The sequence below is a fragment of the Lithobates pipiens genome, unplaced genomic scaffold (genome assembly GCF_037356315.1).
Source record: "Lithobates pipiens isolate NorthernLeopardFrog02 unplaced genomic scaffold, aLitPip1_a1.2 Scaffold_28, whole genome shotgun sequence".
Taxonomy (NCBI): domain Eukaryota; kingdom Metazoa; phylum Chordata; class Amphibia; order Anura; family Ranidae; genus Lithobates; species Lithobates pipiens.
Window position 1 is genome coordinate 205,888,313 of NW_027507789.1, and position 70,955 is coordinate 205,959,267.

The 70,955-nt window shown below is 45.9% G+C and overlaps 1 protein-coding gene across 1 annotated transcript; it reads right to left on the bottom strand.

Moving 5' to 3' along the window:
• Positions 1 to 27,950: 27,950 nt before the first annotated feature.
• On the bottom strand, positions 27,951 to 58,013 carry EEF1A2 (eukaryotic translation elongation factor 1 alpha 2). Its single transcript, XM_077460360.1, has 8 exons — positions 57,847 to 58,013; positions 49,299 to 49,479; positions 42,244 to 42,423; positions 39,437 to 39,733; positions 33,657 to 33,807; positions 31,494 to 31,750; positions 30,232 to 30,466; positions 27,951 to 28,303 (listed from the first exon to the last, which is right to left on the bottom strand). The coding sequence occupies exons 2-8, from the start codon at positions 49,440 to 49,442 to the stop codon at positions 28,176 to 28,178; spliced, it is 1,392 nt and encodes a 463-aa protein (XP_077316486.1). The 5' UTR covers positions 49,443 to 49,479; positions 57,847 to 58,013; the 3' UTR covers positions 27,951 to 28,175.
• Positions 58,014 to 70,955: the final 12,942 nt, after the last annotated feature.

Below are 70,955 nucleotides of genomic sequence, written 5' to 3' on the forward strand. Positions count from 1 at the left end.
ATACATACACTATTGTGCCAAAAATATTGGGACGCCTGCCTTTACACGCACATGAACTTTAATGGCATCCCGGTCTTAGTCCGTAGGGTTCATATAATGTTTAGGAGTGTGTCTATTGGAATGTTTGACCATTCTTCCAGAAGCGACTTTGTGAGGTCAGGCACTGATGTTGGACGAGAAGGCCTGGCTCGCAGTATCATCCCAAAGGTGATCCATCGGGTTGAGGTCAGGACTCTCTGCAGGCCAGTCAAATTCCTTCACCCCAAACTCGCTCATCCATGTCTTTATGAGCCTTTCTTTGTGCACTGGTGCGCAGTCATGTTGGAACAGGAAGGGGACATCCCCAATATGTTCCCACAAAGTTGGGAGCATGAAATCGTCCAAAATGTCTTGGCATGTCGACGCCTCAAGGGTTCCCTTCACTGGAACTAGGGGGCCAAGCCCAACCCCTAAAAAACAACCCAACGCCATAACCCCCCCCCCCCCCTCCCACCAAATGATTTGGACCAGTGCACAAAGCAAGGTCCATAAAGATGTGGATGAGTGAGTTTGGGGTGGAGGAACTTGACTGGCCTGCACAGAGTCCTGATCTCAACCCGATAGAACACCTTTGGGGTTAATTAGAGTGGAAACTGTTGTATATTTTTATATATGGGTATATTTTTAATGTGCACACTGATGGACATATTTTCTTAAGGGGCACACTGATGGACACATTTTGATGTGCCCATCGGAGTGCCCCTTAACATAAAATGTGCCCATCAGCGTGCACAGTAAAAATATACCCATCAGCGTGCAACTTAAAATAAAATGTGCCCATCAGAGTGCCCCTTAACATAAAAGGTGCCCATCAGCGTGACACTTATTTTATGTTAAGGGCATGCTGATGGGCACATTTTATGTTAAGGGGCACTTTGATGGGCACATTTTATTTTAAGGTGCACGCTGATGGGTATATTTTTAATGTGCACGCTGATGGGCACATTTTATGTTAAGGGGCACTCTGATGGGCATATTTTATTTTAAGAGCAACAACGATGGGCACATTTTGTATTAAGGGGCACTCCGATGGGCAGATTTTACGTTAAGGGGCATGTTTTGTTGTGCCCATCAGAGTGCCCCTTAATATAAAATGTGCCCACCAGGGTGCCCCTTAACATACAATTTGCCCATCAGTGTGTCCCTTAATATAATAATAAGTACATTCTTGTTTTGAAACAACATTGATTCTTTTTAAAAAAGGGAGGGGGGGGGGGCGCAGTTTGCCATCTTCGCCCTGGGCACCAAATGGCCTTGTCCCAGCACTGCACATTGCCATTTATCAGCTGCACACATCTGGGGTTTTCTATATATGTCTATGAATGATTTATTAAAGTCATACGTAAACGGAGGCAATTCATGAACTACAAGTCCCAAAATGGGGCTGATTTACTAAAATTAGCAGTCACAGACACAGTGCCCCCCAGTGGTCAGTCTCTGAAATAGCAATGTAGAGTAGTTGCCACCCAGAAGTATTGGGGTTGATTTACTAAAACTGGAGAGTGAATCATCTGGTGCAACTCTACATAAAAACCAATCAGCTTCCAGGTTTTTTGGTCAAAGCCAAATTGAACAAACTGAAGTTAGAAGCTGATTGGTTTCTCTGTACAGCTGCACCAGATATTACGCTCTCCAGTTTTAGTAAATCAATCCCATAGTTGCACTACATTATTTGTTACAGAATGTTTGCCTGTTACAGAGAATTCATTTCGAACTACCTAAATTTGTCTTCATATTAGCCCCCCCCCCCCCCCCCCCAATCCTCCTTGAAGCAGCACTCAGCTTGGAATAGGGAGAGGCAGCACTCTAAGCCAATCAGAGCTGCTGTGCTTTAAGTCAATAGTGTTAGTGTGCTTACAGGAGGAAAGTGGCAACCTTATCAGTTATCTGCTATTTCATCCTTGTCCAGTAAGTGATGAGGGGTAGGTTGGTGCCCAAGCTATTTTGTCTAATTGCAATGGAGAAAGGTGATGTCACCAGCTTGGCTGTACTGCCTGGCAGGGGTGGCTGGATCACAGGCTAAAGACAATTACAAATCCTTAAGTTTAGGTTTATTTATTTCAAGGGTGTATTTAGCTGGTAGTCTGTAGTTCAGCTATAGCGGTTTGATTTTTATCTAAGTTGTTTTTGTTTTTTAAATTGTTGTTTTATAGGTAGTTAAAATATATGTTAAAAGAATCCCAAGCACCATGGGTTAGCTAAAAGGACAGCACAGCAGACAATGCTTGCTTTGTACTTTCCCCTGTCTGATTGAAACCTCCTACCTCCTAGGAGGTCCTCCATTATCAGGCAGCACAGTAGGAGGTTACAATCAGACAAATGGAGCTGCAAAGCAAGCCGTGTTGTCCCCTTAGCTAACCCATGGTGCTTGGAAATCTTTTAAGGTATATTAAAAACTTTGCTATAGATTACCAAATTACTTTGTCACTGTTGTGACAGCTCCTATCCCTCATCTCAGTAGGAGGTCCATCTCAGTAGTGACTTCTCCTTTCTCAGAAGACTCAGTAAGAAGTCCATCACTGCAGTGACACCTCCTTTATCAGAAGGTTCAGTAGGAAGTCCATTACAATAGTGACTCCTCCTTTATCGGAAGTTTCAGTAGGACTTCAATCACAGCAGTGACTCCTCCTTTATCGGAAGTTTCAGTAGGACTTCAATCACAGCAGTGACTCCTCCTTTATCGGAAGTTTCAGTAGGACTTCAATCACAGCAGTGACTCCTCCTTTACCAACAGGCTCAGTAAGAGGTCCATCACCGTAGTGACTCCTCCTTTATCAGAAGGTTCAGTAGGAGGTCCATCTCAGTTGTGACTTCTCCTTTCTCAGAAGACTCAATAGGAGGTCCATCACAGCAGTGACTTCTGCTTTCTCAGAAGGTTCAGTAGGAGGTCCATCTCAGTTGTGACTTCTCCTTTATCATAATATTCAGTAGGAGGTCCATCTCAGTTGTGACTTCTCCTTTATCAGAAGATTCAATAGGAGGTCCATCTCAGTAGTGACTTTTCCTATATCAGAAGATTCAGTAGGAGGTCCATCTCAGTAGTGACTTCTCCTTTCTCAGAAGACTCAATAGGAGGTCCATCACAGCAGTGACTTCTGCTTCCTCAGAAGGCTCAGTAGGAGGTCCATCACAGCCGTGACACCTCCTTTATCAGAACTTAGGTTCAGTAAGAAATCCTTCATAGCAGTGACTCCTTCTTTATCAGAAGATTCAGTAGGAGGTCCATCTCAGTAGTGACTTCTCCTTTCTCAGAAGACTCAGTAGGAGGTCCATCACAGCAGTGACTCCTCCTTCATCAGAAGACTGAGTAGGAGGTCCATCATAGCAGTGACTCCTCCTTTATCAGAAGACTCAGTAGGAGGTCCATCTCAGTAGTGACTTCTCCTTTCTCAAAACACTCAGTAGGAGGTCCATCACAGCAGTGACTCCTCCTTTATCAGAAGGCTCAGTAGGAGGTCCATCACAGTTGTGACACCTTCTGTATCAGAAGGTTCAGTAGGAATTCGATCACAGCAGTGACTCCTCCTTCATCAGAAAACTCAGTAGGAGGTTCATCTCAGTAGTAACTTCTCCTTTCTCAGAAGACTCAGTAGGAGGTCCATCACAGCAGTGACTCCTCTTTTATCAGAAAGCTCAGTAGGAGGTCCATCACAGTAGTGACTTCTCCTTTATCAGATGACTCAGTAGGAGGTCCATCACAACAGTGACTCCTCCTTTATCAGATGACTCAGTAGGAGGTCCATCACAGCAGTGACTCCTCCTTTATCAGATGACTCAGTAGGAGGTCCATCACAGCAGTGACTCCTCCTTTATCAGAAGGCTCAGTAGGAGGTCCATCACAGCAGTGACTCCTCCTTTATCAGAAGGCTCAGTAGGAGGTCCATCACAGCAGTGACTCCTCCTTTATCAGAAGGCTCAGTAGGAGGTCCATCACAGCAGTGACTCCTCCTTTATCAGAAGGCTCAGTAGGAGGTCCATCACAGCAGTGACTCCTCCTTTATCGGAAGTTTCAGTAGGACTTCAATCACAGCAGTGACTCCTCCTTTACCAACAGGCTCAGTAAGAGGTCCATCACCGTAGTGACTCCTCCTTTATCAGAAGGTTCAGTAGGAGGTCCATCTCAGTTGTGACTTCTCCTTTCTCAGAAGACTCAATAGGAGGTCCATCACAGCAGTGACTTCTGCTTTCTCAGAAGGTTCAGTAGGAGGTCCATCTCAGTTGTGACTTCTCCTTTATCATAATATTCAGTAGGAGGTCCATCTCAGTTGTGACTTCTCCTTTATCAGAAGATTCAATAGGAGGTCCATCTCAGTAGTGACTTTTCCTATATCAGAAGATTCAGTAGGAGGTCCATCTCAGTAGTGACTTCTCCTTTCTCAGAAGACTCAATAGGAGGTCCATCACAGCAGTGACTTCTGCTTCCTCAGAAGGCTCAGTAGGAGGTCCATCACAGCCGTGACACCTCCTTTATCAGAACTTAGGTTCAGTAAGAAATCCTTCATAGCAGTGACTCCTTCTTTATCAGAAGATTCAGTAGGAGGTCCATCTCAGTAGTGACTTCTCCTTTCTCAGAAGACTCAGTAGGAGGTCCATCACAGCAGTGACTCCTCCTTCATCAGAAGACTGAGTAGGAGGTCCATCATAGCAGTGACTCCTCCTTTATCAGAAGACTCAGTAGGAGGTCCATCTCAGTAGTGACTTCTCCTTTCTCAAAACACTCAGTAGGAGGTCCATCACAGCAGTGACTCCTCCTTTATCAGAAGGCTCAGTAGGAGGTCCATCACAGTTGTGACACCTTCTGTATCAGAAGGTTCAGTAGGAATTCGATCACAGCAGTGACTCCTCCTTCATCAGAAAACTCAGTAGGAGGTTCATCTCAGTAGTAACTTCTCCTTTCTCAGAAGACTCAGTAGGAGGTCCATCACAGCAGTGACTCCTCTTTTATCAGAAAGCTCAGTAGGAGGTCCATCACAGTAGTGACTTCTCCTTTATCAGATGACTCAGTAGGAGGTCCATCACAACAGTGACTCCTCCTTTATCAGATGACTCAGTAGGAGGTCCATCACAGCAGTGACTCCTCCTTTATCAGATGACTCAGTAGGAGGTCCATCACAGCAGTGACTCCTCCTTTATCAGAAGGCTCAGTAGGAGGTCCATCACAGCAGTGACTCCTCCTTTATCAGAAGGCTCAGTAGGAGGTCCATCACAGCAGTGACTCCTCCTTTATCAGAAGGCTCAGTAGGAGGTCCATCACAGCAGTGACTCCTCCTTTATCAGAAGGCTCAGTAGGAGGTCCATCACAGCTGTGACACCTCCTTTATCAGAAGGCTCAGTAGGAGGTCCATCACAACAGTGACTCCTCCTTTATCAGAAGGCTCAGTAGGAGGTCCATCACAGCAGTGACTCCTCCTTTATCAGAAGGCTCAGTAGGAGGTCCATCACAGCTGTGACACCTCCTGTATCAGAAGGTAGGAAGTCCATCACAGCAGTGACTACTTCTTTATCTGAACGTTCAGTAGGCGGTCCGTCACAGCAGTGACTCCTCCTTTACCAGCAGGCTCAGTAGGAGGGCCATCTCAGTAGTGCCTCCTCCTTTATCAGAAGGTTCAGTAAGAAGTCCATCTCAGTAGTTACTCCTTTATAGGAAGACTCAGTAGGAAGTCTATCACAGCAGTGACTCCTCCTTTATAGGAAGGTTCAGTAGGAGGTCCATCACAGCCCTGACACCTCCTGTATCAGAAGGTTCAGTAGGAAGTCCATCTCAGCAGTGAAGAGGGAGCTGCAAAGCAAGCATTGTCTGCTGTGTTGTGCTTTTACCTAACCCATAGTGCTCAGAAATATTTTAACATGTGAAAAGATTCCTGAGTCAAGTAAACACCCAGATTCTCTCAGCACAACTGAAATAGCTGAAAATGTAAAAAGAACACTCCACCTCCATCTATTTCTTCAAAAGAAGAACGTAGATTTGTATTCATTTGTTAAAAAAGGATAAACTATTTTGATTTTTTATAGTCCTGATCATAATAATAATAAAAAAATAAATGATTTATAAATATAATATTGATTTCCTTTCATTTTAATGGCCGTGTAACACTGCCCCTAGTGTCCATTCAAACAAAATAGCAGCCCCCCCACGCCCTTCCATTGACAATATTGTGCGATTATCCTCCTGTAGTGGGTTTTAGTGAGAACATCAATGGAATGAAGTCGAACAATTTGTTTTATGTTAATAAGCAGCCAGTGAGATGTGTCTGCTGTTTCTTTCCATGCTCAGCCGCAGCCTTGCTCCCTCCCCACCTTGCAGGAATGGCATATATTAGTTGGCGGCTCCCCAGAGATGTCCTTTAACAAGCTGAAACCAAAAAAAAACTGTTTTACAACAGACACTTAACGCATTCATCACGGGAGGCGAGAGGCATTGGGCGCAGTTCATGCGTCAGTCGCCTGAACCCTTCCTGCCGTATGGAGATTCTGACCCTGATGGCCCTGATGCTGTCTATCTTCTACACGCTAATTATAGGCACTGTACTAACCCCCTATGTCTTATTATTCGGTCTTAGATATAGAACGCGTTACGTCCAAGTGCCTGCGTATTATCACTGGCCCCTATGAGTCATGGCGGATCAGTTGGATACGGGCGAGGTACTGATGGATTGGCATTGTCTACGTCGCTCCCAAAATTTTTGTCATTGATGTATTATGGAAGAAACCTGTTTTGGCACCTGAAATTCCCAGCTCAGTTTTGGCCCCGATAACGGCGGCGATGGCGTACTTTTATTTTAATTTGTGGCGTGATTGGCTCAGAAATGAGAGCTGATGCTGCAATTTAGGGCTAAGATTGGCAGTTATGTTTCGATTTAAAGAGAACTGGTCATGGCCATGGCCAAACCCCTTGTATCCCTCAGATGCCCCAAAGATGTGATTATATATATATATATATATATATATATATATATATATATATATATATATATATATATATATATAGACCTACCTTTTCTCTTTAGGGTGGTCACATGATTTTTTTTTCTCTTTTCTCTGGTGCCAGACAGTCCTCAACAATGGCGAAAGCATTCCTGATCTGATGACATCACCGTCGTTCTCTATGTCATTGTGCGGGGTGCGGTGGCGACGCCCCCCATGACGCTCTGGGCACACAAAAAGTGGGTGGAATGGTCAGGGGTGTCAACCAGTTAGGAGTGAAGCTGGGCCCCGGAGCAGTGAGTCTGCTTGTGGGGGGGGGGAGGGGTCAGCACCAGGGCAAGGGTTATTGTTATTCATTGTTTTTAATATTACAAAGACAGCCTTTTATTGGTATACTTGGCTGTTATGTGTTTACTATATACACTCACCTGCCACTTTATTAGGTATACCTGTTCAATTGCTTGGTAACACAAATTGCTAATCAGCCAATCGCATGGCAGCAGCTCAATGCATTTAGGCATCTAGACGTGGTGAAGATGACTGAAGTTCAAACTGAGCATCAGAATGGGGAAGAAAGGGGATTTAAGTGACTTTGAAGGTGGCATGGTTGTTGGTGCCAGACGGGCTGGTCTGAGAATTTAAAAAGCAGCTGATCTACTGGGATCTTCACACACAACCATCTTTTAGGTTTACAGAGAATGGTCCGAAAAAAATAAAAAATATCCAGTGAGCGGCAGTTGTGTGGACAAAATTGCCTTGTTGATGTCAGAGGTCAGAGGAGAATGGGCAGACTGGTTCCAGATGATAGAAAGGTAACAGTAACTAAAATAAGCACTCGTTACATCCAAGGTATGCAGAATACCATCTCTGAACGCACAACACATCGAACCTTGAAGCAGATGGGCTACAGCAGTAGAAAATCACACCGGGTGCCACTCCTGTCAGCTAAGAACAGGAAACTGAGGCTACAATTCACACAGGCTCGCCAAAATTGGACTGATGAGTCTGGATTTTAGCTGCGACATTCAGATGGTGGGGTCAGAATATGGTGTAAACAAGAAAGCATGGATATAACCAACCTTGTATCAACAGATCAGGCTGGTGGTGGTGTAATGGTGTGGGGGGGATATTTTCTTGGCACATTTTGGACCCCTTAGTACCAATTGAGCATTGTTTTTCACCTCACGGCCTACCTGAGTATTGTTGCTGACCATGTCCATCCCTTTATGACTACAGTGTCCCCATCTTCTGATGGCTCCTTCCAGCAGGATAATGCACCATGTCACAAAGATCAAATCATCTCATCACTGGACAATGAGGTCCCTGTCCTCCAATGGTCTCCACACTCACCACATCTCATCCAATAGAGAACCTTTGGGATGTGGTGGAACGGAAGATTCATATCATGGATGTGCAGCCGACAAATCTGCAGCAACTGTGTGATGTCATCATGTAAATATGGACTTAAATCTCTGAGGAATGTTTCCAACTCCTTGTTGAATCTATGCCAGGAAGAATGAAGGCAAAAGGGGGTCCAACCCGGTACTAGCAAGGGGGACCTAATAAAGTGGCCGGTGAGTGTAATTTTTATATTAACTGCTTAAGGACCGCCTCACGCTGATAAACGTCGTCAGAATGGCATGGCTAGGCACAATCACGTACCTGTACGTGATTCTTTAAGTGCCCAGTCGTGGGTCAGGAGCGCGCCACCGCCGGCACACTCCCGACCCGGTCCTGAGCTCCATGACCGTGGCCACGGGACCAGCGGACCTGATCATCGCTGGTGCCCCGCGATCTGTTCACAGAGCTGAAGAACGAGGAGAGGTCTGTGCAGGGCTGGACTGGGACAGGAGTTTGGCCCTGGACTTCATCCAGACCGGCCCACTTACATTTTGAGTGTCCCATCAGCACTCCCTTACATCAGAGTGTCCCATCACCAGCCCCCTTACAACAGAGTGTCCCATCACCAGCCCCCTTACATCAGAGTGTCCCATCACCAGCCCCCTTACAACAGAGTGTCCCATCACCAGCCCCCTTACATCAGAATGTCCCATCACCAGCCCCCTTACAACAGAGTGTCCCATCACCAGCCCCCTTACATCAGAGTGTCCCATCACCAGCCCCCTTACATCAGAGTGTCCCATCACCAGCCCCCTTACATCAGAGTGTCCCATCACCAGCCCCCTTACATCAGAGTGTCCCATCACCAGCCCCCTTACAACAGATTGTCCCATCACCAGCCCCCTTACAACAGAGTGTCCCATCACCAGCCCCCTTACAACAGAGTGTCCCATCACCAGCCCCCTTACATCAGAGTGTCCCATCACCAGTCCCCTTACATCAGAGTGTCCCATCACCAGCCCCCTTACATCAGAGTGTCCCATCACCAGTCCCCTTACATCAGAGTGTCCCATCACCAGCCCCCTTACATCAGAGTGTCCCATCACCAGCCCCCTTACACCAGAGTGTCCCATCACCAGCCCCCTTACATCAGAGTGTCCCATCACCAGCCCCCTTACACCAGAGTGTCCCATCACCAGCCCCCTTACATCAGAGTGTCCCATCAGCAGCCCCCTTACATCAGAGTGGCCCACTGAGCCATCGGCCCACCGGGAAACTCCCTGTAGTCCCAATGGCCAGTACATGCCTGGGTCTGTGTAAACAAGCCTCTCCCCGTGCTTCCTAGTGTGGCTGTCACCGATCGTCTGTTCCCTTTTATAGGGAAGGACGATCAGTGACGTCACATGCCAGGCCACGCCCCCTACAATTAAAAAACACATAACGTCATACATAACCCCTCCTCGCCCCCTAGTGGTTAACCCCTTCACTGCCAGTGTCATTTACACAGGAATCACTGCATTTAAATAGCACTGATTGCTGTATAAATGACAACGGTCCCAAAAATGTGTCAAAAATGTCCGATGTGTCCGCCATAATGTCGCAGTCACAATAAAAATCGCTGATCGCCGCCATTACTAGTAAAAAAAAAAAAAATATTAATATAAATGCTATAAAACTATCTCCTATTTTGTAAACGCTATAACTTTTGCGCAAACCAATCAATAATCGCTAATTGTGATTTTTTTTTACCAAAAATATGCAGAAGAATACGTATCGGCCTAAACTGAGGAAAAAATATTTTTTTTATATATTTTTTGGGGATATTTATTATAGTAAAAAGTAAAAAATATAGCATTTTTTTCAAAATTGTTGCTATATTTTTGTTTATAGCGCAAAAAATAAAAACCGCAGGGGTGATCAAATACCACCAAAAGAAAGCTCTATTTGTGGGAAAAGAAGGACGCCAATTTTGTTTGGGAGCCACGTCACACGACCGCGCAATTGTCAGTTAAAGCGTCGCAGTGCCGAATCGCAAAAAGGGGCCTGGTCCTTTGGCTGCAAATTGGTCTGGAGCTTAAGTGGTTAATCGCTGCCTGGCGTCCATTTAAAATCCCACTTTTGAGGAACCTTTCTTGAACATTTGTATTCAGGATGGGGCGTTTAGTCTTGTAGATGAGGCAAATCCCCTTTCATATAATGCATGGAAACATGCAAAAAACAGCACAGGCATGATTTTTTAAAAATTTCTCAGCACCAAACTGCACGTGTTTCGGTGGCTGCAAAGGCACCTGCGTTTGCTAGATGTGTGGGGGGGGGGGGGTACCATTAGGAATTAGTCTTGGTCCACATTTGTGCGTGCGCATTTTGTGCATGCGCATTTTGCGCATGCAAGTTGCAGGTTGGGCAGCACATTAATTTCAATGTGCTGCGAGAAACGCTGGGAGAGAAGTCCCTGACCCTTAGGCCCCTTTCCCACTGAGTCGGTTTTCAGGCGCTACATCGCTAAACATAGCGCCTGTGTAGCGCCTGAAAAAAACCCGCCCCTTTCACTCCAGTGTGAAAGCCGGAGGTCTTTCACACTGGAGCGGTGCGCTAGCAGGACGGTGAAAAAAGTCCTGCTAGCAGTATCTTCGGAGCGGTGAAGGAGCGGTGTATACACCGCTACTAAACCGCTCCTACCCATTGAAATCAATGGGGCAACGCGGCTATACCGCCGGCAAAGTGCCGCTGCAGCGGTTTTAACCCTTTTTTCAGCCGCTAGCGGGGGTTAAAACCGCCCTGCTAGCGGCCGAATACAGCCACTAAAACGACGGTAAAGCGGTGCTAAAAATAGCGCCGCTTTACTGCCGACGCCACTCCCGCCCCAATGTGAAAGGGGCCTTAACCACTTAAGGACTGAGCCTCTTTTTCAGATTCGGTGTTTACATGTTTAAAACAGTTTTTTTTGCTAGAAAATTACTTAGAACCCCCAAACATTATATATTGTTTTTTTTCTAACCCCCTAGAGAATAAAATGGCGGTCATTGCAATACTTTTTTTCACACCGTATTTGCGCAGCGGTCTTACAAGCGCACTTTTTTTTGGAAACAATTCACTTTTTTAAATAAAAAAATAAGATAACAGTAAAATTTGCCCAATTTTTTTTTATATTGTGAAAGATAATGTTACGCCGAGTAAAATGGTACCCAACATGTCACGCTTCAAAATTGCACCCGCTCGTGGAATGGCGTCAAACTTTTACCCTCAAAAATCTCCATAAGCGACATTTAAAAAATTCTACAGGTTTCTTTCCCAACAAAAAATCGCAGATCGCCGCCATTACTAATAAAAAATAATAATAATAAAAATGCTATAAATCTATCCTCTGTTTTGTAAACGTTATAACTTTTGTGCAAACCAATCAATATACGCTTATTGTGTTTTTTTTTGTTACCAAAAATATGTAGAAGAATGCGTATCGGCCTAAACTGAGAAAGAATTTGTTTTTTTTATATATTTTCGGAGGATATTTATTATAGCAAAAAGTAAAAAATATTGCATTTTTTTCAAAATGTTTGCTCTTTTTTTTGTTTATAGCGCAAAAAATAAAAACCGCAGAGGTGATAAAATACCACCAAAAGAAATCTCTATTTGTGGGGAAAAAAGGACGTCAATTGTGTCTGGGTGCAACATCACATGACCGCGCAATTGTCAATTAAAGTGACGCAGTGCCCGAATTGCAAAAATTGCTCTGGTCTTTGGCCAGCCAAATGGTCCGGGGCTGAAGTGGTTAAAATTGTACTGAAGTAGCGCGATTTCAAAGCTGCACCGGGGCCGAATCATCCAGGCACCCCCGACGCATCACTTTGGTGCAGTGTGATTTTGAAGAAAAGGGTCGTGGACTTCTTGGCGTGCAAAGACCCAAGCCTTGGTGTGAACCTAGGCTAAAGTAAACCTGTTCCTTGTACATGTCGGCTTTCCCTTTAGGCTGGGTTCACACTATTGGGTTTCTCCGCATCCAATTCGCAATAGCAGGAGATTTTCACTGGCCGGTTCACACATCTCCGCAGCGGCTCCGATGCGATTTTGCACGGGGGTCCTGTGCGTCTTTTGGTCCATTTCAGCTCCAGATTCAGCCGAAAAATTTGGTCTGAAATCGGTCCTGAAACGGTGAACGGGTGACGCACCGGACCCCTGCTGTGAGCCGCATGCAAAGGTAGTGTGAACCCGGCCTTAAACAGCTGATGTTGCTTGCTACTTTCACCTTGGACAGCGCAATCATCCAATCCCATGTTTATCTGCTGTCTGTGGCCTCTGCAGTACATGTGAGCCTGCAGCCCCGCCGCTGGGCCCCCTGACTTCATCCGTGTCCTAAAGTGCATTATTAATGAATTTCCTTTACTTAGGTTACCTGTGAGACAGCAGACAATGAATGCAGCTGCCAACTCCACAGCACTTAACGTGTCCTACTTTCCCCGGGCAGGCGATCGTATTCCCCCCCCCACCCCCCGGCCGCTGCAGTAAGCGATCGCCCGCCTGCCACTCCCACCGCCAGGAGAAAGCCTCCTTCTCCCCCTTCACCCTCCTTCCAGCATCGGATTGCCATGTCCCTAAGGCAGCCATCGACTTTTCTTAATGAAATAAGCCATTGTAACCATCATACCGGCCTTCTAGGCCAAGTGCCTTTAATGCAGAATACATTAAATACGCTGACGTCGTATTTCTGGGCCGTTCGGCTGCAGGGCAGATAATATTTCCGAAGGTGATCTTATGGTCTTTGCATGTCAAGATAACTGTCTGTCACAAACCTGGCAAATTCTGAAAAACATCCTGGAAAACTGAACATACACTATGTTGCCAAAGGTATTCGGACACCTGCCTTTACACGCACATGAACTTTAATGGCACCCCAGTCTTGGTCTGTAGGGTTCAATATTGGGTTGGCCCACCCTTTGCAGATATAACAGCTTCAACTCTTCTGGGAAGGCCGTCCACAAGGTTTAGGAGTGTGTCTATGGGGATGTCTGACCATTCTTCCAGAAGCACATTTGTGAGGTCAGGCACTGATGTTGAATGAGAAGGCCTGGCTCGCAATCTCTGCTCTAATTCATCAAAAAGGTGTTCTATCAGTTAAGATCAGGACTTTGTGCAGGCTAGTTCCTCCACCCCAAACTCGCTCATCCATGTCTTTATGGACCTTGCTTTGTGCACTAGTGTGCAGTCATGTTGGAACAGGAAGGGGCCGTCCCCAAACTGCTCCCACAAAGTTGGGAGCATGAAATTGTCCAAAATGTCTTGGTGTGCTGACGCCTTAAGAGTTCCCTTCACTGGGACTAAGGGGCCAAACTCTAACCCCTGAAAAACAACCCCACACCAAGCAGGCCAATCAAGTTCCTCCACCCCAAACTCGCTCATCCATGGCTTTATGAACCTTGCTTTGTATGTTGGGACAGTAAGGGACCATCTCCAAATTGTTCCCACAAAGTTGGGTGCATGAAATTGCCCAAAATGTCTTGATATTCTGATGCCTTAAGAGTTTCCTTCTCTGGAACTAAGGGGCCAAACCCAACCCCTGAAAAACAACCCCACACCAGGCAGGCCAGTCAAGTTCCTTCACCCTAAACTCGATCATCCATGGCTTTATGGACCTTGCTTTGTGCACTGGTCCAAACCATTTGGTGGAGGGGGGATTATGGTGTGGGGTTGTTTTTCAGGGGTTGGGCTTGGTCCCTTAGTTCCAGCTAAGGGAACTCTTAACGCGTCAACATACTAAGACATTTTGGACCATTTCATGCTCCCAACTTTGTGGGAACAGTTTGGGGATGGTCCCTTCCTGTTCCAACATGAGTGAGCACCAGTGCACAAAGCAAGGTCCATAAAGACATGGGTGAGCGAGTTTGGGGTGGAGGAACTTGACTGGCCTATACAAAGTCCTGACCTCAACCCGATAGAACATCAGTCAGTGCCTGGCCTTAGAAATGCGCTTAGACTTAGGGTTTATTGTGAGACGAAATGTTACGCTGACAAGAAATTAAATTCTTGTTGGTATTTGAGGCTTTAGGTACGAGCCCATGAGCAACTTATGGTAAATGTGGACAGGGGGACTAGTACCTCTAACAAAAAATAAAGGGGCTTAGTACGTTCACCATCTATTTTAATGAACTTTAATAAACAATTGAAGGGAAACAATACATTGTGTTCAGTGAATGCCTATTCTGAGTTATTTTTGCTGGGTTTATTTTTTTATGCAACGTTCACATTTTTACTTGCATGTTATTCTCTTGTTTTAAATAAAATTGCAAATTGTAGATTAACCACTAGAAGGAGCACACACTCAGTTCTACTTTAAGTACCAATAAAGTAGAACTACAAATTATACAAAGAAACATTTTTGACATACTAAAGCTGAATTCCAGGCAGATATTAAAAAAAAGTACCATTATAAATATATATACATTTATTTTTATATATATATATATATATATATATATATATATATATATCCTTTTGCAGGTTAAACATCTCCCGTTTGTGCATTGTAACGTATGCCTGGAGTTCAGCTTTAATGATATTGATGATATTATTTCTGGTCTCTCTTATACATATACTCTAACAAGCAGGGTCCTCTGATTCCTCCTGTATTGAATTGTATTGTAACTGTACTGTCTGCATATTGTTAGGTGCTGCGCATGACAAGTCATGCCCCATGATTTCCAATGAGTACCATTCATATCTGTGCAACTTCAAGTCGCATCGACTTCAAAGTAATCCCTGTACTACTTTGGTCTGACTTTGATGTGAGTTGAGGTCCATGGAAGTTTACACAGGCATTCCATGAAATCACAGTAAAATTGCGGCAAAATCACCCGACTTTCACACCGCAGCAGTGTGAAAGGGGCCTTCATGTGACAACACTGAAGAAATGACACTTTGTAGTGAGTAGTGAGTGTACAGCACAAGTAGTGAGTGTACAGCTTGTATAACAGTGTAAATTTGCTGTCCCCTCAAAATAACTCAACACACAGCCATTAATGTCTAAACTGCTGGCAACAAAAGTGAGTACACCTCTAAGTGAAAATGTCCAAATTGGGCCCAAAGTGTCAATATTTTGTGTGGCCACCATTATTTTCCAGCACTGCCTTAACCCTCTTGGGCATGGAGTTCACCAGAGCTTCACAGGTTGCCACTGGAGTCCTCTTCCACTCCTCCATGATGACATCACAGAGCTGGTGGATGTTAGAGACCTTGCGCTCCTCCACCTTACATTGGAGGATGCCCCACAGATGCCCAATAGGGTTTAGGTCTGGAGACATGCTTGGCCAGTCCATCACCTTTACCCTCAGCTTCTTTAGCAAGGCAGTGGTTGTCTTGGAGGTGTGTTTGGGGTCGTTATCATGTTGGAATACTGCCCTGCGGCCCAGTCTCCAAAGGGAAATGATCATGTTCTGCCTCAGTATGTCACAGTACATGTTGGCATTCATGGTTCCCTCAATGATCTGTAGCTCCCCAGTGCCGGCAGCACTCATGCAGCCCCAGACCATGACACTCCCACCACCATGCTTGACTGTAGGCAAGACACATTTGTCTTTGTACTCTTCACCTGGTTGCCCCCACACACGCCTGACACCATCTGAACCAAATAAGTTTATCTTGGCCTCATCAGACCACAGGACATGGTTCCAGTAATCCATGTCCTTAGTCTGCTTGTCTTCAGCAAACTGTTTGTGGGCTTTCTTGTGCATCATCTTTAGAAGAGGCTTCCTTCTGGGACAACAGCCATGCAAATCAATTTGATGCAGGTTGCGGTGTATGGTCTGAGCACTGACAGGCTGACCCCCCATACCTTTAACCTCTGCAGCAATGCTGGCAGCACTCATACGTCTATTTCCCAAAGACAACCTCTGGATATGACGCTGAGCACGCGCCATCAACTTCTTTGGTCAACCATGGCGAGGCCTGTTCTGAGCGGAACCTGTCCTGTTAAACTGCTGTATGGTCTTGGCTACCGTGCTGCAGCACAGTTTCAGGGTCTTGGCAATCTTCTTATAGCCTGGACCATCTTAATGTAGAGCAACAATTCTTTTTTTAAGATCCTCAGAGAGTTCTTTGCCATGAGGAGCCATGTTGAACTTCCAGTGACCAATATGAGAGAGTGAAATTTAACACACCTGCTCCCCATTCAGACCTGAGACCTTGTAACACTAACGAGTCACATGACACCAGGGAGGGAAAATGGCTAATTGGGCCCAATTTGGACATTTTCACTTAGGGGTGTACTCACTTTTGTTGTCAGTGGTTTAGACATTAATGGCTGTGTGTTGAGTTATTTTGAAGGGACAGGAAATTTACACTGTTATACAAGCTGTACACTCACTACTTTACATTGTAGACAAGTGTCATTTCTTCAGTGTTGTCACATGAAAAGATAGAAGAAAATATTTACAAAAATGTGAGGGGTGTACTCACTTTTGTCAGATACTGTACTATTAAAAAACAAACAGCAAAAAATGAGCCCTGGGCTCTGCTCGTCACATAGTGGTCACACAGAATGACCTGCGCTCACCCGTACGATGGCTGCAGACATGAAGGGTGGTCATCTCACCAATGTGTGCCCCCCTAGGCTTATGACCCAGGAGAGCGTGAACATCATCCCCTCCAGAAATAATACGGAGAAAACCTCAAGTGACACTCCGCCTGTCGCCTGTGAATCCCAGCAAGCTGGCTGACAACCAGAAGGCACTTGTTAGATGTTGTCAGCCTATCCTGCTTGGTAAGAGACCCCCCGGCAGGACCCAGGAAAGAATCTCCTATGCAGGGACAGGGCATGTCAGCCGCCTTGTATATTATTAGATCTGTTCCTCCCCATCCCTGATATTCTCCAACGATCATTCCTGGATGTAACAAGAGTTCCAGACTACAACAGTGAGATCTCCCGGCCATCGTTCCTTGCTCTGCTCCTGCACAGGCTTGGGGTCTTCACCTCCCTTTGTGTGTCCCACATCCTCTTATTGCATAAAATATGTAGCACCCCGGAGTTTAGGCAGGGTCACGCCTCACAAATGTACTTCTCATGAGTAGTTATCCTGGTTGATTGTTAGAGATCCATTGATTTCTCCCTAAGTTTGGCCTTGTTGCACTTTTCTCTTCTACCACTAGGTGGCCGGGTACTTGGTGGTACTAGATTTGAGAAGGGCAATGCAAGGTCATGTTATGAGTATATGGGGTAACTCAGCCAATGGGCAGGGGTTTTCTTGGATCCCTTGGCCTGCTGGGAGAGCCTATATATTTGGGTGATGGGGTGATTGGTGTTCTATGCCACCTAGATGGCTATCTGGGTGGACGTGTTGTATTGCCCAGGCTGCTATGCCGGAGATGGGGCCTATCCCGGGCACATCTGGCTGCTGGGCTGTCTGAGGGCCTATCCAGAAGCAAGAGAGCAGTGCAGGGTTGGGACAGGTTTACAGACACAGAAATGGTATTAACCCCTCATAATGGGCACAGCAGGCGTACAGACCCAGGAACTCGGCACAGGGATGGTGGGAACCCCTCATAATGGGCAAAGCAGGTATACAGACCCGGGAACTCAGCACAGGGATGGTGGGAACCCCTCATAATGGGCACAGCAGGTGTACAGACCCGGGAACTCAGCACAAGGATGGTGGGAACCCCTCATAATGGGCACAGCAGGTGTACAGACCCAAGAACTCAGCACAAGGATGGTGGGAACCCTTCATAATGGGTACAGCAGGTGTACAGACCAGGGAACTCAGCACAGGGATGGCTGGAACCCCTCATAATGGGCACAGTAGGTGTATAGACGCGGGAACTCAGCACAGGGATGGCAGGAACCCCTCATAATGGGCACAGCAGGTGTACAGACCCAAGAACTCAGCACAAGGATGGTGCGAACCCCTCATAATGGGCACAGCAGGTGTACAGACCTGGGAACTCAGCACAAGGATGGTGGGAACCCCTCATAATGGGCACAGCAGGTGTATAGACCCGGGAACTCAGCACAGGGATGGCAGGAACCCCTCATAATGGGCACAGCAGCTGTACAGACCCAGGAACTCAGCACAAGCATGGCGGGAACCCCTCATAATGGGCACAGTAGGTGTACAGACCTGGGAACTCAGCACAGGGATGGTGGGAAACTGCCATTCCTCTCCTTGACAGCGAGGTGAGAGGTTGCTAGTCCCTTTGCTCCTGTGCTTCCAGAGACCAGGGGCTAGAGTTACTCCTCTGCCCCAGGAAGGATGCTGGATCCTGGGGAGGACCCTGGCGGGGGCCCCTTGGATAGGCCTCAACCTGTGGAAGATGAATCTCTGTCTGCCTTTAGACGGAGGATTGTGGAAACGCTGAAGTGGATTGAGAAGGAAGAGGAGAAGTTGGGAGCTTTGAAAGCTGAATTTAAAAAGAAAAAGCAGATTTGTGCCAAAGTCTTCAGTAAGAAGAGACCGGCTCTGAGGCCTGAATTGAAGGACCTGGAACAAGCTCTGCGGAAGCAGAAGGATTTGGTGAGTTCTCTGAAGGAGAATAGTGGAGCTTTTAAAGAAAAATATAAAAATGAGGAGCGATTTAATCAAATGAGGAAAGGAGCCTCTTCCTGCATGGAGAGCGAGGAGATGCAAGCAGAGAGTGAGAAAGTGGGCCCGGAGGATGAGCCCAGCTGTTCAACATCTCGGACACCTGCTGAGCCCTCAATGGCGGAGGCCTCTGTCCCCTTCCCTCCCCAGCAATGTGGAACATCTGAGCGGGAGGATGAAGGTTCTGACATGCTGGATCTGATCAATAAACTAGAGGCCAGTCCAGATTCAGCTCCCCAGGATGGTGAGGAGAAGATGGACACCGTTCCCAGCCCTGTGGAAGAAAGACCTGTGGAGAGAGCAGGTGCAGGTACTGTGTGTGTGCAGGATGGTGGGAACTTTAATAACAATGGGCTTGCTGAGGGTTGTAGTACTGCAGACAGTCAGCCCAGACCCATAGACAATGTACATCAAGCAATAACATCTGCTAATAACTGTCAGCTTCAGTCTGCAGAGAGGTCCATGGACAATACAGTGACTTTGCCTGGACCAGGCACAGCGGCTGTTCCTGTGAATGGTGGAGGAGATGCTGGGAGTAGTAGTACTACAGCTCTCCAGGAGTCTGCAGCAGCCAAGACTGTGATGGCTCCCAGGATTGAAGCAGAGTGTTCGGGGGAGGGGGTGGGTCCTGCTAATCAGAAGACTGCTATCCCAGCTGATTCAGACTCTCTGCCAGCAGGTTTGAATGTGTCTGAGGACAAGACTGCAAAAGCTGGTGGTGGAAGAAAAACTTATGCTGGTGTTGCTGCCACAGGATCTGGGAAGGGGGAGCAAGCAGGGAAGGAGCATGGGGATGTTCTATCTTCCTCCCTGTTTAAAAGGAGGAATGTTGTACAATTGAAATGGGAAGGTGATGGAAACCCCCCACATAGGAGGGTGGTGGTGGATAAAATCCTGCAGATGGGGTTTAGGCCTGCAGATATCTTCGCCCTGATCAGTCCGGCAGGTTCCTATGAATATGATTTGTTCTTTATCCGTCCCGAGTCTCTGGACATATTTTGGGAGAAGTTTGAACATGTGTGTAGGGGCCTGTCGGACTGGAAAGGGCTCATCCCCAAGCTTATTTCGCGCCAGCCCCTCATTAAAATGGTGACAATACTTGTGCGCAATGAATCTATACCACAAGGGGATCTGACTGTATGGTTGAAGAGGTATGGGGACGTCCTGAGCCCCCTAAGAAAGATTTTGGACGATCGGGGAATATGGACAGGGGGATGGTCTGTGCAGCTGAAACTAAAGGTTATTGACAATGTTGTCCAACATCTGCCATCCTCAGCTTTCCTGGGGAGGGACAGGCTGACCATCTTCTACCCGGGCCAGCCAAAGCTCTGCAATAAATGTGGAGATAAAGGGCATCTTGCATCCTCCTGTCCAGTGATGAAGTGCTCCCTGTGTCAGGGTATAGGGCATTTGGCAAAAGACTGTAATATTATAAGGTGTAATCTGTGCAATGCAGTGGGACATCCTTATAGTCAGTGTCCTGAGGCAATGCACAACAAGCCGGAGCTCATGAGGGAGTTTTTCCGTCTGGACATGGAGGATGCACAGAGCTCAGCAGCTGGAGGGCCTGTGATCCCATCTGAGTCTGTGCCAATGCCCAATGTGTCTCCCCAGTCTGTGCCCATACCCAATGTGTCTGTGTCTCCCCAGTCTGTGCCCATACCCAATGGGTCTGTGTCTCCCCAGTCTGTGGTTCCCCAGTCTGTGCCAGTACCCAATGTGTCTGTGTCCTCCCAGTCTGTGCCAATACCCAATGTGTCTGCATCTCCCCAGTCTGTGCCAGTACCCAATGTGTCTGTGTCCTCCCAGTCTGTGCGTGTACCTAGTGTGCCTGTGTCCTCCCAGCCTGTATGTAAAGTTTCAGTTGCCAAGGATGTGTCCAATCCTTCTGTGTCTTATCCTTCTGTGTCTTCTAAAATTGCAGAGGCAGCAAGTGGTGCTGAGGCTGGTGCATCAGGTGTGGTGCCAGTCCCCCTCCCCCGATGCTGCAGGGTTTCTATTGCAGATCGTGGGGGGCAGAGGAGTGGGGAAAATAGTGGGGAGGCTGGCCTGGTGGTAGATAAGGGAAGGGAGAGTGGGGGGGAGGGGGTTGAAGGGGAGGATAGGTGTGGGGAGGCTGGTTGTGGTTTATCCAAAGATGATATGGAGTGGTTGGAGGATAGGAGGAGGAGGGGCAAAAGAAGGAAAAAAAGGGGTTCAGTTCCCTTCAATCCTGTAGTTTTGCCTTTGGAAAATAAGTTTAAGGTCCTGTCGGACGATGATGATGATGATGATTGGGACTCGTTCAGTTCAGCGTCCTCCATGGATGATGAGTGCCAGGGCGCAACAAAGCGTGCTGGTTCTCCAGGGAGAGGGAGTAGTCAGGCTAAGAAACGTCTGCCTCAATTACCCTAATGGCAGTTCCCACTCCGATAAAAGTGGCAACCATTAATGTTGCCAGCTTGAGATCAGTAAGTGCTCGTCATATGGCCTTATTTTTGCTCAGCGAGTTTGATGCTGACATTTTGTTTGTTTTTACAAGAGACCCATCTGAGTAGTCTGGCTGATATACATCTGGCAAAGAAGGAGTGGAGACGTGGTCCCTCATTTTGGTCTCTTGCGGCCGAGCCTTACAGCGGGGTTGCAGTCCTTTTTTCTGGTATGGTAACATGCCGGCGGGTAATTGAGGTAGAGATTGGGAGATGCATGGTCTTGGATGTCTCTGTAAGGGGGCAGGACTTGCGCCTGATTAACATCTATGGTCCCCAGACGAAGTGGGACAGGAAATGCCTCTTTACAAAGATTAAGCCTTTTCTTTTTACTGCCCAGCAGGTTATCTTTGGAGGTGATTTCAACACCATTACTAGGTCTAAAGACAGGAGAGGTTTCAGAGATAAGCTGGGCTATGACACCCTTTTTCTCAATGCGATAGTTAGGGAAGCAGGTCTGGTAGATGCGCACATTAAGCGTTGCCCAGACAGCACGGGGTTCACTTTTCAGAGAGGTAGTAGTCAGAGTAGGATAGATAGGTTTTTTTTAAAGGGAGACTCTGCTTTTTCGGCACCTGTGTGTCGGGCAGTGGAGTTTTCTGATCACTGTATTTTATCTGTGACTCTGAATGCCTCAGACATGCCACCTAGGGGGAGGGGTATCTGGAGATTGAATTCGACCCTCCTGAAAGACGAGAGAGTAAGACAATCCTTTGAGGACTTTTTTCAAGCACAGGTAACAATCCTAGACTTTTGCAACAGCAAGTCAGAATGGTGGGAGCTTGTAAAACAGCGGACTGTTAGGCTTTTCAAGGCCATAGGAAGAAAGAAGCAGCAAGATAAGTATATCACCTACCAGCGTTTGCGGAGGAAACTTGACCGCCTTGTTTAGAATGGAGGAGATTCTGGGGCGATCTCTGAGGTGAAGCTCCTCCTTAGGAGACATGAATATGACCGGCACGCCTCTTTGGTTCAGGAGAGGGATTACGGGAAATACCATTCGCCTGACCCTTACCAGAACTGTAAACAGGGCGTAGCAGTTAAGACGGTCCATGGCCTGAAGGACAGTACGGGCTCTCTGACGAAGTCTAGGTCAGGGATCCTGGAGGTGGTCAGGTCATACTATGCCGATCTCCTGGGAGGAAGGAACCTTGATCGGACAAGGATGTTGGGTTTTTTGGACTCTACACCACGACTGGAAAGTAATGTTCCTTTGATGAATTTGACAGATGAAATCACTGCAGATGAGGTAGTCCAGGCTATTGATAAACTGGCCATCAAGAAAACACCAGGGCCAGATGGGTTGACAGCTGAGTTTTATAAATGTTTTAAGACGATCCTGGCTCCCTACCTTGCAGAGGTTTTTAATAGCTGTTTGTATGAGGGTTCTCTCCCTCCCTCCATGAGGCAATCTGCAGTGATCTTTCTGTCAAAGGGTAAAGATCCTTCGATTATTGAGAATTGGCGCCCCATTAGCCTTCTTAATGTCCATAGAAAGATACTGGCAAAGATTTTTTTCTGCCGATTATCGCCAGTGGCAGGCAGTTTGTTATCCCACCACCAGCACTGTTCGGTCCAGGGTAGAAGCACTTTCTCAGCAGTGTTAGCCGTCCGGGAGGCCTTGGAGCGTTGTAGGGCTGCTGGTTGGGGTAAATTTTTGCTGACATTGGATCAGGCTAAGGCCTTTGATAGGGTTAATCATGAGTACTTATGGCTCCTTCTTGGCAGATATGGCCTGGGGGGGGGGGGGGGTTTCATTGATTGGCTCAAGATTTTGTACAAAGGGGCTGAAAGCTTTCCTCTGGTTAATGGTTGGGTCGGGCAACCCTTTGTGGTTGGCTCGGGTGTGCGTCAGGGGTGCCCATTGAGTCCTCTGTTATATGCATTTGCAATCGACCCCTTCATCAGAAGGCTGGAGAATGGGCCATTGTGTGGGGTACCTTTGGGCATCGCTGGTGAGCCTCCTTTGAAAGTTGTGGCCTATGCTGATGACGTTTCTGGATGGGCGTGGAAGGTGAGAGCTTTGTTCTCCCGGATGACTTCCCGGAGCCCCAGCAAAAAATTTGAGTTCTAGGCATTGAATTTGGCCCAGGTGACTATGGTCATGCAAATTGGGTGAACAGGCTGAAGAATGCCGATGCCAAGGTGGCGAGCTGGAAAGGTTGGCAGCTTTCCTTGAGGGAAAAGGTTGATCTGATCAAGACTTACCTGATTCCGATTTTTCTATATGTCAGTTTTGTTTGCGTTTTGCCAGCTTCTCTCTATACCAGGGTCTATACTTGTTTCTTCCAGCTGTTATGGGGGAACAGAATAAACCTTGTCAAAAGGAATGTGACTTACCTTTCTAGGCGGGAGGGTGGTCTAGGGATGATCAACCCTGTAGTCTTTTTCTCTCTGATGTTTGTGAAGTACAATCTTGGTAACATGTTGGCAGAGAGACCGCCTGGGTGGGTTGGTATTTTCCAGTCCTGGTTTAGGCCCTTTCTGCGAGACTGGGAAAATGGTGGGCCAGTGAAAAGCCTGAGGGTCAAGCATGATAAGCTCCCGGCTTATGTTGCCCCGTGTTTGAAAATGCTTCGGCAGTGGCAAGTAACGGCAGGAGAAGTCAGATCTCTTCCAAGGAAACTTCTTGAGAAGCGGATCATGAGCTCTGTTTTTTGCGAGCCACTGGCCTTAAGGGATTGCCCAAGCCTGGTTTTGGGGGTGGGTTTGCGGTTGATTAATTTGGAGAGAATCCCAATGAAGTTTAGGGATCAGGCTTGGCTTGCCTTTCATGGAAAACTATATGTGAAGGGCAACTTGAAGTTTCTTTCCATGAGTGATCGGGGCTGCCCGAGAGTGGAGTGTGGAGGAGTGGTGGAGTCCATGGATCACTTTCTACTTCAGTGCCCTTTTAATATAGATGTGTACAAGAGGGTGGGGAGGGCTCTGAGTATACCCTTCCTCCCCCATATGAGTTATGCAGAGTGGGTGTATGGGGCTTTCCAGACTCGTCGGGATTATGATTTGGAAACACTTTTTTTAGTTAGTTTAGTAGTCCGTTATTTCACGTGGAGTGCACGGTGTCAGGTATCCTTACGCGGTAAAATCCTCCCTGTGGAAGTGGTGATGCAGAACATTCTGGGTGAGGTTGGGAAGATTCGGGGTCTTGAGAAAGACAGGTGGCAGCAGGAGGCCTGGATAAAGGCGTGGAGGAATATCAGGGCTCTGTAGCTGCTGCCTGTTGATCTCGGGGTGTGCGGCTTTCTTTGTATTCTTGTTTCACTCCCCTAGATTTTCAGATCAAATATGATTTTGATAAAAGGCTACATGCATGGTGACGGTGATGTTCCTTAGTCTGGCTCTCCCATAGGGATTATGTAATGTGCAATTTGTTTTGCACCGTTTATTTTGTTCTTGTTCTTTCTGGTTTGTATAATTATATTCAATTATTTTGTAAATATGTTTTATTTATTTATTATGTTTTTATTGTATATAAGTTGTTGTTTGTAAGATTTTCAATAAACAAAATTAACCCCTCATAATGGGTACAACAGGTGTACAGACCCAGGAACTCAGCACAAGCATGGCGGGAACCCCTCATAATGGGCACAGTAGGTGTACAGACCTGGGAACTCAGCACAGGGATGGTGGGAACCCCTCATAATGGGCACAGTAGGTGTACAGACCCGGGAACTCAGCACAAGGATGGTGGGAACTCCTCATAATGGGCACAGCAGGTGTACAGACCTGGGAGCTCAGCACAAGCATGGTGGGAACTCCTCATAATGGGCACAACATGTGTACAGACCTGGGAACTCAGTGCAGAGATCTCACAAATAAAGTCCCCAAGACATTAAAGAGATGGTCCAGTGTCCACCAAATACTGAAATATCATTTATGGGTGGACTATCCATTAATTCATTGTCTCACCTATAAAGAGGGATGTGTAGATGCCTGTTGGATCCTGAAGAGAACACTCTGGAGTTCCATGTTTCACCTGCACTCAGGAGCTCCACCATGGACGGTTTGCACAAGGGCATTGGAGGAGTAGTGTAGGTTGTACATGGTATTTAGAATGGCAGGTTCTACTTTTAATTTACACATATACCCCACCATGTACTGCATCATCACCCTGCTTTCTACTAATCCTGAAGGCGTCATATTTTGGCTGCTGCAGAAAAGCAGTGGTCCTATCTGCTGGAGACACGGTCTGTTCTGCGCCTTGACAGTGACTTCTCCTACCAGTAGAGAGTAAAGACCTGCTAGCGCTCAGGGCACATTTACATATGTGCAATGTATTAATGAGTCCCATGTTAACTTGTGTTACATTATTATAGCTGTTTGAAAATAATGGGTACAATATTTTTCTGTGTTCATAAATGTCTGACACAGATCAGCCCCCCTGCTGCAACCTCTCACCTTCTGACAGTCTGATCCCTGGGGGAGAAGAGACTGAGGAAATGCTGAATGCAGCAGACTGATGACATCAACTTCAGGGGCCCCTGAAGATGCAATATGGCGTGAAATGCTTCAGATGGAGCTTGTGTAGTGACGTCACACCGCCACATCGATGTTACGAGTGGCAGCAATCGATGTAAGTTGCAACGGCTCCGTTTTTTCATGCTTTTAATGGATGGTTCTGGATTTTATGTTTGCTCTTATTGCTGTTCCATATTACAGTACCGTAATTACTACACTATATATGAAGTATGTTTCATTTAATGCCTATGGTGTATACTGAGCAACCAACAGAGCACTGCCCCCTGGAGGATGTAAGTAAAGCCGCGTACACACGGGCGGACTGTCTGTCCAACTTAGTCCGCCGAAACACATTTCAGCGGACAGTCCGCTCGTGTGTGGGCTTCAGCGGACTTTTTCAGCGTGCAGTCTGGCGGACTAAGTATTTCGGAATTTCCGTAATATTGTCCGTCCAACTTTGGTTTCAGCGGACAGTCCGCTTGTGAGTAGGCTAGTTGGACGGACTAAGTATGGCGCATGCTCAGAAAGGATTTACACGGCGAAAGGTTGCATTGCTGTGTATTGGACGTCCTATTTCTAGTCCCGTCGTACGTGCTGTACACGTCATCGCGCAAGCTTTCAACGGACTGTCTGTTCATCGTGTGTGGTCAAGTCCGTTCATTCAAAAGTAGGACGGACTGTCCGTCGGATTGTCTGACGGACTTAGTTGGCCAGACAGTCCGCCCGTGTGTACGCGGCTTTAGATGTTCCAGTTTTCCTCAGATTAATGTCTGCAGTCACCACCATCATATTATTTTTTTTTTACTTTATTTTATTTTTATTCACATGTTTCACTATGGTAATTTTTGACATTTAATGCGCTGCAATTTATATATTTATATTCTGGATTGAAGGATATTGCCCTTCAATTGCTAGCAGCCTTTTAGATGAATAGAGCCGATTTCTTCTTTTTTCTAATAATACAAATAAAATGGTAATTATAATAGTATTTATTATCATCATTAACATCATCATCATAATAAAATCATTGTTTGATATTATTACTACTAATAATAATAATATTATCAAAAAATAGATTTTATGATGATGATGACTTATTATTACCATTTTATTTGTATTATTGTTGTTATTAGTATTACCACCATTTATTGTTATTATTATTATTATTATGTTTTTATCATTTTTGGATTTTTTCCCTATTTATAAACCACACAAAGCAACTTGTCACTTGTCATTGTTGGTCACCTCACATATTTCACCATTTTTATTATTATTATTGTCAATAATAATAATACCAATACATTAGGATAATATTATTATTATTACCATTATTGGTAATATCAATAATAATCTCAATAATAATTTTAAGGGTAATAAAAACACTTTCAGCAGCAGCATTTTCCTCTCCTCGCCCCAGTGCAGTATGGGAGAATCTAGCTGCTTGCCATTGGCAACAGAATTCATTTTTCCCCCCAGGCACACATTCCTTATGGTTGAGCTCTGGCTGGTATTTTAGCTACCTTGATGGTAGGAAAAATGAATTGTTGTCAAATTGTTGCCTAGAAATACATATAATATGTTAATGTTAATATTTTTTTAGTTTTGAACAAAGTGGGGAAGGGTTAGACCCTCTGTAAGGTTTTTATCATGGTCTTAGACCCCATTGGGGAGATTCACTGGGGATCTATAGTAGTGACTAGTGCAACCAAGAATTAAACCAAGAACGCAACATTTCAGAGTTGTCCCAGAACCAGAGGTGAGGGGAAATTTTTCCAAAGGCCTTTCTAAGTGAGGCATTCCCCAGCTTTGGGGATATTTCCTTTAACTTCCTGTTGCATTTCTGGGACAGGAAATGAAGGGAAAGTTTTCAAATGGTACACTGCAATAGATATGAACCAGCCCTAAGTAGAAAGAGACCATAAGGATGGTATTTCTGCCAAAAAAAAGTTGGCAGCCATTTTGTACTCTAAACCGATACAGACTGTAATACAATCTCATACCTCAGTAGAAACTCTAACGTGTAAAAAAAAAAAGCAAGAGGAGGCCATTTTATAAGGTCAACCATATATTTGGGTGGTCTGTGTCCCAGTCTCCCATCTCTTCTTGTTTCACTGGACACTGTCACTAGTCACAAAGAAAATCAGGAGCCGTATTTAATGATGTTGAACCGGTTTTATTGGTAAAATGGACACTAGGGGGTCACACGGTGGGGCATGCTTTTCCTCTTGAAGAACTTCCATTGGACTTTAATCGTAAGCATCCAGTCGTTGACATATAGGCTTTTACAAGCACATGGGCTGGCGTGCGCCTCAAAGGTAAGGGGGCGGACCCTCTCGGAGGGGCAGGGCTTGTGAGCCAGGCGCAAGGGGCCTGCAGTTCATTTGCCAGCCTTCTGGGCCTTCTGGGCGGACTTGGTGACCTTTCCGGCGCCTCCGCTTTTCTTCTCCACGTTCTTGATGACCCCAACAGCCACAGTCTGCCTCATGTCCCGTACGGCAAAACGCCCTGAAGGAGAGATGGTGGGAAGGAGCACTCAGGTAAAGTTAGAGATATTCACGCAAGAGAAAAATTATTTGTGCCCCTAATTTTGTAATCCAGACTTTTTATCCTTATAGTTCACATAATTGTTTTCATAGGTGGTGCCTAGGTTAGCAACGACATATAATGGCCCACATGGGTAATGAATAGGTCAGTAAGGTCACATAATGACCCTCGATGGTGGTGCTTAATCAATAATGTGACATAATGGCTCTTGCAGGTGGTGGCTGGTTTAGCAAGGTTACATAATGGATCTCACAGGTGGAGCATAGGTCAGCAAGGACATATAATGGTTATTGTGGGTAGTGGCTAGGTCAGCAAGGTCACATAATGGCTCTTGTGAGTGATGCCTAGGTCAGAAAGGTCACATAAAACCCTTGTGGTTGGTGCCTATGTCAGTAAGGTCACATAATGACCCTCATGGGTAGGGCTCAAGTCAGCAAAGTCACATAATGGCTCTTATGGGCGGTAGGTTAACAAGGTCACATAATAATCTTTAGGGGTCATGGGTGTTGTCTAGGTCAGCAAGGTCACATTATGGCTCTTAAGGGTGGTCCTTAGGTCAGCACCTCAGGTTTAGCACACCTAAAAACCTTATGGGTGGTGCCTAGGTCAGTGAGGTCACATAAAACTCTTGTGGATGGTGCCTAGGTCAGCAACATCACATAATGGTCCTCGTGGCTGGGGCCTAGATTAGCAAAATCACATAATGGCTCCTGTGGGTGATGGCAAGGTCACATAACAAAATCACATAATGGCTCTTGTAGGTGATGGCAAGGTCACATAACAAAATCACATAATGGCTCTTGTGGGTGATGGCAAGGTCACATAACAAGGACATAACATTTACATAATAGCCCTTATGGGCTGTGTCTAGGTCAACAGGGTCACATTATGGGCCCCATGAGTGTTGCCTAGGTCAGTAAGGTCATATAATGGCCGTTAAGTGTTGTCCTTAGGTCAGTGAGGTCACATAAAAACCTTGTGGGCAGTGCCTAGGTCAGCAAGGTCACATAAAACCCTTGTGGATGGTGCCTAGGTGAGCAAGGTCAAATAATGGTTCTCATGGCTGGGGTGTAGGTCAGCAAAGCCACATAATGGCTCTTGTGGGTGGTGACAAGGTCACATAATAACAAGATCACATAATAGCCCTCATGAGTCATGTCTAGGTCAACAGGGTCACATTGTGGGCCTTGTGGGTGTTGCCTAGGTCAGTAATGTCACATTATGTCCTTTAGGGGTGGTCCCTAGGTTTCAAGGTCATATAAAAACGTTGTGGATGGTGCCTAGGTGACAAAGGTCACATAATGGCCCTCGCAGGCAGTGCCTAGGTTGGCCATGTCACATAATGGCCCACATAGGTGGTGACTAGGTCGGCATGGCAGGACCATGCTCCAAAATATACAAAGCTGGACTGGGAAAGTCTGTTCCCTGAGGCCCATATCACTTCCTTAAGGTAAGTATTAGCAAACACTTGCTACTTGGCCACTTGGTCATACTAGCACTTGCACTTATTACATTGGTGTGAAGTGCGACTCACCTTTGAGGGTCCGCTTTTCAGCTTATGGGCAGTGCCATTTACCTCTTTCTATATATTTATTTTTATCAGATGATGTCATATGATGATGCCTTCTTAATATCCAGGCAAGAGCATAGAACTTTGGCTAAGAAATAGCACCTGACACTGCAAGGGAGCAGAGACCCTTAAAGCCGGGGTATAACTCTTGGCCCAGATGTGGGAAGGTAACATTGCATAGACTAGGGTGCTTGGCTTTATGGTAAAAATCTCTTGGTACCTTTTAGGTACAATATTAATATTTTGTAGCCATCACGGGCTTACCACTCCAATAACAATGTGGCCTATTGCCTGAACTGCGGTATTGGTGGCTACTTACCAAGTGGAGGGTACTGGGAGAAGCTCTCAACACACATGGGCTTTCCAGGAATCATCTCTACAATGGCTGCATCTCCGGACTTCAGGGCCTTGGGGTTGTCCTCTAGCTTCTTACCGGAACGACGGTCAATCTTCTCCTTCAGCTCTGCAAACTTGCAGGCAATGTGAGCAGTGTGGCAGTCAATGACAGGGGAGTATCCAGCACTGATCTGACCTGGGTGGTTCAAGATGATCACCTGCATAGAAGGTAACCAGGAAAGATGTAAGTGGGATAGAAAAAAAGGGTAAAACAAGTGTTTTTTTTGGTTCCTTTAACATCTTCTGATGGTTCTCCATAAACCTTGGTAGATTATCTCCATTCCCAGAAACTTTTCACTAATGATCCAAGTCACTGTCATTAGATGAGACTCCACCAGAGAGCATATGACACACTATTACTATGCTCTAAAGCAGGGGTCTCAAAACTTTCAAATTAAAGGGCCAGTTTACTGCCCTTCAAACTTTAAGGGGGCTGGACTGTAGTCAATGGGAGTAGAAAATGCCCTGGCATTGGTTAGAGTAAACAATGTCAAATGCTTGGTGGTCAGTGGAAGTAAAAAAAAAGAAAAATACATTATTGGTGTCAGTGGGAGCACTAGTGTCTCATAATTGGTGTCAGTAGGAGAATTAGTTCCCCATCTTTGGTGTCAGCAAAAGGAATTGTGCCCCATCATTGATGTTTGTGGGAGAAATAGTGCCTCGTATCAGTGGGCAGGCCACAGTTTGAATACCCCTGGTCCAGAGAAGGGGTCACCATACTTTCTAAACAAAGGGCCAATTTAATGTCCTTGAAATGTCCTGGCATCCACAGGGAGTAAACAATGCCCTATTTTTAATGTCAGTTGGAGGAATAGTGCTCCTTTGTTGACGTCAACAACAGGAATTAGGCCCCATTGTTGGCGTCAGTGGATAGAATAGTGGCCCATTGGTTGACTAAAGGCAAGCAAAGGGCCACATCTGGCCCCCAGGCCACAGTTTGAAGACCACTACTCTAGAGGAATACAAGGAGGTATCACTTAGGCCAACAACAACTTTGATTGGACTTCAGACCTTATCCAGTTCAAGGTTCTTCTAGGTGTATGGATGTGGGCACCAATGAGGATTTAATAGTGAAATAGTATGTGTCCCACTCCATATAAATCTCTTTTTGAAGGAGTGCACCAGAAAGTTTTTTTTTTCTTATTAGATGACTCAATAGCATGGTTTTCAAGCAGGTTTACAGACCTGAGAGGTGAACTGGGCAGCCTCCTGGGGAGGGTCAGCCTTGCTGTCCCCGCACACGTTTCCACGGCGGATGTCCTTCACGGACACGTTCTTGACATTGAAGCCAACGTTGTCGCCAGGCAGAGCCTCGCTGAGGGCCTCATGATGCATCTCCACAGACTTTACCTCAGTGGTGATGTTCACAGGGGCAAAGGTCACCACCATGCCGGGTTTCAAGATGCCAGTCTCTACTCGGCCCACGGGAACTGTGCCGATACCTGCAGAGCATAGGGAAACCTTGTCCAGCAAACAAAGAAATACTTACTAAGCAGGACTAACAGCAAGGAGCTTGGGTGTAAGTGGAGCTAAATTTAGGGAACAGTTAAATTACTAACCTGCATAAGGATAAACATTAAATGTCTGCATCCCTCCCATGATATCCTGCTGCTACCATCTGCTGCTGTGTAGTCACAAGATTATCCCAGAAGAGGATAAAAATATCTTAACTGGCTAACAACTTTTGTGTAATTTGCCATGTCTATGCATGTCTCTCATGTCTTTATCAGGCCTAGCCCAATTAATTTTTTTGCTATTTTTTGGATAAAGACGGGAATGGTCAAAAACTCCCTGTTTTTTTCAGTGTTTTGGTGCCTTGGGGGAGCTTCTCCTTCATCTCCTTTTCCATAGACACAACAGGAAGTGAAAGGAGAGGAAATCCTTCTAAAGTGAGGAGAAATTCCCCATGACAGTTATCGCCAGAACATGTATCCCCATTGACAATGGTTACCGGGGCAAACTGAGAAGGTGAATCTCAGTGGGAAACCCAAGCCAACAATGAAAACGAAAGTTGGGGTTCCAACCCTACCCTACTTTTTTGAAAATTTACACATAATGTGTTACACATGTAATGGATCCATGTTTGGTGCTCCTCTACCTTGGTTCACTCAAAGCCCATTGTTCCAAGAAAAAAAGCAGCAAGGAAACCATCTGTGACTCTTTTGTCAAAAAAGGTTACATAATGGCCCTTATGGCTGGGACCTAGGTCAGCAAACTCACATAATGGCTCCTGTGGGTGGTGGCAAGGTCACATAATAAGGTCATATGATAGCCCTCATGGGCCATGTCTAGGTAAACAGGGTAACATTATGAGCCTTGTGGGTATTGCCTAGGTCAACAATGTTACATTATGACCTTTAAGGGTGGTCCCTGTGTAGCAACGAAATATAGAGATGGTGAATCTCCCCATTGGGAACCCACGACAACAATGAAAACCAAAGTGGTGTTCTAACCCTTCCCTTCTCGAAAATGTACAAATAATGGGCTACAGAATCGAAAGGGAGTAGAACAAAGTGAATCAGTGATGAAGGATAATCTGTGTGACCTAGTAGCCAAGTCGATTTTTCGTTTTTTGAGTTGGAAAGGCTTAAAACTTGTCAGGTTCTGCAGCCATCCCAACAAATGAGAGGTTAACCCTCCACAGTGTGTGAAGTTCTCTATTAGTTGTCACCACAACAATAGTCCCCATTGGAAGATTTCTCTTCTATTTTTGTTCTGGTGACAGTTCAAATTTTGGATTTTCTTTCATTTTCAGTTCCTATGACAATGGCTACCAGGACAAACAGTGAGGTTGAATCTCCACATCGAGAACACAGACTAAATATAGGTTCAAATTCCTCACCAGGCTACAAAAACTACCGAAAAGTTTTGGCTTCATATGCACATCAAGAGGTCCCACTTCCCTTTGGCATGTTTATCAAGCAAAGTTCAAACTCTGTAGGACACATTGCAATCTGATTATATAATCTCTGTTAGATCTATCTATAAACAAAGTTGTTTATTGGCCTGTCTGATTGGATACAACTAATTGTAATGTTTAGTTCGACCCTCACATGACATGGCTATTAGTAAGATGATTGTTAGGTAAGCCCTCAAGTTATATAGTTGTTGATGTAACTAACAAACATTGTGCAGAGCTTGTAGAATCATATACTACTTTAAACACCCTGCCTTTTCCTGCCCAGAAGATGGATAGATTGAGCTTCAATGTCTCACCACCCTCTATTCCAATATTTTTTTGCAGCAGATGTTTGGTTGAGCATTGTGAGAGATGTTATGTTGTTGAGCTGTCTCTTATTGCATCACAGCTCTCCTGCTCTGCAATGAAGTTGATTTAGTGCCACTTACCTCCAATCTTGTAGACATCTTGCAGGGGCAGTCTGAGAGGTTTGTCTGTGGGGCGAGTTGGGGGCAGGATTGTGTCCAGAGCCTCCAGAAGAGAAACTCCACTGGCATTGCCTTCCTTCCTCTCCACCTTCCATCCCTTGAACCAAGGCATCTAAAGAACCAAGAGGGACATATGAGACAACCCAAATGCAGAAACCAATCCAAGGATGAGAAATCCAATCAATGCATGCAACATATACATTCTAAGCCCCTGTACACACGGTCGGAGATTTCCACAACCAAATCCGTCGGATTTTGCCTGTCGGATTTTGTCCGTCGGATCTTGTCCGAAACTGTTGCATACACACGGTCGGACAAAGTTGGCGAAAAATCCGATCTTTCAGAACGTGATGACGTAATTTCGTTACGATGGGACTACATTCAGGCTAGTAGCCAATAGCTTTGGTGTAGGAATTTGATCTGAGCATGTGTGGCACTTGGTCCGATCAAAATTCTCTACACATGATCGGAGTATGTCCGATCGGCCCAGTTGGTCAGGAAATATTTCCAACATGTTGGAAAATTGGGTCCGACGGATATTCCGACGGAATCAGTCTGATGCATACCACACACAGTCGGATTATCCGACGACACGGTCCGATAGGACACATTCCGACGGATTCTCCGACCGTGTGTACAAGGGCTAAAAAGTTTCAGGTAATAGCAGTAAAGTTTCGTTAGATAAAAGTCTGGTCTTGGGGTGGTTGGTGAAGGATAGTATTGTAATTTTTTCTCATCTATTTGAAAAAAAAGAAAACCTAATACTAAGTTGGGTAGAATAAGAAGAGTCTGAACCTTCTGCCAGGCTTTCCTTGCTGTCTGTGTTTTGTTGGGAATATTGTTCCTCGCTTTATATCCTAGAGCAGTGATGGCGAACCTTGGCACCCCAGAGGTTTTGGAACTACATTTCCCATGATGCTCAACTACACTGCAGAGTGCATGAGCATCATGGGAAATGTAGTTCCAAAACATCTGGAGTGCCAAGGTTCGCCATCACTGTCCTAGAGACATGCCAAAAGATACCGGTAAGTTGAAATCTCTCCAAAGGGGATAGGAGATCAAAACGTTGCCACCAGAGCAGGTGGGAGATTTCCCCCTACTCCTATTTCCAGTGATTGTTGGATTTTGGATTTATCTTCAGTTTCTGTCATGATGTCAAGAAATAAGGCAAAATCTCACCAACAATAACTTAGGCAGAAATAACCAGTCAAAAAAAACAAAAAAAAAACATGTTTTGTAACCAATTGTATAATGCAAAATTAACTGCCAACACCAAAAAAGTCCTAACCAAATTCTGACTTAGTAGGTCACCTGGGCACCCAGCATTGACGTGAGATTCAGAATGGGGACAGGCTCCAGCATTTAGGAAGTCAGTATGTGTACAGGATGTTCTCAGGTCTCCCACTGTGCTCTGTAGCGGCAGTTTGAACACAAAATGTACATCCCATCACATCATAGCTCTATCTTTGGTGGGATATTCCCCTTTTTGGAATCAAAGCCTCCTTTGTCCCTTTCACCCCTCTCCCCGTTTACATTTCATGTACAAATTGAGCACAAAATCTACTTATTTTGAACACCAAAATCCTTAAACCAGGTTAACATTTTTTGCAACCTTCAAATGCCTGGTTCAGTATTTTTAGATCTTAAATAAGTAAAAAAAAAAAGGCAAAAAGAGCACCAGTTGGTTTAATGGACCTTTTTCTAAAGCATTCATTCCTTATAGTCTGTGCATCCTTTGCCTAGTAATTTGCACTAAAAAATGTCCCTTCCCCTCGTAGTTTGGGCCAATAGGGAGTTGTGGAAGGATGAAGGGGATGTCCCCACCCTAGACTTTCTTAATATAAGTCAAGATTTCTTATTAAAGTACCCTGTGTTTTGGGTACCCAGGGCAGTTTTGATGATGGGCAAAGATGTGATCAAGCAACTATGAGCAACTGCCTGTGAGTTACAAGGGCACACAGACTACTTACATTTAATAACAGGTTGTTAGGATCTGTTCCATCACTACAACTCATTGTCTGTGGGCCCAAACAGGCAGAGTAGAGCCCATTAGCTCTGCAGGGTACCAGTTGGAAACTGCCAATATGTGTCTGAGCCCAGGTATTGCCCACTCTGATTTTGCCTCCTGAGATCTCCTTCTATCACATCGTTATTAAGGTTCTTCTGTAGGGACTAGTGCTCCTCCAGGATAAAGTGGTCTGCAGCAGTGCCACCTTGGAAGTCATGGTCTACAAAATGCCTTTTCGAAAAGTCCATCCTCCATCCTCTTCATCCTCTGGTGAAGAGCTGGTCCTCAAGGTACTCCTGAATAACCTGCTTTATGGATGTGTCCTACACCCGGCACTCCAGATGTCTCTCCAGTTCCAGTTCCTCTGTATGGACTTGTGCTCTTCCAGTATAAAGTGGCATTTGGCAGTGGCACCTTGAAGATCATGGTCTAGCAAATACCTTGTAGAAAACTCCATCCTCACCACCAGTGTCTCTGGTGAAGAGCTGGTCCTCAAGGTACTCCCTTTATTAATACATCCTACTCCTGAGACTCCAGGTGTCTCTTCAATTCCAGTTCCTCTGTATGAACTAGTGCTTCTCCAGTCTAAAGTGGTCTTCAGCAGTGGCACCTTGGAGGTCATGGTCCAGCAAATATCTTGTAGAAAACTCCATCCTCACCACCAGTGTCTCTGGTGAAGAGCTGGTCCTCAAGGTACTCCCTTTATTAATACGTCCTACTCCTGAGACTCCAGGTGTCTCTTCAATTCCAGTTCCTCTGTATGAACTAGTGCTTCTCCAGTCTAAAGTGGTCTTCAGCAGTGGCACCTTGGAGGTCATGGTCCAGCAAATATCTTGTAGAAAACTCCATCCTCACCACCAGTGTCTCTGATGAAGAGCTGGTCCTCAAGATACTCCTCAATAAGGACTGGTGCCCCTTCCACCTAAAGTGGTCTTCAGCAGTGCTACCTTAGAGATAATAGTCTACAAAATGGCTTTTAGAAATCTCCACCCTCACCACCAGTGCCTCTGATGAAGAGCTGGTCCTCAAGCTACTCCTCAATAACCTTCTTTATGGAGGTGTCCTACTCCTGGGACTCCAGGTGTCTCTCAAGTTCCAGGCTTACTTGGTCTTCCGGACCCTCTGTTCCTTTCCTCCGTTCTGTTCCACCAGCAGAGCCAGGAAGACAGTGTCTACCTTTCCATCTCATAATGGATGGCAGGCATACAATACTGACAACAGCTAACGTTAAAGTGAACCTGTTAGTACAACAAGCTAATGCTGACTTATCTCCAGATAACATCTCCAAATATCTATTATCCTTATTCTTGCATGCTGAATAGATTGACTTAGGTGGTATCAGCCTGCCCATAGATGGTTCGAATCTCGCCAGTTCCCTGCTGAACTGACAGAGATTTGAACCGTTAATGGGCAGCTTTACACCTGGAACAACCAACACATTCTAAAAAGTTCAAACTCATCCTGGTCAGGGGTTTACAAAGTAGTGAAGTAAGGGATCAGTTTGACAGCCAAGTCAGCAATGGCTGCTCCTAGATTTCTTTCCCTACAGGTCCCCTTTAAATGATCTCAATCCTAATCATATGAAAATGTTTATTCCCTAATGAATGTCATAAGGTCTCTTATATGAACCATTTATGTTTAATGCCTCTTTAATGTCTCTTTAGGTTTCTTTGCCCCTCAGAAGGTATACTGGCCCCACCCACCCACTGGAAGAGCGATGTAAAGGCCTTGTTTGGATGGCAGAGGTTCTGCTTGTGCTGGCAAGCTGTCCTGATCTTTTTATAACCGGCTTTATAGGATCCGATGTCCGCGGAATGTTCTGGAAGGGCCAGATAGACAGTAGTGTTGAGTCAGGGCCCCGTATATCTAATTGAAGACATTGCGGGGGGGGAGGAGGTGGGCGGCAGTGGCGTTTTTCAGCGCTAAGTGCAGGCTTGCTTTCCTCAAGATATTAGCACCTGCAATTAGCACATTACACCATGCACACCTCTTAGTCACACAACCAGAAGGCGATGGCCTTCCATTGACCACGACCCAAAGCAAACATCTGATACAAAAGATTATTCAAAGCTTAATTTTACAAAAAGTCTGTAGAGAAGAAAAATCTACATTAAGAAGAAGTGCAATCCTAAAGTGTAATGATGTAACCCAAAAACACAACAAAAACTGACCCATGTACACGTTTTTGTTCAAAATGGATATAGTTAAAATATGTTATCAATGCCACCATGCCAAAAACATGTTATCAAAGCCACCGTGCCCAAAAACATCTGGGGCACATTTCAGAAGCTAAAGACCGACCCCCAGGGTTTTATCTAACACACCACAGCCAGATTCAACAGGCCTTTAATGGGGCTTCTCGGGAATGGGGGGGGGGGGGGGTGAATGCAGCAGCTTGTGCAACCACCACAGAAGTTGGAACCGGGATCCGTCAAACAGTTTTGCTGCAATTTGGGGCTATTTCTAACACAAGCTGCCTGAGATGAGACAGGAGGTGAAGGGTAAAATGTTTGACACTTGGCAGGCAGCGCGTGCCTCTGATGGAGTCCAAATGCAACATATTCCTCTTTGATTTGATTTCACCTTTGATAACAAAGTTCTCAAAGTACTGAAATAATATATATTACAATAAAAACACAGTTCTGATTGGCTTATGCCCAATCTTGCTATGGTTGCAATGTTTAAGGCTCGGTTCACACCTAAACCGGCCGCGGATCGCACAGTAACGCTGTCCATCCCTGTTCTCTGTTTCGGGGATGAATCAGGGCAGAATGTTTGCAAAGACGCCCATCGTTTCTGTGCAGTGCGCTCTGCAGCCGCCCCGGAGACATGTGAACAGCTCCATAAAGAGCCTGTCGTATTCTCCTGCTATGCAAATTGGATGCAGAGAAATTTGCATCCAATTTGCATAGGTGTGAACCCAGCCTAATGGGTTAGTCCACCCAAAACTTGTATTTCAGTGTTTGGTGGATGCTGCAGAATTAATGCCTCTGACAGTTTCCGCTACCTCTCAGCGAGACCCCAAGGTTTACACCTGCTGTTATCATTATGAGGGGTTCTCAAAATCTCTGAGCTGAGCGCTCGGGTCTGTACACCTGCTGTGCCCATTATGAGAGGTTCCCATCATCCCTGTGTTGAGTTCCCAGGTCTGTACACCTGCTACGTCCATTATGAGGGGTTCCCACCATCCCTGTGCTGAGTTTCTGGGTCTGTACCCCTGCTGTGCCCATTATGAGGGGTTCCCATCATCCCTGTGTTGAGTTCCTGGGTCTGTACATCTGCAGTGTCCATTATGAGGAGTTTCCATTATCCGGGTGCTGAGTTCTCAGGTCTGTACACATGCTGTGCCCATTATGAGGGGTTCCCACCATCCTCGCACTGAGGTTCCAGGTCTGTACACCTGCTGTTTATATGCAACCACAGTGACCCCATACAGCTGTTGGAAGCTCCAGCACACTCCAGCTGTCTACCATAGAACTGCTAACACTATCTAGATGTTGTGCTATGGTGAGACAGTCCAGTGTATTGGTCCTAATTTGATAATATATTCCTATGGAATTCAGAATAGGTGGGATTTTCACAGTGCTTCTGTCTAAGCATGTAATCTCTTCAAGAGGCTTGTTCATTAAAGGGGAACAATATTCTTAAGGCAGACCTCCAGACAAGTAGAAAACCACAGTGCAGAGCCCCATGGGAACCAGCAGGGTGAGGCCCTGTCTGTCATGTCACTTACATTTGGGGATGGTTCCAGCATGTTGTCCCCATGCCAACCAGAGATGGGCACAAAGGGCACGGTGGCCGGGTTGTAGCCAATCTTCTTGATGTAGGCGCTGACTTCCTTCACAATCTCATCATATCGCTTCTCGCTGTACGGTGGCTCGGTAGAGTCCATTTTATTGATGCCTACAATTAGCTGCTTCACACCCAGGGTGTATGCCAGCAGGGCATGCTCACGGGTCTGCCCATTCTTGGAGATTCCGGCCTCAAACTCACCCACACCGGCTGCCACGATCAACACTGCGCAGTCCGCCTGCAGGGGGCAGTAAAGAGAATGACTGATTATCTATTGGACAGCTATCTATCCAACTATCCCACCCATCAATCAACCATCCATCCATTAATCCATTTATGCACTCTTCTATCTATCTCTCCAATCTCTCCAGCCTCCTATATCTATCTTTCCTTTTACTCATCTATCTATCTCTCCATTCTTTTCTATCCTATCTATCTATCTATCTATCTATCTATCTATCTATCTATCTATCTATCTATCTATCTCTCCATTCTTTTCTATCCTATCTATCTATCTATCTATCTATCTATCTATCTATCTATCTATCTATCTATCTATCTATCTATCTCTCCATCTATCTATCTATCTATCTATCTATCTATCTATCTATCTATCTATCTGTTATCAATCCATCCACTTCTATCTATCCATCCAATCTCTATTCTCTCTCTCTCTCACTCTCTCTTTCTTTCTATCTATCTATCCCATCTATCAATCAACCAACCATTTATCCATTTATACACCCTTCTAGCTATCCACCCATATATCTCTCCAATCTCTCCATCCTTCAATATCTATCTATCTATCTATCTATCTATCTATCTATCTATCTATCTATCTATCTATCTGTCTATCTGTCTATCTATCTATCTATCTATCTATCTATCTATCTATCTATCTATCTATCTATCTATCTGTTATCAATCCATCCACTTCTATCTATCCATCCAATCTCTATTCTCTCTCTCTCTCACTCTCTCTTTCTTTCTATCTATCTATCCCATCTATCAATCAACCAACCATTTATCCATTTATACACCCTTCTAGCTATCCACCCATATATCTCTCCAATCTCTCCATCCTTCAATATCTATCTATCTATCTATCTATCTATCTATCTATCTATCTATCTATCTATCTCTCCATTCTTTTCTATCCTATCTATCTATCTATCTATCTATCTATCTATCTATCTATCTATCTATCTATCTATCTATCTATCTATCTATCTCTCCATCTATCCATCTATCTATCTATCTATCTATCTATCTATCTATCTATCTATCTATCTATCTATCTATCTATCTATCTATCTATCTGTTATCAATCCATCCACTTCTATCTATCCATCCAATCTCTATTCTCTCTCTCTCTCACTCTCTCTTTCTTTCTATCTATCTATCCCATCTATCAATCAACCAACCATTTATCCATTTATACACCCTTCTAGCTATCCACCCATATATCTCTCCAATCTCTCCATCCTTCAATATCTATCTATCTATCTATCTATCTATCTATCTATCTATCTATCTATCTATCTATCTATCTATCTCTCCATTCTTTTCTATCCTATCTATCTATCTATCTATCTATCTATCTATCTATCTATCTATCTATCTATCTATCTATCTATCTATCTATCTATCTCTCCATCTATCCATCTATCTATCTATCTATCTATCTATCTATCTATCTATCTATCTATCTATCTATCTATCTATCTATCTATCTGTTATCAATCCATCCACTTCTATCTATCCATCCAATCTCTATTCTCTCTCTCTCTCACTCTCTCTTTCTTTCTATCTATCTATCCCATCTATCAATCAACCAACCATTTATCCATTTATACACCCTTCTAGCTATCCACCCATATATCTCTCCAATCTCTCCATCCTTCAATATCTATCTATCTATCTATCTATCTATCTATCTATCTATCTATCTATCTATCTATCTATCTATCTATCTATCTATCTGTCTATCTGTCTATCTGTCTATCTATCGATCTCTCCCTCCAATCTCTCCACCATTATATCTACAGTATCTCTTTAATCTCTCTATACTTTTCTTTCTTTCTTCCTTCTCACCTATCTCTCCACCAGTAGCGGCTGGTGGGTTTTTTTTGGGGGGGGGGGGGGGGCAAACAACCACCATCGGGGCGGCCGGCGGTGGCACTAATCCCCCTGCCCTCCAGTGTCCTCTGCTCCAGCACGGTGAACCCGATCTAGGTGGTGCATGGCAGGCTGCGGACAGTGGCTCCGGTATCCTCATCTCCAGCACAGCGGTTTTCGCCGTGCATCTCCTCTCTCCTCCTCCTAGGCGCTAGGCGTCCAATAGGATCGTCTGACGTTTTGACCAATCGGGAAACAGGTCTCACGGCTTGCTTCCTCATTGGCGGGGAGGAGATTTAGTGTGAAAATAGCGAATATTCATTTGCTATTGTCACACAACTGGGTGAGATTGGGCCCTGAGCCCACCCTTTCTTGAAGCTTATTCGAGCCTCTGGTTCTAATCACGTGTTTCAAACAAAATACCCCCCACCATTGGAATCCATAGTCCGGTGCCCTGTATGTAGATCAGGGGGCCGGATGCATGGATGGGGAGGGCAGCGCCTGTGCGCCCTCTATGGACGGGCCACCACTGCAGTCTCTACCTCTCTCTCCCCCACCTCCCCCTCTCTTTCTCTCTTTATCCATGCACCAATCCAACCCTCCATCCATCCATCCCTCCCTCCTTCTCACCTGTGATGTTCCAGTAATCATGTTCTTGATGAAGTCCCGATGTCCGGGAGCGTCGATGATGGTGATGTAATATTTGGTGGTTTCAAACTTCCACAGAGAGATGTCGATTGTGATTCCTCTCTCCCGTTCTGCCTTCAGCTTGTCCAGAACCCAGGCGTACTTAAAGGAGCCCTTCCCCATCTGTCAGGAGAGGAGATCACACATTATAATGGGCTACACCCGGGGCAGACCCTTCCCTTACCTTGTGTCATATGTACACCTATGTATGGCTGTCCTCCTCCAAGTATCTGATCTTTTATTCCATACAACTGTTTTATGCCTTCATGATTCTCTACTACAAGTCAACCAGACAAGGTCTGTCTGATTGAAAACAATGTCTCTGCAGTCTTTAATGACGCACTGTCACTCCATAGCTGGAAGTGCCTCAACAACGACCTTCATGGCAGAATCACCAGGGATTATTTTAAATCTGACCTCTGTCCTTCCCTTCAGTCTTGCACAGTTGTACCGGCTCCTCTCCTGGACTAAAATGGCTTACTCTGATTTCACTGCACACTGTGAGCTTCTCACAACGTGCATTAGAAGCTGCAGCAAGTCAGAGCCTGCCTGATTTCCTGGTTGGAGGACATTCAGAATCAGCTATTGGCTCCTGCTACTGTCAATCAAAGTCAGTGAGCCAATGAGAAGAGAGAGGAGGTGAGACAGAGCCACGGCTCTGTGTCTGGATGGACACACAGAGCCGCGGCTCTGCTCGGGTGCCCCCATAGTCACAGATCTCAAAAAAAATATTAAAAATTACATTACTATGTTAAAGCTGCTATGAGCCGACTGGACTGAGTAATGAATGATTGAGTTAGGCAGAGTGATTGGGCTTACATATGTAGCGCCGGCTCCTGAAGAGCATGCACCGTGTGTTTTTGAAATGTAATGTTAAATCTAAACCACAGTTTGGTTTGGGTTTGATTTCTCCAAATTTTGACCTCAGCATCAGTCTGACTAGACTACAAGGTGTTCTGCCTGGCCATGGGGGGGCGCTGTCACTTCTGGCAGGCATGGCAACACAGTCTGGTTGGGTGCTTTAAGGTTACTTTCTCTCCGAGTCAGCCCAGTGGGAGTGTCACTCTTGCTGTGCCTTCTGGGAGAGGGTACTTAAGATGCTGATGTCACGTGTTTTTGGGGTTCCGGTCCAGAAGTATGTTCTGACTGCTTGGTCCTGGTCCTCCTGACCAGCTCCCAGGATGCCTATGGCCTGGGGTGCGGATCCACCCAACATTACGTCTCGGGGCTGGCTAGCCCGAGGCGAGGAAACTAAGGCAAGGATTCGGAGGTGGTGTGATGCCGTCTCAGGTTGTGGAGAGGCCCAGCAACTGTAAAGTTATCCAGGGGAGGACTCTTCGGGAGAAGGCCACGCAAGGGTTGGCTTCTCAACAAGAGCCTGGTAAAGCTGAAGGACCTAAGTGAATCCAATCTCATGCAGTATCGCCGGACCGGCTGCAAGATACTGGTACCACACGAGTGTTCTACAAGTTTTCAAGTTTCCTTACACGTGTTCTATAATAAAGTCTGTGGCAGAGACTTGTTCCTGACTCAAGCACCCTGTTGGCTGCTAGGCCTGGAGAGAGAAGGACTATCCAATTAGGGTGAAGATCCAGCTGTGAATGGCTATTCTCTGGATTTATTCAAAGTAAGAGAGTTCTCCTATACCAGTGTTTCTCAACTCCAGTCCTCAAGGCGCCCCAACAGGTCATGTTTTCAGGATTTCCCTCAGATAAAATGGTTGTGGAAATCACTAAGGCAGTGAAACTGATCAAATCACCTGTGAAGAAGGTAACGGTAAGCCCATTAAAACCAGCCGCTCCTTCGGGAGTCAGTGCTACACATAGATGATTTATTATTATTGGTCTTTATGTATTAATATGTATTTATTATTCCTTATTCTTTATTACTTAGGATGAGTGATTGGGTTTACATAGATTACTTATTAAAATCAATGCGCAGTGCGATTGTGAAACCAAAAATATAAATAATTAGTGCTGCTACTTAAATAATAAAAATATCAATCAACAGGTGAAAAAAATCAATAAAAGAAAAAAACATATATATAATTTTTCCACAGTAGCGCTCAAGAAAAGTTGATTGAACAAAAATTAAAATAGTGTCCAAAAATAATCAATAAGTGTCCAAAAATAATGTGTCACTGTCCATAAATGAATAGTGGAAATCTATTACAATTCCACAGATATGAAAAGCAGTCCTCTTTGAGATGTGCAAAATATTAATTTGAACTAACACCAACTCTTCCACCACAGTGATAAACGGGAGATCAACCCCCTTAAGAAATAGACTCACCAGATGATGTTGCCATTCACTCTCGTGTTTGGCAACTAAGCTCAGGATTTAAATTGAAGAATCACTTGTAAAAGCCGCACTCCGTTCTCTTGTCCGATTTATTGTACAGTACACAGCAGTAGTTTTTTGTTCAGCAACATCACTGCTATATCATACCTCTGGACTGCATGCCACCAGATTAACCGCTTAGGATGAACCTGTCCTTGGGTTGAAGTGGTTATACCAAGTACCGTTCACATTCTTTTTGGCAAAAATTTGAAACCAGGGTTCTTAATTCTCAGTGAGGCATGTCTGGCTTGGTTGGGGAGCGAGGCGCGAGCTGAGGAGTACGGAGAATTAAGAACCCTGGTTTCAAATTTTTGCCAAAAAGAATACGAAAAGTACTTGGTATTCAACCCTTCAACCCGAAGGACGTGTACAGTATCTCACAAAAGTGAGTATACCCCTCACATTTTTGTAAATATTTTATTATATCTTTTCATTCCCTGAAATAAAGGTAAAATTGCGGCAAAATCGCCTGACTTTCACGCCGCAGCAGTGTGAAAGGGGCCTTTACGTGACAACACTGAAGAAATGACACTACAATGTAAAGTAGTGAGTGTACAGCTTGTATAACAGTGTAAATTTCCTGTCCCCTCAAAATAACTCAACACACAGCCATTAATGTCTAAACCGCTGGCAACAAAAGTGAGTACAGCTCTAAGTGAAAATGTCCAAATTGGGCCCAATTAGCCATTTTCCATCCCTGGTGTTACGTGACTCATTAGCGTTACAAGGTCTCAGGTGTGAATGGGGAGCAGGTGTGTTAAATTTGGTGTTATCGCTCTCACTCTCTCATACTGGTCACTGGAAGTTCAACATGTCACCTCATGGCAAAGAACTCTCTGAGGATCTGAAAAACAGAATTGTTGCTCTACATAAAGATGGCCTAGGCTATAAGAAGATTGCCAAGACCCTGAAATTTAAATCCTGAGCTTATTTGCCAAACACGAGAGTGAATGGCAACAGCATCTGGTAAGTCTATTTCTTATGGGGGTTTTTCTCCGGTTTATCACTGTGGTGGAAGAGTTGGTGTTAATTCATTTTAATATATTAATATATTATTAGTTTATGTATTAATATTTATTTTTTATTATTGGTATTATTATTATTTATAACTTGGGATGAGTGGTTGGGATGAGTCATTAGGCTTATATAGATAATTTTTTATTATTATTTATGTATTGTTATTATTATTTATTGGGATGAGTGATTAGGCATCGATTATATCTTATTATTATTTATTATTATTATTATTATTATTATTATTATGATTATTATTTATTACTTCAGATGAGTGATTGGGATGAGTGAATGGGAAGAATGATCGGTCTTACATGGATTATTTTTTATTATTATTATTTATTTAGGATAAGTGATTGGGTTTACACAAATTATTGAACTGTGAAATTATAGCTGCTATTTAACGGTTTGTATAATATATTTTTTATTCTTTATTCTTCATTGCAGTCTATTTTTTATAAATAATAGTGCAGGTTTTTTTGTATCTAATAGACTATTTATTATTATTTATTACTTGGGATTAGTGATTGGCCTTACATGGATTATTTATTATTAATAGCTGCTCTTACACATTTTTTATCATTTATTTTTTATCCTTTATGGCAGTTTATTATTTATAAATAATAGTGCATACTTTTTTTTGTACCTACAAGATTATTAATTATTATTGATGTAATATTATTATTAATATTTATTACTTTGGATGAGTGATTGGCCTTACATAGATTATTTATTTGTTATATTTGTTTATTAATTTATGACTTGGGATGAGTGATTGGGTTTACATAGATTATTGGACTGTGGAATGATAGCTGCTCTTTCGCGGTTTTTATTATTTGATTTTTTATTCTTTACGGTAGGTTATTTTTTATAAATAACAGAGCGGGGTGTTTGTGCCCGATACATTATTTATTATTATTATTTATTACTTGGGATGAGTGACTGGGCTTACATAAATTATTTATTATTATTCATTATTATTGTGTGTTTTTTTTTTTTATGTTTTCTTTATTAATATTATTTACATTTTTATGACATGAGATGTATCCCTTTATGATCTCCAGCAGGAGATAGTTCTATCACATACAGAGAACACAGTGTGACCGGGGCTCTGAATGAGCCTATCGCCTGCGCCCGTGAAAGGGTTAAGGTCACGATCCCCCCGGCGCAGTCTTGCATTTTCTAGCTGTGCGTAGCTGATAGGACAGTGTGCCCTCTGCAACGCACACAGCAAATGGAGCCTTCCAGCTCAGCTATAATTAAACCTGGCAAGCGGCAGCTCTCTCTGCACCCTCCGCGCCCAGCTGCTGCTGTTGATCACTGCGGCCGGCGTGGATATCTCTAGAACACAACGCTCTCTGTGAGCTGTCGCCGCCATCTGCATCTCAGCCTCTCCTGGGCCACTGCTGAGTCAGTCCTCAGGATAGGAGGACGGCGAATGGCTGCCGTATACCATCCTGATTTAACCTTAATAATATATGACATCCTACTGCTATTAGGATCAACCTCATAGTACAGGGTCCATATAACTAGAAGGGTAAGGCTACGGAGCCGGCTGCCTAGGGCGTAGAAAAAAACAGGGGCACAATCAGGGGCGGACTGACAACCCATGGGGCCCCCGGGCAATAGGAGAAGATTATGGGGCCCCCGAGCAATAGGAGATTATGGGGCCCCCGGGGAATAGGAGATTATGGGGCCCCCAGGCAATAGGAGATTATGGGGACCCCAGGCAATAGATTATGGGGCCACACAGTATACACACACAGACACACAATATACACACACAGAATACACATACACACACTGAAAAGGTACTGGAGAGGCGGGGCAGCTATAATCTTGGGATTTTTTTAAAAAACACATATTTTTACATACTGTCTCTGGTTTTATTGAGGCTGGTAACCCTGATGGGGCCCCTTAGTGGCATGGGGCCCTCGGGCAGTGCCCGAGTGCCCTAATGGTCAGTCCGCCCCTGGGCACAATATCACATTTTGGAAACTGATTGTAATGATCACATTTTGGAAACTGATTGTAATGAAAGGTGACTGTGAGGTCTAGTGTTGAGGCTAACACACATATTATAATTTTTTTTGAGACTTTACTTCCTGTAATAAAGACCGCTCACTACTGACCTCCCTTCTTGTGCAGGGAGATTGGTCTTGTCTCCGCCCCCCTCCTGTAGTAGGTGTGGACCTGTGGGCCCCTCCCACAGCTCTACTCTCTGCATGCACCTTGATGATGTCACTGCTACTTTTAAAAGGTAATATATGAGCTTGCCAAGGCATTCGTTGCATACAAGCTGGATTTATATAATTTGTGCCTATCAGCCCCTGTGCACATTGACTGCGGCTTTGAAATCGCACAATTGCAAAGCCACATGTCAGTGTGACTCGGGTGCAACTTGGAAGACATCTGTGTGGCTTTATGCACCGCAAATCTCTCCATAAAGAGGACCTGTCATGCACTATTCCCATTACAAGGGATGTTTACATTTCTTGTAATAGGAATAAAAGTGATCTTTTTTTTTTTTTTTAAAGGAAAGTATAAAAAAATAAAAAGATAATAAAATAAAAAAAACAATAAAAAAAAAAAAAATAGTTAAAGCGCCCCATCCCCGCGTGCTTGCACACAGAAGCGAACGCATACGTAAGGTGCGCCCGCATATGTAAAAACAACGTTCAAACCCTACATGTGCGGTATCACCATGAACGTTAGAGAGCAATAACTCCAGCCCTCTGTAACTCTAAACATGTAACCTGTAAAAAAATGTAAAGCTTCACCTATGGAGATTTTTAAGTACCGAAGTGTGGCGCCATACAACGAGCGAGTGCAATTTTAAAGCGTGACATGTGAGGTATCTATTTACTCGGCATAACATCATCTGCCACATTATGCAATAAAAAAAAAAAAAAAAATGGGCTAACTTTACTTTAAATCTTTTTCCAAAAAAATAAAAAATTGCGTTTGAAAAATTACTGCACAATTGCCATTTGACATAAAAAGTTGCAATGACCACCATTTTATTTCCTAGGATGTCTGCTATATATAATGTTTGTGGGTTCTGAGTAATTTTCTAGCAAAAAAAAAACTTTTACATGTAGGAGAGGAGTGCTGGAATTTGCGTGGTATGGAAGTGGTTAATCTGCCCCAAAAAAAGCATAAAAAATCCAAAATGCATTGAACAACACGGAAGAGCATGTCAAAAACACGTGCGCAAGAATGCCAAACGCACCGCAGAAACGGATCAAAAGCAAACAGCATAGGTGTAGGAATAAACGTATTTGAAAGTTTGGTTTAACCTCTTCTTCGCCCTCTTAAAAAGCTGCGATCTCCCATGGGCGGGAAAGATCACTGATCACGTGACCACTATCATTGGCTGTCACAGTGGCTAGATGATGGGGAGCCTCTCCTGCCGTTAGTGGGGACCGAGAACTTGACTAGGCCTCTTAACTGGGAGTGTGTAATGAGGACGCCCTCATAACGGAAACACCAGCTGTCCATAGATGCCTATGTGCGGCCTGTGGGAGGCGCTAGAGCCCACTTTTTTGCTGCTGCACATATGTGTTACAACAGGAGGATGCCATAAAGTCTACTACAGCTTGATGAACCAGGGCCCACAACTTGGCCTCCTCCCTCGCCCTCACCTCAGCGGCCTCCTTCTCGAATTTCTCTATCGTCCTCTTGTCGATGCCTCCACATTTGTAGATCAGGTGGCCGGTGGTGGTGGATTTGCCGGAGTCTACGTGGCCGATGACCACGATGTTAATGTGGGTCTTCTCTTTCCCCATCTTCCTGGGGGTGTTGCTGTGTAGCAGATGAGGGACTCTGGAGGGAAAGCAAACCCAGTTACCTTCTACATTACAATTGTCCATAATCCTCAACCAAACTGTCCACCCCGGGGGGGGGGGGGGGGGGGGGTTATGGGGGGGACTGGGATAAAACCAAACCAGTGTTTTCTAAGTCACATCCCTCTAAGGATCCAAAAACTGGGGACAACTGAAAAAAATAGGTTAATGTACGTTCTTTCACACCCCTTGAGACCATGTTGAACACCATTGTGTAGGCCAAACTAGGCCTCTTCCAAGGATGCTGGTGAGGATTTTTTTTTTTAACTGAAAGGTTTGGAGACCCGGGTGTAGGCCGAAGCAATGATGGCTTGTGGCTCTAGTCCCAGTACTATCTCCAAAGACTATTTGGGCGCCATGCTGGTTCAAGAAGGCTGCCTCCACTTGGATAATGGTCCTGTGACCTCTCGAAAAGAGATGTCCAAAGCAATTTCAGCATCCAATGACCATTAAAGACACCGACATACAATACATGGGTAAGGAAATCAACTATCTGGCTTATAACTAATAGACCTGCTGTCACTAACCCGAGCATTTCGAGATGACCATACCATGAACAAATGAAGAAGATACAATAAAAATAAAAAAACACACGGGAAGCAATTGTTTTATGCAGGTTTTGACTTTTCTTGTGCAGGTCAAGGTAGGATATACCCATTCACACATTCTGAGCCTCCTTATTGGTCAGTGAGATGCCCATCATGTTAAATACCCAATGGGGTTGGTGGTGACCAAAACTGGATCATAGGGCCAAAATTGAACCAGGACAAAGGGTGGGCAGGAGGGGCGGCTGCCCTGGGCATTGTGGTATCATGTGAGGTGGGGGGCACCACAAGGAGATGGGGGGGCTTGGGTTGGGAGGGGGAATTTGGGGGTTGGCAGGGCTTAAGACTTGCTCTAGGAGGGAAAAATTTGGAGGGGGGTCGTTAGGAGTGGTGATTTGCAAGGATGTGTGTTGGGATGGGAGAAAAAGAGGGGAAATTTATTTGGGGGAGGGGGCGGGGATTGTGCTAGTAGGGATGATTGACTGGGAGACATTTGTGCTAGGAGGGAGGATGGGGGTGGGGCTTGTGCTGAGAGGGGGGATTCGGAATTGGGGCGGGGGGATGTGTACTTGTAGGGGAAATTTAAGGGGTTTTCAAGGATGTGCTAGGAGTGATTTTTTTGGGGGAGGGGGGATTTGTGTTTGGGGATTTGGGGAGAGAGAAGATATGAGTTGGGGGGGGGGGGCAGGGATTTGTGCTGGGGGGGGGTAAATTATGCTTTTGATAGGTAAGCATGCAGATGTGTTATTCACAGGGAGGCAGGATCACCTGCTGGCTTCTTGTGTCTCTCAGGATCTCCCCAATCATCATTACTGGATGTATCTAAATGCTGGTTGTGCCGGTTACTATCCCTAGTGATGGTGTCACCTTCCCCCAGGTGGATTCCCGCCATGGTAACCAAAGCCAGACTCCTTTATTATGGCCGTGTGGGATTGGCTCAGATACAAATGAAGGAGAGACAGATAGATAGATAGATAGATAGATAGATAGATAGATAGATAGATAGATAGATAGATAGATAGATAGATAGTCAATACATATGCAGGCTCTGCTTCCCACTTGGTAAAGCCAGACAAAAAGAAGAGAAAGAGGAGGTAGAGAAAGAAAAGAAAAGAAGAGAAGAAAAGAAAAGAAGAAGAAATGGACAGAATATTTCCTCTATTACATATGCAGGCTGTGCTTCCTACTTGGTCAATTTTACATAAAAGACTTAAAGACAGAGAGAGAGAGAGAGGGGATAAGAGAAAAGACAAGAAGGGAACGAAAGGATAAGGAAAGGAAAGTAGAGGAGAGGAGAGGAAAGTAGAGGAAAGGAAAGGAAAGGAAAGGAAAGAAGGAAGGATATGGAACAGCATATTTCCTCTATTACATATGCAGGCTGTTCTTGCTACCTGGTAATATTACATGATAGACTAAAAGAAAGAGAGAGGGCGGGGGGGGGGGGGGAGAAAAGACAGAAAGATATGGAACAGCCTATTTTCTCTATTACATATGCAGGCTGTTCTTCCTACCTGCTTCCTACTGGGTAATGCTATAATGCTACAATAGACTAAAAGAAAGAGAGAGAAGGGGGTAGAGAAAGAAGGGGGGTAAAGAAAAGAAAAGAGGATATGGACAGCATACTTTCTCTATTCCATATGCGGGATGAGCTTCCTACTTGGTCATACTACACAATAGACTAAAAGAAAGAGAGAGAGGGTGAAGAAAAGAAAAGAGAAAAAAAGGGAGAATATGGAACAGCTTATTACCTCTATTACTTATGCAGGCTGTGCTTCCTACTTGATAATATTACATAATAGACTAAAACAGAGAGAGAGTGGTGGGAAGGGAAGGAAAGGAGATGAGAGGAAAGTACAGGAAATGAAAGCAAAGGAAAAAAGGGAGGATATGGAACAGCATATTTCCTCTATTACATATTCAGGCTGTTCTTGCTTCTTCCTAATATTACATAATAGACTAAAAGAAAGAGAGAGGGTGGGGGGGGGAGTATGGAACAGCCTATTTCCTCTATTACATATGCAGGCTGTGCTTTCTACTTGCTTCCTACTTGGTAATGCTAGACAATAGACTAAAAGAAAGAGAGAGAGAGAGAGAGAGGGGGGTAGAGAAAGAAAGGGGGAAACAAAATAAAAGAGGATATGGACAGCGTACTTTCTCTATTACATATGCAGCCTGTGCTTCCTACTTGGCCATACTACACAAGTGCTGTGTAGTATCTACAGATTGCAGCACAGGACTAATCATATGGGGTTTTAATTGAATATCACACGTCACCCATTTGTTATGATGAGAGGTGACCAGGCTTCTGCTAGACTGTGCGGTCACTAACAATGCAGCACTGCCAAGACTCTACAGAAACCCGGGCTGTTGGGGGACTACAACCCCCAGCATTTACAGCTCTCTGGGATTTATAGGAGACCTAAGGATGCTGGATATATGAGTATTGATGTGCGTTTACTCAAAGCCACCAATCAGAAAGCAGCAATCACTGTAATTGACAGATGAGAGTAGAGCATTTGTTATGGGTTATGGAATTATCCAGAGAAGAACATCATGCAGACACCTTCATTGACCTTGCTGTATGGTTATTGTACTGTCTGTCTGTCCCTCTGTCTTTATTTATAAATAGGACCTATAGATATTTAATAATAGAAGATAGCGATAGATGACTGGATAGACAGACAGACAGACAGATAGATAGACAGATAGATAGATAGATAGATGTCTATAGATCCTGCACAGCTACAGACCAGCAGCACGCCACAGACCCAATTCACACAGATTTCACATAAGAAGTGTCTTTATTTTAGCCATGTGACTGTCTTTTTTTTAAACCCCATTGAACTTAACTGAAAATAACTGTCACTTTTTGAAACAAAGTATCCTTATCAAAGTGCATTAGCTTTGTGAATTTGAGGATCATACCCCCCTTTTTTTTTTTTCAGGGTCTGTCTTGTGTCCGTTAATCTGAACCGTATCTGTTTATGTTATATCTTTGTTTCCCGTGTCTGTCTGTCCATCCTGCTTCTTTGTATTTCCCATGTATCTGCTTGTTCTTTATCTCTCTGACCTATGTCTGTTTGTCCACTGAATTCTATGTCTATCCTTGATTTTGTCTGTCTGTCTGTCCAGTGTACCACTAAGCTCCTAATATCTGTGTGCCCATTGCATATCTTTGCCTGTGTGTCCTCTGTCTGTCTGTCCTCTACATGCCTGTGTGCCTGGCCTATATATGCTCTGCACCAATTGCTATGCCTTGTCTGTTTGTCTTCCCTGTCCCTCTGTCTGTCTATACCTTTATCCTAGGTCTGTCTGTCCTGTATCCCATGTCAGTCTGTACCCATGTTCAAAGTCTGCTTGTCCCTCTGTCTGTCTGTCCTGTATCCCTCTGCCTATCTATACCTGTGTCCTAGGTCTATCTGTCTATACCTGTGTCCTAGGTCTGTCTATCCATACCTGTGTCCTAGGTCTGTCTGTCCCGCTGTCTCTCTATACCTGTAGCACAGGTCTGTTTGTCCTGTATCCCTCTGTCTGTCAATACCTGTGTCCTAACTCTGTCTGTTCTTCTGTCTGCCTATACCTGTGTCCTAGGTGTGTTTGCCCTGTCCCTCTGTCTGTCCAAACCTGTGTCCTAGGTCTTTCTGTCCATACCTGCTTCCTAGGTCTATGTGTCTATACCTGTGTCCTAGGTCTGTCTGTCCATACCTGTGTCCTATGTCTGTCTGTCCATACCTGTGTCCTATGTCTGTCCATCTATACCTGTGTCCTATGTCTTTCTGTCTATACCTGTGTCCTAGTTCTATGTGTCTATACCTGTGTCCTATGTCTGTCTGTCTGTCTGTACCTTTGTCCTATGTCTGTCTATCTATACCTGTGTATGTATCTATACCTGTGTCCTATGTTTGTCTCTCTATACCTGTTTCCGAGGTCTATGTATCTATACATGTGTCCTATGTCTGTCTGTCTATACCTGTGTCCTAGGTCTGTCTGTCTATACCTGTGTCCTAGGTCTGTCTGTCTATACCTGTGTCCTATGTCTGTCTGTCTAAACCTGTGTCCTATGTCTGTCTGTCTATACCTGTGTCCTAGGTCTGTCTGTCTATACCTGTGTCCTAGGTCTATGTGTCTATACCTGTGTCCTAGGTCTGTCTGTCTATACCTGTGTCCTAGGTCTGTCTGTCTATACCTGTGTCCTATATCTGTCTGTCTATACCTGTGTCCTATGTCTGTCTGTCTATACCTGTGTCCTAGGTCTGTCTGTCTATACCTGTGTCCTAGGTCTGTCTGTCTATACCTGTGTCCTATGTCTGTCTGTCTAAACCTGTGTCCTATGTCTGTCTGTCTATACCTGTGTCCTATGTCTGTCTGTCTATACCTGTGTCCTAGGTCTGTCTGTCTATACCTGTGTCCTAGGTCTGTCTGTCTATACCTGTGTCCTAGGTCTGTCTGTCTATACCTGTGTCCTATGTCTGTCTGTCTATACCTGTGTCCTATGTCTGTCTGTCTATACCTGTGTCCTAGGTCTATGTGTCTATACCTGTGTCCTATGTCTGTCTGTCTATACCTGTGTCCTAGGTCTATGTGTCTATACCTGTGTATTATGTCTGTCTATACCTGTGTCCTATGTCTGTCTGTCTTGTATCTCCCTGTCTGTCCTGTATACACTCTCATCCAAGCACAGTGTAAACCTAGCTGGCAGCACTCCTTCCTCTCTTCCCCCTCCCCTCCATCGCCTTCTGATGGATTTTACACTACGCCACAGATGAAATGTCCCTGTGCTGGCACACAGCAGCGTCACACGACCCCAATTTCAGGTACACAGCAGCTCCATGTCCCTCTCCATAAACCCCAATCATCTCACCAGCCCCTCCCTCTGTTTTGGGGTGCAAACAAAGCAGGAAAGTGAGGGGGGACTGCAGAAATAATATAATGCAGAGTCAGGAACCTACAAATCAAGAACAAGGGATGGATCGCAGAGGATGGGAAAGGATTTCCTGGAATTGGGGTGCAGAGTGGAGGCAGAGAATGGGGGAGCTTCATGACCTTACAGATTGAAGGATAAGGCGTGGGTGACACAAAAGTAGCAGTGGCAAAGAATGGGGTGCATGGCATGAGGAAAGGGAGGGGGGTAAAGATTTGCCTGGCAGTGGTGTATGCAGCAGAGTCTGGAAGGGTATGCTTGGGAGGGTGTGTGTGTGTGGGGGTTGGGGGGGGGGGGTTGGCATTTCCAGAAAAGAAAGAATAGGGTGGCATTGAGCAGGCTTAGGAAAGGGAGTTTCTGGTAGAGAAGGGGTGCACTCTGTGTCAAAAGGTACCTAAAATAGCAGGGAAATCTGCCACTGAAGTGGTTAAACGTGGGGGCGCGAGACAGAGGAATTGGCAGGGGAAAGGGGAGCAGCATGGTATGGGGGGGGGGGTGGCAGGGTATCAAGGCATAGAAGGGACAGTAACAGAGTAAAGGATATAAAGGGTACTGGTAAAGAAAAGGGGAGCATGGTATAGAAGGGATAGCAGGGGAAGGGGTATAATAGCACTGAGAGGGGGTGTTAGCAGAAAGTATACTGGCATTGCGAGGGTACTGACAAGTAAGGGTATACTGGCATAGATGGGGTACTAACAAGTAAGGTTATACTGGCATTGAGAGGGTACTGACAAGTAAGAGTATACTGGCATAGAAGGGGTACTGACATGTAAGAGTATACTGGCATAGAAGGGGTACTGATAAGTAAGAGTATACTGGCATAAAAGGGGTACTGACAAGTAAGAGTATACTGGCATAGAGGGGGTACTGACAAGTAAGAGTATACTGGCATAGAGGGGGTACTAACAAGTAAGAGTATACTGACACAAAAGGGGCACTGGTGAAAGTAAGAGTATCCTAGGTAAGAGCAACGCTGCATAGAAAGTGTGCGGGAAGAGGGAAGGGTATTATTGCATAGATTGGGTTCCAGCAAAGGAAAAGGGGTCAGGGCATAGAAGAGAAGAGCTATAGAGAAGGGGATCATCAGAGGGAGTGACAGAGGACAGGTTATTCTGGCACAGATGGGTGCAGGTCACAGAGGGGTACAGATCTGTGTTTGCTCAGATGGGGGGTGGAGGTAAGGATGGCATGGCACAGAGGATTGAGGATCCTGGCATCTTTTCACAGTAGGGGTGTACTGCAAGGAGGGGGTGAAGGTAGATGGATCCTGGCACATGGGGGTGCAGGGAAATTAAAGGGGATCCTGGTACACAGGAGTGCATAAAAAGAAGGGGACCTTAGAATAGTGGGATAGTCAGGGGGAAAGGGACCTTGGTATTGATGGGGTGTAAGCTGAGGGAAGGAGACCTTGCCACGGGGGACAAGCAGAGGGAAGGGCACCCTAGCACAAAAAGGGTGCAGGCAAAGGGAGGGGACCCTGTCATGGGAAGGAGGAGAGTCAGGCAGAGTGAAGATGACCCTGGCATACAGGTGCAGACATGGATATAGGGGCACACTGGGGGTCAGGAAAGGGACCCTGGCATATTAGGGATGTGGGCACATGGAAGGGGCAGGCATAGGGAAGAAAACCATGGCAAAGGGGACAGGCAAGGGAAAAGGGACTGTGACGTAGCAGGGGTCAGGCAGGTGCATATTAGGGGTGCAGGCTGAGGGAAGAGGAGCAGACAGGGTGAAGGGAACCCTGGCACAGGGAGAGCAGACAAAGGGAGAGAAGATCCTGGCACAAGAGGAGCAGACAGGAAGAAGGGGGACTTGGCACATTGGTGCATACAAGTAGAGGGTAAGAGACCCTGGCAAGTTTTGGGGTAAGGAAGAGGACCCTGGCACATTTTGGGGCAGACAGGGGGGAGAGGACCCTGGAACAGGGGAGCAGGCAGGGTGAAGAGGGCACTGGCACATTTTGGAGCAGGCAGAGGGTAGATGACCCTGGTACATTTTGGGGCCGGCAAGAGGAAGGGAACCCTGGCAGATCTGGGGGCAGGAAGGGGGAAGGGGACCTTGGCAAATCTAGGGGCATTCAGGAGAAAGGAGATCCTGGCATATTTTGGGGAAAGCAGGGGGAAGGGGATCCTGGCACATTTTGGGGCAAGCAGAGGGAAGGGGATCTTGGCACTGGAGTGCAGGCAGGGTTGAAGGGGATCTGGCAGATATGAGGCAGGCAGGGAGGAAGGGGACACTGGCAGATCTGGGGGCAGGCAGGGGAAAGGGGACCCTGGCACATTTTATGGCAGGCAGGGGAAGGGGATCCTGGTACATTTTGGGGCAAGCAGGGGGAAGGGGATCCTGGCACATTTTGGGGCAAGTAGGGGGAAGAGGATCCTGGCAGATATGGGGCCGGCAGGGAGGAAGGGGACACTGGCAGATCTGGGGGCAGGCTGGGGAAAGGGGACCCTGGCACATTTTAGGGCAAGCAGGGGCAAGGGGACCCTGGCAGATTTGGGGGCAGGCAGGGGCAAGGGGACCCTGGCAGATTTGGGGGCAGGCAGGGAGGAAGGGGACCCTTTCAGTTTTGGGGGCAGGCAGGGGGAAGGGGAACCTGGCAGATTTAGGGAAGGCAGGGTGAAGGGGACCCTAGCAGATTTGGGGTGCAGGCAGGGAGGAAGGGGACACTGGCAGATTTGGGGTGCAGGCAGGGAGGAAGGGGACCCTTGCAGATATGGGGTGCAGGCAGAGGGAAGGGGACCCTGGCAGATTAGGGGGCAGGCAGAGGAAAGGGGACCCTGACAGATTTAGGGAAGGCAGGGTGAAGGGGACCCTGGCAGATTTGGGGTGCAGGCAGAGGGAAGGGGACCCTGGCAGATTTGGGGAAGGCAGCTCTTACCTGTGGCTGAGCTATCAGATAGCAGAGGCTGTCGGCTCTCGTTCAGCCAGTTTTATTTCTCCGGGTGGGGGTCCACCTATTGACGGCCCCGGCGCAATGCAGTCACCCCTGCAGCACAGCAATGCGGTACCGGGCTGACAGAGGAGGAGGAGGAGGTGGAGGAGGAGGATGACATAAGAGGGAGGGATCAGCATCTCATTCCTGGGAACTCTCCTCCACACCGATCATCCTGTAACAATTTTCCCCCATACATCTCCATAGATATGATTGTCTATATGACGTCCAGTCCAGGGGCTGTACATGGGGGGTCTGGGCATGCAATCATATCACTGCAAAGGATAGATCTGTGCCTTCTATGTCTATATGACGTCACTGGACAACACAGGGGCTCAACCTATATCTTCTGCATCTATGACGTCAATTCATAGCCTAGTTGAAGTATACTTAATTTAAATGCAGAGAGGATGCTGGTTCTGTGGGTCCACTGGAGCTATTACGTCATCATACAGCATAGAAGACTGTGTCTATTGTATCTGTTACGTCACGGCAGAAGAGGTTAATCCCCCATGACGTCAACACATAGAGAAGCCTATATTATCCACATAGGTGTGCACAGCCAATCCCATCTCAAAGCTTATATGTGCGTGTGCCTGTATATATATATATATATATATATATATATATATATATATATATATATATATATATATATATATATATATATATATATATATATATATATATATATATATATATATATATATATATATATGATGGTGTCAGCAAACCAGAGAATGGTGTCAGTAGTTTTTATTTGTATTGTTTTATTTTTTATTATTTTTTACAATTGTATTTATTTAATTTTTTTTGCACATTTTTTTAGGAGCCTCATTAGGTGATAAAATATCAGAGGTTTAAACAAGGGGAATCTGCATCACACAGGGTGATTAGGGTGTGCCCAGGCACACCTGGCATACCCTGTGCACACTGCTATGACTATCCAGTAGAAAGTCTTGTGTAATATATTATTATTATACAGGATTTATATAGCGCCAACAGTGTGTGCAGCACTTTAAAACATATTATTATTATACAGGATTTATATAGCGCCAACATTTTGCGCAGCACTTTACAACAACATATTATTATACAGGATTTATATAGTGCCAACAGTTTGCACAGCGCTTTACAACATATTATTATTATACAGGATTTATATAGCGCCAACAGTTTGCACAGCACTTTACAACAACATATTATTATACAGGATTTATATAGTGCCAACAGTTTGCACAGCGCTTTACAACATATTATTATTATACAGGATTTATATAGCGCCAACAGTTTGCGCAGCACTTTACAACAACATATTATTATTATAATACAGGATTTATATAGCGCCAACAGTTTGCACAGCGCTTTACAACATATTATTATTATACAGGATTTATATAGCGGCAACAGTTTACGCAGCTCTTTACAACAACATATTATTATTATACAGGATTTGTATAGCGCCAACAGTTTGCGCAGCACTTTACAACAACATATTATTATTATAATACAGGATTTATATAGCGCCAACAGTTTGCGCAGTGCTTTACAACATATTATTATTATACAGGATTTATATAGCTCCAACAGTTTGCACAGCACTTTACAACATATATATATATATATATATATATATATATATATATATATATATATACATACTGTATATATACGTATGACATCATTGTAGTGGAATTATCTGTTCTTTCTTTGAGCCCAGATCTTACTTTCCGCCTCTACCTGTCCAATGGAGACCTTAAAGCTCTAAAATTTGTATCTTCCGCCGTCCTGATTTGTCGGATTCACACCGGTCAATCTGCCGCTGATTCTTTCCGCCGGTTATTTTTTGACCTTCTATGTTTTCCAAAAAAAGTGTCCCAACCCCTGAGCATACTGGCTGTTGTCACCATGGCTTTAAGCCACAAGCTCGCAAAGCTGCTACTAGATGGGACATGATTGGATGTTGTGGGTGACACAATGACACATTCCTGCTGTGCCCCAATGTCCATGGACATGCCTCTCTTTATTATTCACCTGGCCAACGTAGGTGACTTTGGCATGGCGCAGCATTTGTATGTGATGTGCTAATGTAGAGTCGAGTAAATACTGTCTAAATACAAGAGTCGGGTGTATTCTTTACTGAATCTTTGTGTATTTCTTCCAGATCTGTGCAGCAATTCTAGTGTGTGACTTTCCCTCTGTACAACAAAGACCACTCACTGCTGCTCTCTCTCCTTCTGCAAGGAGACTGGTCTTGTCTCCGCCTCCTCCTATAGTTTTCTGTAGTAGGTGGAGCATGCCGGGTCCCTCCCACAGCTTTGCTCTTTGCACAAGCAATGTACAGCACAGTGATGGTGTCACCACTACATTTGCAAGGTAATATCTTGGTTTGTAAAGGCAAAGTGGATATGTGGCTATAGAACAATAGAATGGAAGTTTTTTTTTTTTTTTTTTGCCTGGAGTTCAGCTTAAAAGAATGGCAAAACTTTTCTTTTTAGTTTTGAATGGAGTATGGAATGATTTAAACCCCTGTCAGTTTTCTTTTTTTTTTTTTGTGCTGTTTGTGTCCCATTGGGGAGATTTCCCTTCACTTCCTGCCCTGTAGATAAGAGGTAGGAGGAAATCTTAGACACTTATCATCAGGAAAGGGGGACTTTACCTCTAATTCTGGTCAATTTGGGATTTTTGGCGATTGGTCAAAAAGTGAATCTCCCTAGTTGGGGGACACAGACACCAATAAAAACCTGCCAGGGGTCCTAATCCTTCACCACTCCATCCACAAGTCAAAAATGAGTTTGGCTTCTGATACACTTAAAAGTAGAACTAAAAAAATGTTTTTTTTTCTTTTAATTTTGGATAGAGTAAGGGAGGTTTACAACCCCTGTCAGGCTTGTTTTTGCCATCTGTGTCCCATTAGGGTAATTTCCTTTCATTTCCTGTCCCATAGCCAAAACAGGAAGTGAGAGGAAATCCCTCCAAAGTGAAGGTATCCCTGGTAGTCACCAAAAATAGTGTCCCCATTGAAAGATTTTTCCTCTGTTCCTATCATGGTGACTACCCAAAATGTGGGATTTTCTTTTACTTCCACTCTCAATGATAAAAGTTATCAGCAGCGGCAGCCGGTCCATAAGGGGCGCAGAGGTGTCGCCCTCCCAATCTCTATGCGCCAGCCCGTAATCTCCATGCAGGGCGCCAGGCACATCGTTTTTTTTTATATAGCCCATGATTAAAACCAGAGGCTCTAATTGGCTTCAAAAAGATTGGGCTCCGGGGCGCAGAGCACGGCACCCCAAGCCTACCCACTTGTGACATTAGTAAATTAACATTCGCTGTTGTAGTCCTCCTTCTCCCCCCGGCCATTCAGGACAGGAAGCAGGTCCTAAGACCGTATTGGCCAGGGAGGAGAAGCAACCAGATTGGCTGGAAGGAAAAATTGGGGGCGACCTGGATGGGGTAAGATTGGGGATGGCGGGCTTGGGGGGTGGGTTGGTGGCCGAGCGAGTGGGTGGGCATTCGGGAGGGAGGGGAGTGGGGGGGGGTTGTTTGCTGCTCCCCTCCCCAAAAAATGGAGCACTAGCCGCCACTGATAATCAGATAGTGTGAATCCCCTTAACGGGGACACAGAAAGAAATAAAAACCGAAGTTCTAACCCTTCTTCACTATATTCAAAACGAAATAAAATGTTTTGCCTTTAACTATTCTTTTGGATTCAACTGTAACAATTTGGTGGCTTATGGGATAAATAACAACCAATAAAAAGCATTATAAGTCAGCAGCAGCTGCATATGTAATGAACATACATTAACACCTACTAAGAACATAAAAAGCATTTTTTGACCAATAACGTACATTATAAGACACATCACAGGCGGTCCATCACGTTCTCCTGTAGGTCTACAAATGGCAGAAGTGGTTGGACATCCCCTTTAAGTGTAAGATATTTCAGAACCATGGACAGCGGCTCTATTGTTACATCCTGACGGTATGCCATTTTTTTAGTATATGGAGCAGTTTGAGGTCAGCTCAGAGGACGCAAGGGCGCCCCCTCCTTGTGGTGTCTTGGATAAGCTGGTGCAGCACCCTCCTACAGCAGTGTGTTCTGTTAGGTACATTTAGTTAGCTCCCCTGTAATCAGTGGAACAGAGGTTGACTGTTTAGGTCTGCACAGTGTCCCACAGGCTGCTACTCTAATTGCGTCCCCCTGTATTCTAGAGAAGGGCTTGACAAATCTCAGGCGCCTAGAAATTGTATCCTGGTGCCTGGGCTTTTTTCAGCCCATTCACTCTTGCAGGCAGGGGCATATTTACCATGAGGCAAACAAGGCGTTTGCCTGGGGGGCATTTTTTAGGGGGGCAGAGTCTGTACCGAAAACTGCAGGCATCACCCCAGTATTGTTTTTTTTTAGTGCCGGCAGTCGAATCTCTTGTAATAGCAATCGGAGTGGCTTACTAACCGCTCGATTGCTGTTACAAGCACTGGGAGGAATTGCCCCCCCCCCCCTCCCGCAGCTCTCCCATTCCACAAAGAGAACCAAGCGATTTGCCAGCACGTCCGCCAGCTGGCCGGACAGCCAAGCACTGCGGGTGTTCGGTCAAAATAGCCAACTGGTCAAAATCTCCAATTACGTCACTTCTGGTGCGGATGAGTCACAATCAGCTGGCGTGACGTCAACACTGCGCATGTGCAGTCGAGGAAAATGATAGAACACTGCCATGTTGGTACACTTAAAACATTTCTGATTCCCCATCCTATTGGTAAACTCAGAAGCAGCTGGTCTTCCTCTATAGTTTTATGAAAGGATCTTTGCCGACAGGCCTGCCATGTTTTAATAAAATTCCAGTGAGCGGCCGCTGTTTACCCGACTTTACCAATAGGAAGGGGAATCCAAAATGTTTTAGGTGTACCAACATGGTGGTGTTTCTGATTCCCCGTCCTGATGCTAAAGTCGGGTAAACAGCAGCCGCTCACTGAAATTTTATTATAACACGGCGACCTGTCAGCAGAGACCCTATCATAGAACTACAGAGGAAGATCAGGTGGTCCCAAGTTTACCAATAGGATAGGGAATCAGAAATGTTTTAGGTGTACCAACATGGTGGTGTTCTATCATTCTCCTCAACCTCCAACGATCTGTGCATTACAAAATTACTGACAGAAACTAAGAAAAACTTTTTTTTTTTTTTTAATCTTTGTTTTTTTTTTTTAGCAAAAAATTAAAAACCCAGCAGTGAATAAATACCACCAAAAGAAAGCTCTATTTGTGTGAAGCAAATAATATTTTTTTTATATGGGTACAGTGTTGCATGACCGCGCAATTGTCATTCAAAGTGTGACAGCACTGAAAGCTGAAAATTGGCCTGGGCAGGAAGGGGGTGAAAGTACCCAGTAGGCAAGTGGTGTAAGTAAAATAAAAAAAAGTTTTTTATTTGTAAAAATTAAAGTTACATGCGGGCAAAATTTTGAGGCCCCATCCCACATATAGATGTTACATATTGCCGTGTATTGCGCACAAACTGTCTCCTAACGTTTTAAGGGTGATTCATAGATTCAAAGCAAATTTGTCAAGTCCTGTTTTCAAGGATTCTAGAATTATAGTGGGAGGAAGAACAAGAGTAAGCAGCCTAAATATTTATGGATCTCTATCCAATCCCTGGGTAGGTGTGCCCAGAAGGTGGTAGAATAGCTCATAAATAGACTGGGACTTGAGCCAGAGCGGCAGAGTTCCTGGGTCCAGTCATGCTAGAGGAGACCCCTGTGTAGAGGCTCTGCTCCTGTGGCAGGATTTCTGAAGATGCCATCTAGAAGACATTGATGTCCCAGTTGGGAGGGCGGTGGGAGCTGGGCTTTCCGCAAAAGCTTAGATCTGGAGTTTTTTTGGGTCTGGAGAAGCTCACTGGAGAGAACCAGGAAGAAGTTGCAGGAGAAGTGTTCACCTGTTCTATGGTCGTGTGAGTTCAGGTCAGGATAATAGGCAGGAGGGGCAGCTGCCCCGGGTGTAGAAGAGCAGGGGGGTAGAGAACAGATGCAGGGTGGTACACCCATTCTAAGGCATGTATTAACAGTGTGGGAGGAGGGTTCAATGCTGGATCCTTGCCCTGGGAGCTGGACAACCCTGTCCTGGTACTGAGTCCATGTCTCCCTCACTGGAGAGGGCTGGGTAGATATCGGAAGAAGGCAAATGATGATCCTGTGGCCATGTGAGTAACTGACCTCGGTGCTGAAAGTTACGGTAGTTACTGTGTGCGGCTCTATTCTTGTCTTTTGGTCCGAGTTTCCTGCCAGCAATAGATTCAGCTCAGCTCAGTGTAGCTCAACAAGCTAAACAAGAGTCCTCAAAGCATTCAGTTCTCGGGTATCCCATGTTTCCTTGCCCCATCCAAGGTCTATGTTCCAATAAAACCTTAAAAAAAAAACCACCCCAAACTGTTTCTTTGAGCCATTGGAAGAATGAAGAAAATTCTATGCACCTTAAACATTATAGAACAAGTCCTGTTGAATGCAATAACTATTATGAGCCATATCGTGACCTGGATACAGGGGTGGACTGACAACTCATGGGGCCCCTGGGCAATGGGAGAAGATTATGGGGCCCCTGGGCAATAGGAGAAGATTATGGGGCCCCTGGGCAATAGGAGATTATGGGGGGCCCCCAGGCAATAGGAGATTATGTGGCCCCCAGGCATTAGATTATGGGGCCACAAAGTAAACACACACATACATACAGTATACACACACATACAATATACACAAACAGACACACACAGAATACACATACACACACTGAAAAGCTAATGGAGAGGCGGGGCAGCTATTTTTTAAAAAACACAGATTTTTACATACTGTCCCTGGTTTTATTGAGGCTGGCAACCCTGATGGGGCCCCTTAGTGGCATAGGGCCCTCGGGCAGTGCCCGAATGTTCAGTCCGCCCCGCCTGGATAAATCTGGTGAACCCTTTAGAATGTATTACATATGCAGGTTCAGCTTCCTGCTCAGTAGTGCTACACAATGGTTATGTTGACGGTTCTCATTTCTTCAAAAGTTTGAAGCCAATACAATAAAAAATATGTGATTGCCACCTGATGTTTTTGGAAGTCACAGCCTAAGATTTGTTTTTGTTTTTTTTTACTTCAAACTAAATATTTTTGAAAACTAAAACAATGATATGACAAAAAAAAAAGGAGAGTTCCAAGGTCTGAAGTGCACCAGAGATCACAACAAAGTCATGGTAGTTGATGGAATTGGATGTGTCCAGTTGGGTCATGAGAAGAGTGACTCTTAATGACAGGTCCACTTTAAAGCCAGGCAGGCCATGCATGATCAGGATTTTTGTCCTCCTCTGGATCAGCTGGGGATTGTGAGGACACATAATGAGTTTTATGGAGAGTGAAGCAGAAGGACAAATGTCTTTCCCCAATTATGTAACAGGCTCACATGCTTATGTAATACTTCCGGATGGGTGGACAACAAAATTGAGCCTGACATGTTGCAGTCAGTGTGAAAGGTGCCATTGCTGACCTTCTTCTGAAAATGCTAATTGCCTGGCGTCAGGTGTCAATACGTTGTATTTAGCACTGACCAGGAACAAGTATGCAGCTCAGAAAATTTGAAGCGAGGTTCTGGTATGTGTATGTGTTTCAGGGCAGAAGCTTGGAAATGCTAAAGCCATTATATCAGCAAGCAACTTGCACTTTCAGACATTGTCACAATGGATAATAGTCCACTCTCTCTTAACTATCGGGGAATAGAAGAGTGTGGAGTAGGTTGGGGACAGTACAAGGACAGTGCAGAATTGGGTAGGTCTATACAGGGAGTGTGCAGAGTACAGTGGTTTGGTGTGGGAACAGTGCAGAGTGTGATGAGTCAATGGGGGTAAGTGTGCAGTAGGGTTGGTCAGTGTGAGGACAGCGTGGAGAAGGGTGGGTCAGTGTGAGGACAGTGTGGAGTAGGGTGGGTCAGTGTGAGGACAGTGTAGAGTAGGGTGGATCAGTGTGAGGACAGTATGGTGTAGGGTGGATCAGTGTGAGGACAGTGTGATGTAGGGTGGATCATTGTGAGGACAATGTGGAGTAGGGTGGGTCAGTGTGAGGACAGTGTGGAGTAGGGTGGATCAGTGTGAGGACAGTGTGGAGTAGGGTGGATCAGTGTAAGGACAGTGTGGAGTAGGGTGGATCACTGTGAGGACAGTGTGGAGTAGGGTGAATCAGTGTGAGGACAGTGTGGAGTAGGGTGGGTCAGTGTGAGGACAGTGTGGAGTAGGGTGGGTCAGTGTGAGGACAGTGTGGAGTAGGGTGGGTCAGTGTGAGGACAGTGTGGAGTAGGGTGGGTCAGTGTGAGGACAGTGTGGAGTAGGGTGGGTCAGTGTGAGGACAATGTGGAGTAGGGTGGGTCAGTGTGATGACAGTGTGGAGTAGGGTGGATCAGTGTCAGGACAGTGTGGATTAGGGTGGATCACTGTGAGGACAGTGGGGAGTAGGGTGGCTCAGTGTGAGGACAGTGTGGAGTAGGGTGGGTCAGTGTGAGGACAGTGTGGAGTAGGGTGGGTCAGTGTGAGGACAGTGTGGAGTAGGGTGGGTCAGTGTGAGGACAATGTAGAGTAGGGTGGGTCAGTGTGAGGACAGTGTGGAGTAGGGTGGGTCAGTGTGAGGACAGTGTGGAGTAGGTTGGGTCAGTGTGAGGACAGTGTGGAGTAGGGTGGGTCAGTGTGAGGACAGTGTGGAGTTGAGTGGGTCAGTGTGAGGAGAGTGTGGAGTAGGTTGGGTCAGTGTGAGGGCAGTGTGGAGTAGGTTGGGTCAGTGTGAGGACAGTGTGGAGTAGGGTGGGTCAGTGTGAGGACAGTGTGGAGTAGGGTGGGTCAGTGTGAGGACAGTGTGGAGTAGGGTGGGTCAGTGTGAGGACAGTGTGGAGTAGGGTGGGTCAGTGTGAGGACGGTGTGGAGTAGGGTGGGTCAGTGTGAGGACGGTGTGGAGTAGGGTGGGTCAGTGTGAGGACGGTGTGGAGTAGGGTGGGTCAGTGTGAGGACGGTGTGGAGTAGGGTGGGTCAGTGTCAGGACACTGTGGTGTAGGGTGGGTCAGTGTGAGGACAGTGTGGTGTAGGGTGGGTCAGTGTGAGGACAGTGTGGTGTAGGGTGGGTCAGTGTGAGGAGAGTGTGGAGTAGGGTTGGTCAGTGTGAGGACAGTGTGGTGTAGGGTGGGTCAGTGTGAGGACAGTGTGGAGTAGGGTGGGTCAGTGTGAGGACAGTGTGGAGAAGGGTAGGTCAGTGTGAGGACAGTGTGGAGTAGGGTGGGTCAGTGTCAGGACGGTGTGGAGTAGGGTGGGTCAGTGTGAGGACAGTGTGGTGTAGGGTGGGTCAGTGTGAGGACAGTGTGGAGTACGGTGGGTCAGTGTGAGGACACTGTGGTGTAGGGTGGGTCAGTGTGAGGACAGTGTGGTGTAGGGTGGGTCAGTGTGAGGACAGTGTGGAGTAGTGTTGGTCAGTGTGAGGACAGTGTGGTGTAGGGTGGGTCAGTGTGAGGACAGTGTGGAGTAGGGTGGGTCAGTGTGAGGACAGTGTGGAGTAGGGTGGGTCAGTGTGAGGACAGTGTGGAGTAGGGTGGGTCAGTGTGAGGACAGTGTGGAGTAGGGTGGGTCAGTGTGAGGACAGTGTGGTGTAGGGTGGGTCAGTGTGAGGACAGTGTGGAGTAGGGTGGGTCAGTGTGAGGACAGTGTGGAGTAGGGTGGGTCAGTGTGAGGAAAGTGTGGTGTAGGGTGGGTCAGTGTGAGGACAGTGTGGAGTAGGGTGGATCAGTGTCAGGACAGTGTGGATTAGGGTGGATCACTGTGAGGACAGTGGGGAGTAGGCTGGCTCAGTGTGAGGACAGTGTGGAGTAGGGTGGGTCAGTATGAGGACAGTGTGGAGTAGGGTGGGTCAGTGTGAGGACAGTGTGGAGTAGGGTGGGTCAGTGTGAGGACAGTGTGGAGTATGGTGGGTCAGTGTGAGGACAGTGTGGAGTAGGGTGGGTCAGTGTGAGGACAGTGTGGAGTAGGGTGGGTCAGTGTGAGGACAGTGTGGAGTAGGGTGGGTCAGTGTGAGGACAGTGTGGAGTAGGTTGGGTCAGTGTGAGGACAGTGTGGAGTAGGGTGGGTCAGTGTGAGGACAGTGTGGAGTTGAGTGGGTCAGTGTGAGGAGAGTGTGGAGTAGGTTGGGTCAGTGTGAGGGCAGTGTGGAGTAGGTTGGGTCAGTGTGAGGACAGTGTGGAGTAGGGTGGGTCAGTGTGAGGACAGTGTGGAGTAGCGTGGGTCAGTGTGAGGACAGTGTGGAGTAGGGTGGGTCAGTGTGAGGACAGTGTGGAGTAGGGTGGGTCAGTGTGAGGACGGTGTGGAGTAGGGTGGGTCAGTGTGAGGACGGTGTGGGGTAGGGTGGGTCAATGTGAGGACGGTGTGGAGTAGGGTGGGTCAGTGTGAGGACGGTGTGGAGTAGGGTGGGTCAGTGTGAGGACAGTGTGGAGTAGGGTGGGTCAGTGTGAGGACGGTGTGGAGTATGGTGGGTCAGTGTGAGGACACTGTGGTGTAGGGTGGGTCAGTGTGAGGACAGTGTGGAGTAGGGTGGGTCAGTGTGAGGACAGTGTGGAGTAGGGTGGGTCAGTGTGAGGACAGTGTGGAGTAGGTTGGGTCAGTGTGAGGACAGTGTGGAGTAGGTTGGGTCAGTGTGAGGACAGTGTGGAGTAGGGTGGGTCAGTGTGAGGACAGTGTGGAGTAGGGTGGGTCAGTGTGAGGACAGTGTGGTGTAGGGTGGGTCAGTGTGAGGACAGTGTGGAGTAGGGTGGGTCAGTGTGAGGACAGTGTGGAGTAGGGTGGGTCAGTGTGAGGACAGTGTGGTGTAGGGTGGGTCAGTGTGAGGACAGTGTGGAGTAGGGTGGGTCAGTGTGAGGACAGTGTGGAGTAGGGTGGGTCAGTGTGAGGAAAGTGTGGTGTAGGGTGGGTCAGTGTGAGGACAGTGTGGAGTAGAGGGGATCAGTGTCAGGACAGTGTGGATTAGGGTGGATCACTGTGAGGACAGTGGGGAGTAGGCTGGCTCAGTGTGAGGACAGTGTGGAGTAGGGTGGGTCAGTATGAGGACAGTGTGGAGTAGGGTGGGTCAGTGTGAGGACAGTGTGGAGTAGGGTGGGTCAGTGTGAGGACAGTGTGGAGTAGGGTGGGTCAGTGTGAGGACAGTGTGGAGTAGGGTGGGTCAGTGTGAGGACAGTGTGGAGTAGGGTGGGTCAGTGTGAGGACAGTGTGGAGTAGGTTGGGTCAGTGTGAGGACAGTGTGGAGTAGGGTGGGTCAGTGTGAGGAGAGTGTGGAGTAGGGTGGGTCAGTGTGAGGACAGTGTGGTGTAGGGTGGGTCAGTGTGAGGACAGTGTGGAGTAGGGTGGGTCAGTGTGAGGACAGTGTGGAGTAGGGTGGGTCAGTGTGAGGAAAGTGTGGTGTAGGGTGGGTCAGTGTGAGGATGGTGTGGAGTAGGGTGGGTCAGTGTGAGGACGGTGTGGAGTAGGGTGGGTCAGTGTGAGGACAGTGTGGAGTAGGGTGGGGATAGTGTGAGGACAGTGTGGAGTACGGTGGGTCAGTGTGAGGACACTGTGGTGTAGGGTGGGTCAGTGTGAGGACAGTGTGGAGTAGGGTGGGTCAGTGTGAGGACAGTGTGGAGTAGGGTGGGTCAGTGTGAGGACAGTGTGGAGTAGGTTGGGTCAGTGTGAGGACAGTGTGGAGTAGGGTGGGTCAGTGTGAGGAGAGTGTGGAGTAGGGTGGGTCAGTGTGAGGACAGTGTGGTGTAGGGTGGGTCAGTGTGAGGACAGTGTGGAGTAGGGTGGGTCAGTGTGAGGACAGTGTGGAGTAGGGTGGGTCAGTGTGAGGAAAGTGTGGTGTAGGGTGGGTCAATGTGAGGACGGTGTGGAGTAGGGTGGGTCAGTGTGAGGACGGTGTGGAGTAGGGTGGGTCAGTGTGAGGACAGTGTGGAGTAGGGTGGGTCAGTGTGAGAACGGTGTGGAGTATGGTGGGTCAGTGTGAGGACACTGTGGTGTAGGGTGGGTCAGTGTGAGGACAGTGTGGTGTAGGGTGGGTCAGTGTGAGGACAGTGTGGAGTAGGGTTGGTCAGTGTGAGGACAGTGTGGTGTAGGGTGGGTCAGTGTGAGGATAGTGTGGAGAAGCGTGGGTCAGTGTGAGGACAGTGTGGAGAAGGGTAGGTCAGTGTGAGGACAGTGTGGAGTAGGGTGGGTCAGTGTGAGGACGGTGTGGAGTACGGTGGGTCAGTGTGAGGACAGTGTGGTGTAGGGTGGGTCAGTGTGAGGACAGTGTGGAGTACGGTGGGTCAGTGTGAGGACACTGTGGTGTAGGGTGGGTCAGTGTGAGGACAGTGTGGAGTAGGGTGGGTCAGTGTGAGGACAGTGTGGAGTAGGGTGGGTCAGTGTGAGGACAGTGTGGAGTAGGTTGGGTCAGTGTGAGGACAGTGTGGAGTAGGGTGGGTCAGTGTGAGGACACTGTGGTGTAGGGTGGGTCAGTGTGAGGACAGTGTGGAGTAGGGTGGGTCAGTGTGAGGACAGTGTGGAGTAGGGTTGGTCAGTGTGAGGACAGTGTGGTGTAGGGTGGGTCAGTGTGAGGACAGTGTGGAGTAGGGTGGGTCAGTGTGAGGACAGTGTGGAGTAGGGTGGGTCAGTGTGAGGACAGTGTGGAGTAGGGTGGGTCAGTGTGAGGACAGTGTGGAGTAGGGTGGGTCAGTGTGAGGACGGTGTGGAGTAGGGTGGGTCAGTGTGAGGACGGTGTGGTGTAGGGTGGGTCAGTGTGAGGACAGTGTGAAGTAGGGTGGGTCAGTGTGAGGAAGGTGTGGAGTAGGGTGGGTCAGTGTGAGGACAGTGTGGAGTAGGGTGGGTCAGTGTGAGGACAGTGTGGAGTAGGGTGGGTCAGTGTGAGGACAGTGTGGAGTAGGGTGGGTCGGTGTGAGGACGGTGTGGAGTAGGGTGGGTCAGTGTGAGGACAGTGTGGAGTAGGGTGGGTCAGTGTGAGGATGGTGTGGAGTAGGGTGGGTCAGTGTGAGGACGGTG

Excerpts from the sequence above, each read along its gene's own strand:
- EEF1A2 (XM_077460360.1), bottom strand. The coding sequence starts at position 49,442 with ATGGGGAAAGAGAAGACCCACATTAACATCGTGGTCATCGGCCACGTA. Across the intron at positions 30,467-31,493 it reads CTGCCCAGTTCACCTCTCAG|GTGATCATCTTGAACCACCC; the intron begins GTCTGTAAACCT and ends CCTTCTATGCAG. Across the intron at positions 28,304-30,231 it reads CTCCCAGTACCCTCCACTTG|GGCGTTTTGCCGTACGGGAC; the intron begins GTAAGTAGCCAC and ends TCTCTCCTTCAG.